Source organism: Thermobia domestica, chromosome 4, assembly GCF_964235325.1.
Source record: "Thermobia domestica chromosome 4, izTheDome1.hap1.1, whole genome shotgun sequence".
In the NCBI taxonomy this organism is placed as follows: domain Eukaryota; kingdom Metazoa; phylum Arthropoda; class Insecta; order Zygentoma; family Lepismatidae; genus Thermobia; species Thermobia domestica.
In genome coordinates this window covers 200,344,762-200,416,850 of record NC_137457.1, presented here as the reverse complement: position 1 = coordinate 200,416,850, position 72,089 = coordinate 200,344,762, and positions in this window count along the sequence as shown.

Here is a 72,089-nt window from a genome sequence, read left to right as displayed (position 1 = left end):
GAGTCTGAAAGAAACATTGGGCATCATTTTCACGATATAATGTCCATACAAGACAACAATACATTTTGTCTCGCGACAACAGTGTCTACTTCAAACCGGAAACGATTGCAAAATATCTCTCTCCCCTTTTATGCCCCTCGTTAAGATACATGCGTATACCAAATTTGAAATGAATACCACAAATGGAAAGTATAAAGTATTAATCTTAAGGAAATACACACACACAGGGACGTACGCAGGGGGTGGGTCCTGGGGTCCGGACCACCCCCGAAATTCCAACTTTTGTGTAAATTTAGCCTAATTTTTGGGACAAGTTTAGGAATTTCAATATTAAATACACTGATATTGAGTTTTGACCCCTCCCGAAATAAATTCCTTCGTACGCCACTGCACACACACGATCAACAACACGCACACACAAATGGGCACCTCTTGAAAATTGTCTCATCGGCAGCGTACAGATTTATAATATATAAGATAGGTGGAAAAGTGCCCCTTTCGATTTAATAGTTTTAGTTGCAGGTCCGGTTGGAACGAAATGCCGTATATAATAGAGTCAAGCTTATTTTCAATCACCTATGCTATAAAAATAAACTTTCAAAGAAAGAAAAAGTGAGAGAAAAACTTGTCCGGAATCGAACCCAGGTCTCCTGCACAGTAGGCTCACGTCGTTCCCCTACACTACTCAATTCCTTAGATGTCCCACTTACTGCTCACATAGTACTGGTACGTAGCGTGCCCGCGTCTGTGGAATTACACCTCTAAAATCGGAACAGTAATCGTGTTATATATGTGTTTTTTAGGATGATTAAGGAAATGATGTCTTGTTATTTCATTGTAATAAGAAATTAGAAAGACACGATTCTAGTACAATGTTCTACTACAGTGTAGAAAGTGGTATTGTTTAAGTTGCTATAAACAAATTTTTTAAAAGCCTCCAATAATATTCATATTCTAAATTACCTAGTAAATAAACGTCTTCATTGAAAATATAAGAGTAAAGTTACAGGAAGACTGTATGTAATTGTCCAGTATAAATAAACATTTCAACAAGTCCTGCTGCCCAATAATTACTTTGGTACCAAAGGACAGCATTATAATACAGTGTACTACGTTGCTGTGCAAGAACTGATGTTCAATCAGATGTTTTGAACTAATGTTTAAAAAGCCTTAACAAAATTCATATTTGTAAATTACGAACAAATTTAGTCTTCATAAAAACACAAGACGAGAGATACAGGTAGACTGCAAGAAATTGTCCAATAAATATGAAATATTTCAAAAAGTCTTGCTGCAGGTAATATGTACTACTATGCCGAAGGACTCCATTATAAGGGACTTTCTATATTACAGTGCAAAAGTAGTGTTCTCTCAAATGTTACCAACAAATGTTTAAAAAGCCTCAAATAATAATCATATTTGTAAATCACCTACAAATTGTAGTCTTCATTGAAAATACATGAATAAATATACAGGGAGACTGCAAGAATTTGTGCAGTATATATGAAACTTTTCAAGAAATCTTGCTGAGGTAATATATACAACTATGCCCAAGGTTTCCATTATAATCCACTGTACTACATTATAGTACAAAAGTAGTGTTCACTCAAATGCTATGAAAAAAAATTAAACAATCTCCAACAATATTCATATTTTTAAATTATCTAGTAAATTGTAGTCTTCATTGTAAATACAAGAATAAATGTGCAGGAAGCCTGAAATATTTTCCCACCCTTATATCACAGATATAAATTACTTTTCCTGCAGGTAATATGTACAATTAATTACAAGGACACTATTATAATACATTGTATTAAATTACACTGCAAAACATAATATTAAAAAAATGCTACGAATAAATATTTGAAAGGTTGCAAAAATCACATTTGTAAACGGTGAGTGTTTTTGCAAAATGCAAGGTTTAATAGGTAGGCTATTGGAAGACATTGTCCGCTGTTTATGTTTGAGAAAATAAATTCTGTTATTGTCTCTAACATGTATAGGTGTGCGCAAAGTGTACATAATAAGCCATGCACATGATTGCCAGAGTAGAAGTAGTAATAGAGTTCTTTCTAATAAATTGTGTGCTTGTTTTTCAAAGTTACATGGAAGGAATAATACCGGTTGAATTGAAGTATGTGTTGGTAACAGGTGTCTGCTGTAAAAGGAAGTGAATTCCTGAAGGAATAGTTTTCTAGAACATGACACCTCATGGCAAAGGCCTGACCGGGGGTCTGGGGGCGGAGCCCCCAGCGAGCTTTAGCGAGTTATATACCTCTAAAGTCGGAAACACACTTAATTGTTTGCATACTTCCTCAAAACATACAAACACCAAATTTTGCATACTTGTTCGTCATGGGATGTGAGTAATGGGAAAATTCCGATATCACGAAAAAGGCGACATTTTCCATGTAAATGAAGTGTCGAAATTTTTCGTCGTTTCGAAATGTTGGTTTTTAGAGTAGTTCCGCACATCATAGGAACGTCATATTTTGTCAGGCAGTGAAGATAGGAACATAGTTTATGATAGAAAAAAGAGCATTAAAATTCGTTTTGGTTTGGCAGCGCAAATCGAAAAAATGTGAAATTTTAAATGGCTGTGTCTAGGACGTTGAAATTCCGAGGTGAGGTTTATTCTGATGCGTAGTTTACGAATCCGCCCTTAAACTTGAAAAAATAATCATTTTTGGTGTAAGAAAGTTCTAGGAATGTAATAAGGGTGCGTCTAATTCTAGGCAACTTGTAGATATGGTGCAATCACGAAATTTCGTTTAAGTGTGTAGATTAAAACGTAAGCGAGGGAAAAAATCCGACATGTTGGAAAAGTCGCCATCTTCGATTCAAGATGGCGGTTCAAAAGTTTGTAACCATGAAAATTATAAGTTGTTCTCACGGTAGGACAGTCATGTTTTGCTATACGCTTAAGGATGAAGTGCAGTTTCAAAGAAAAAACAAATCATTGGAGAAGTCGCCATCTTGAATGCAAAGATGCCATGTTGTTGTATTTGCTTGATCTGCCTTGTTATGAGCTATGCTAATCATAATAGAACAAACTAGAACCAACATACGAGCTTAGCTCAGAGGTAACGTTTGGGCTTTCTAAGTAACAGGTCTGGGTTCTATTCCCGGCTAAACGGTTTTGTATTTTTTCTTATCTCCATTTCTTCGTTTTAGCAAACTACTTTCTGTTCGTATTGCGGGAACGAAATATTTTCATTATTATATACGTAGAGGGAAAAGGTATATTTATACAGCAACTTTTGAGATGGTCCCGAAACGAGGCAGTATGTTCCAGGGGCGGATCCAGGACGGACTTCTGGGGGAGGCGGTGGGTTGTAATACTCCTACTTAGAGCTACTTTTAAGAGCGTCAAAACATAAACTATATATTTTATTTATATATAAAATAAAGTTTCATCTTTTTTTGGGGGGCGATCCCCCCTATCGCTACCCCCTGGATTCGCCCCTGGTATGTTCGTGTGTAGTTTCGAGACGATACTGAAGTATTTAAATTCAAACATATGTAGCTTTCGAAATGGTGCATCACCAGTGTGTCTTTCGAAAGCAATGTTCCGCGGGGAAGGGGGCGGGGGGAGAATTATTAGGACTGGTGCACTGCTGGTAATATTCTATTTGTTATTGTATTATAAACGTATTATTTTGATCTCCTCCAGGGGCGCTCTGAGGAGGCAGTGTCCTTAAAAAAGTGTCTGAAAGAAACATTGGGCATCATTTTCACGATATAGTGTCCATAGAAGACAACAATACATTTTGTCTCGCGACAACAGTTTCTGCTTCAAACCAGAAATGATTGCAAAATATCTCTCTCACCTTTTATGTCCCTCGTTAAGATACATGCGTATAGCAAGTTTGAAGTCAATGCCACAACTGGAAAGTATAAAATAATAATTTAGGGAAATACACGCACACACACATACACACACACACACAAATGGGCGCTCTAAGAAGACGTGTCCCCCAAAAACTGTCTGAGAAAAACATTGGGAAATAATAAACTGATCCTTATTGACAATCAACATATGTTAACGAAACATAAGTTTGAAGAAAGAAAAAAATAAGAAAAAATCGAAGGGGATCGAACCCAGGTCTCGCCCGCAGTAGTCTCGCATGCTTCCACAGGACTACCGAACTGCTTTAAATTTTACATATTCTTTTTTCTACTTACTCCTCACATGGTACATAAGGGGTCAGCACTATGGAATTACACCTCTAAAATCGGAGTACTGATGTCATTATGTATGCGCTTTCTTACAGAATTCATGGTTTATTAGCTGATTGTAATAAGAGATATGATTTTTAGTTATTGAGAAATCATTATCTAATAAATTTTAGTTTTCGATGAAAATATAAAATAAATATGTCGGAAGATTGCAAATTTTTTTCCACTTTTATATAACAGATATGAAGTACCTTTGCTGCAGTTAATATGCTTGTGAAATTATCCCGAAGTACACAATTATAATACATTGTAATATATAACACTGCAAAATGGTAGTGTTTATGAAAATGATATATTTAAATGTTTAAAAATCCTGCAACAAAATTTATATTGTAAGGTTTATTAAGTAGTAGATAGCAAGTCATTCTCCGCTCTCATGAGGCAGAAAATAAGTAATGTTGTTCTCTTTAATACGTATAGATGTGCGCAAGGCGCGCATAGTAACCCATTTACATGATTGTCAGTGTACACGTAGGAATATAGTTCATTTTAATAAATTGTATGTTTGCTGTTCAAAGTGAAATTTAGGAAATAAAACCTGTTGGATTGACGTATGTGTTGGTGAAGAGCATATTCTTGAAAGAGAGGTAATTTCTCCAGAATAGTTTTCCACAAGTTGAGAGAGTTCATTGCAAAGCCATGACCGGGGGCCTGGGGGCGGAGCCCCCAGCGAGCATCAGCGAGTACCTTCTACAAGAAAAAAGAAGGAACCTTATTACATATAAGAGTTGCACCGCAAGGTCTCTGATCAACTTCAACTTATGGAGGAGACAAACCTACATGATCCAAAGGACTGCTAAGTAATACCAAGTGAGAGTCTAACGGAGCAATACAGCCTCATAGTAGCTGATATCTTCATCAAATAAAAAGTAGAAAGAAGACGACAAAGTGTTCCTTTTCGAATAAAGTGATAGAAACTAGATGGGACAAGTGCTGAAAAGATTCGAAAGGAAATTACCATATCTCAGCTACTGCAGAAAAAGGAACAAGAGTTACTTGTGGACGAGAAGTGGACTAGAGTATTAGCACTCAGGAGAACAGCAAGAAAAGTTATGAGAGATACAAAAAAGAAGAGGCCTTATTGATAAGGAAACATAGTTATGGAATAAAAAAGTTTAAGCAGTTGTGAAGAAGAAGTAACGATACAAAACATCGCAGAACTCTGGCAATCGATTACATTTGATGGATTACAACGAAGCAAAGAAGAACGCGAAGAAAGTAGTTAGTGTTGCAAGAAAACACTGCTTATGATGAGTTGTACACCAACCTGGAAACAAAACAGGGAGAAAAGATGATATACAAGCTTCCGAAGGTAAGAGAGAGAGAGTCAAAAGAATGATATTTCGAACGCGAGCTCCAACAAGGACGAAACTAACGAGATTCTAACAAGTAAGGAGAAGATGAAGAAGAGGTGGAAGGGGTACTTCCATAAACTTCTCACTCAAGAAAAGCAGAGAAAACTTGCAAAAATCTCCAAGAATTAGGGATTGGATCGGCCGGTGAGAGTAGAGGTAGAAACTACCTTAAAAAGACGAAAAGTGCTAAAGCTTTAGGACCGGATAATCTCCCTATTAAAGTATGGGAATGTTTAGGTGAAGGAGTGCTATGATTTACTCGACTTCTTAATAGGATATCGGAAACAGGAAACGGCCAAAGAATGGAGATGCTGTTACAATGTACCGGTTTTCAGAAATAAAGGTGGTGTGCAAGAATGTGGCAACTACAGGGGAATAAAACTTATGAACCATGCAACGAAGCTCTGAGGGAGAGAGAGTAATAGATGCAATATTGAAGGAAGAGACCGAAATAACAAAGAACCAATTTGTTTTAATGCCAGGCTGATCCGAACAGATGCAATATTTTCAATTAATATGCTGGTGGAAAAGTACAGAGAATCTTCATACCTTTTTTATCGACCTAGGGAAACGTGTGATATAGTGACATGAGATCTTATTTGGTAGGCACGAAAGAAGTGTGTTCTGTTCCGAACATATAAATTCGTATAATTCAAAATATTGTAATGGATGTAGGACAGGAGTAAACAGCACATGCGAAATAGTAGATGAACAAACACTCAAAGAAGGACTTACAAAGAATCAAAGAGGGATCTATTGTACGTTTCTACAGGTGTGATGAACTTACAAAGAATGTCTAAGAGCTAGCACCTTGGAATATGCTATTTGCAGATGACATCGTGCTGGTGTGGCCAAGACAGCACTGTCAAGAGACGTTAGATACCTGGAGAAGAGCATCGGATAGCAAAGGGCTTAGAATCAGTAAAACCAATACAGAATATTTACATTGTCCTTTCAGGAATATGTAATCGAGAACACAAGAATACCACTGGACCAAGAAGAGGTGGTAATGACGAAGAAAATGAGACGTCACTCAAAAAAAGTTGGGAACTACTGGTTTAGCGGATGGTTTTTCACGTATGTTTGTACTTGAGCAGTAAACCACTGTATCTTGCGTATTGTGACGAGTTGAAAGCAATGTTTCTTCAAGTTGGGTAGTTTAATACTATTTAAAAATTATTTTCTATATCTTTATTATATACAAGCTGAAATATCTGTTCTCACGGAGAGGATAAGATTTATGCATTACATGATATTTGAAAGTAAAGAATGAGTGAAAGGAAGAAAGAAAGACGTGCAACGCCTGTGGCGTTGCCCCTATCAATATTAGTGAAATATCAGGATAATGAATAGTAATGCTTTTCGCCTTGTTCCTGTCAATATCAGTAATAGAAATAAATAATGAAGAGTAATTCCTTCAGTGTTGCTCCTATCAGTTTCTAGGCCAGCAAATATGTTTCTTTTGCCTAAATGTAAGCTAAAATGTTATCTGGACTAATACAAAAAAGGTTAGCCGTCCCGAAAACTATCAATTAGAAAGTAATATTTGTTATGTTATTTGCTCATGTTATTTTTTACACACCCTCATGATGATATCTAAAACTGGATTTGAACGGCATCAGGTTGCTCCTTTCTATGGAAAAAGCTGATAACAGAACACATACATTGTTTTATTATTATTATTATTATTATTATTATTATTATTATTATTATTATTATTATTATTATTATTATTATTATTGTTATTAAAGATGTACAAAGGTCTAAAAACTCGCCCCCGTACTCAGCGGAGAAACGGCGGGAACTAGATGTAAAGACAAGACGAACACATAATATGACCTTTAGATCTAACTTCGGGGCCTTGTTTCAGCTGTACAGCCCAGTAAAGAGTTGAGTTGATTTTGAGTTTAACTTCCCTTTCAGCAGCGAGGCTGTATGAGACGGGTCCTACTGATTAACGTGGAATCCGACCCACACGAGCTCCCACCGGAAATCGAACCCGGGTCTCCCACACCAAAGGCGCGTACGTTAACCGCTTAGCCACGAAGGAGCTCAGCCCAGTAAAGAAATTACGATTTTGTAACGCCATATAGCACATTACAAGATAAGAGTCTAACAGAGAGAAGTTATTTTTGGTTGACATTGAATGGCAGTAACATGTTTGACTCCCAATCAATTTATCTGTGTACAAATCTCACCATTAGTTCTATTTTTTCTGAAAAACATTATAACAAGCTAAATTGAATAGAATGGAATCATAAACAAAGTGGGAATAGTATGAAGGAACAGAAACAAATGTACTGACTTACCATATAAATGTCTGAACGTGTCAACATTAAGACTAAAACCAGGCTCACGCGTACTAGATTTGTTGGTGATTTCAAGTTTAGCGTTCTGTTCACCACCGAGGATGTATAAGACGTGAATCTACAAGTTAACATGGGATCCGAATCGCATGAATTTTTACAGAAATCAAACCGAGTGTCCCTTACCTACGACGCATACCCTAACAATATTGCCATAAGGAAATTCATGTGCATTGGAAATGAGCTTCTTTCCCACTTGGCACGCGGGGAATGCACATATCATGCATATGTATGTACGTAACTTGCATCTATCATTGTCAAAGCATCTACAATCGTATGTCTATTTTGTAGCAGAAATTAAATAGCAGTTCCCACATTTGCATGGTACGTCACCCTTTTTATTTATATTTCTATTTCCACTTTATTTTATTGGTTCTTTTCACATTTAGCTTGCAATAGTGTTTTTGTATCATAGAAAATAAAGAAATTAAAACAAACATGAGTCCACGGTGAGGTTTGAACACGGATCTTGTGGCTGGCAGTCCATAAGTTGTCCATACTGCATTGATAAAGTCTCTCTGTTACACACTTATCTTGTAATGTGCCATATGGTGTAGCCACATCGTCATGTCTTTACCAAATCCTGCGGCCGAAACAACCCCCAGAAGTTAAAGACCATATTATGTTTGAGTTTTCTTTTTGCGTTTTGTATCACCCCTCGTTTAGCACGCGCGCGTTTTAGAACACCCGATATATAGAATACATCCAACATCCTGTATACAAAATGTATCCAACTTGGGTGCAATGAAAGAAATTGAACGTAACAGTTCCAGTTACCGCAAATGATGCCTCTATCTTAGATACTTTTTCAGACAACTATGAATATTCGAATCTAACGTAAGAAATTTTCTCTATAAGTACGGTACACCACATTCTCCAAGATCATTTGAAATTGACTCGTGCTTACCGTTTTAAGGTAGGGTTATAAACATATTTGTAATACTTTACTGAGCCCTTCCTTTGGGAACGTAACTTGTGTGCACCGCATATTATATTCCTTTCTTTTCGTGGTGTGCGTTAGTGCCCTAAAAGGGAGATAAAGAAAGTTAAACAGTTATAAGTGGGGAAATTCGCTTACCTATTTAAGAAGAAAAATAGAATTTCCCTTTCAACAAAACTTGCATGAGATGATTCTTATTATAATAATACATTATTGGTGGTTCATAATTGACTTCAACCACATGAGAAAAACACGAGAAGATGGCAGCAATGCAGGCAACGTACAGTACTTTACATGTTAGGAAAGAAAAGCTCCTTTCCATATGTTACTAGAGGTGTTGCAGTGTTCATGCAACTATAAAAATAAATTCCTCGCTCTCAGCTTTATTTAAATGATTTTTAGAGAGATGCATCAATATTGTCTTGCACTGAAGTCTTTTTTTTCTCTAAAACTATTTTCAGATTCGAAAATTCCATTTGAGATTAATAAAAGACTGTAGCGCATTCATGAAACCTAATGCAGAAGCCACTAATATTGAAGCACTAAACTTTGAAATAACTAAGTATGAATGTTTTCCGACACGGCCATTTTTCTAATCTGAACATCAATACGAATTCGTATACGTAACACTCAAATTTTATCTTACAGGATGTCTCGTATTGCAAACAAATTGAAATGAAATCTTTCAGTTTAACTTTCCACAATTATCCCCTGAAGTCTAAGGAAGGCAAGTGATTAAGTAAAGTGAATGATGATGATGGAAGAATTAGTGGAATGATAATGTAGAAGAAAATGAGTGCACCAAAAAACCTCGGACCACCATAAACCTACTTGACCAAGGATCGAACCAGGGACCCCACATACCAGAAGTGAGCACTTGACCAGTGAGCCACTGTTTTCTCTCTATCTCGTATTACAAGGAACATAGGCATTTCGAATGGAGGTCATCAGTCTTATTTTCAAAGCCACAGCGTTTTAATCATCATCAAAGATCACATTTGAGCTCATATTATATTATTCCATCACAATAATGATGTTTTAAAGTTTTCAACTTATATTTCTCATTATCATTTCCGAACATCCATTGTTCATAAAATGCGTCGTGTAATTACGCGTTCTTATTCTCAATTTATTAAAGCTATTTCTTATCTCCGATAATGAAGAGGTTAAAAAAATAATGGGGACATTAGCGTTGGTTGAATGTGGTGAGTACGGCTGTGGCCAATTTCTTTCTAATTAAACGATAAGAATTTCGAAGTACCATAATCTAAAAGGTAACGGTAGAAGGAAAATTGGATTGTAAAAAACATCTGCGTTCATTTCATCGTTTCTCGTAACTCCTTCTGCAGCTGAGAGTTGTTGCGTGAAAGTTGAGGTGGAAATTCCCATTAATTTATTTTCTAGCGAAACAAGATAATCAAATATAAAACGAGGCTAGATGAGATTTCCAATGTGTTGAAGACAAATTTCCGGAATTAAATTTCGTGTATCTTCCGCTACAGCAACTTCCTTAAATCAAGAACACTTCTATGTGAATTTGGTATAGAATATTTCACATTTTTAGTGTATTATGCATAACTATGGGAGGTATTATACCCCTGTCTATCTGTTCTCCATTGTCTGCCAAAAAGTGTCAGAGCAAATATGGTAGCAGATAATGTAAATGTGTGTTGCATGCACATTTTTAAAAATTAATCCATTTCTTTTCTTATCCCTCTATTCCAGTCAATGATGCCAACTTGTGGGGAAACTCCCATTTTGTGGGATTTTTATACATTAATTTCTCGAATAAGGATAAAGGGAATTTCCGTAGAAATTGACAGTATGTATAGAACTTTTCTCGTACTCTATTTACTTCATATACGGCAACAAAAAATATTATTGGTCGGGAGGTAGACCAATAAGCCTATTTAATAGCAATAAATAAGCTATGTAGTGTATTTATTTGCATCTATTTGTCATACAGATGTAACTTCTCAATATTCTCATTACAGCATGTCATTTACATTCGTGAAATACAATATATTCCTACGGATATAGAAAGTGTATAAACAGAGTATCCAAAGTCGTATCCAGCTTCAAGACACATAACTTTTTCCGATCCCCTTAACGTCACGGGAAGAAACACAAACTCTCTTTAGAACGGAATGTCGTTACTTAGAGTCTCATTCGAATATGTTGAATATGCTTTTGTATATTCATCTCTCTCTCTCTCTCTCTCTCTCTTTCGCTTTGTTTATGTGTGTGTGTTGCGGAATATCCCAAGTTGAATACAACATTTGCCAAGTATATGAGCATCATTGTCATCGAATACCAGAAATTGAAAGTCGTGTTTCTTCAGGTTGGGTTTGCGTGTTCATGTTAGCTCACTGGTAGAGTACGGACTTGCCAATAAAGAGGTCTTGAGTTCAAAGCCTACAGCTAATTATCATTCTTTTGTTAGTAGGATTGCACAGAAATCGGATACAAGGAGTGGTTTACTTCTAGAAATATTTTCAGAAGCGTTTAGGTAGCCCTGAAAAGGGCTGTTTTCGGGAGTTGAGGCGGGGACATTAATATTGTGTCCAAGACCCTTCTGAATTTATTACACGCTCCATTCTTCTGGGCATGGAATCTATTACATGGGTGACAAATCTATCTCCTTCCCTTACCTCCAGCCATGCTTCAGAAACAAGATGCCACAGGTCATACTGAGTTCTTGGTGGATCTGCCTCAGGCCAACTTTCCCTTAGAGTACGCTTCACTTCTGCCCACATATTTTCCATGAGATTGAGGTCTGCTCCACGAGCGGCCAGTCGATTAAATCAATCTCAGGGTGCCCTGCGAACCATTCCTGAATCACACGGGAAGTATGTATTGGCGACTGGTATTGCTGGAACTGAATTACACCATCAGGCTGAAATACTCGTACAGATAGCACCATGATATTACTGATAATGTCTAAGTACTGAGCATTGTCCAGATGTCCTTCAATTCTATGAAGCTGTCCTGCTCCGCGACTGGAAATCCAACCCCAACATAAAATAGATACATGGCCACTGCGATTGCAAGCAGCCACATATCCATGGTCATATCGGGTGCCTCTCGGACGATACACAAAACGGCGTCCCTCCTTTGATGTTGTGAATATGGATTCATCTGAGAAAACTATGTTTTCCCAATTGAGACCCACATTCGCCTGTGCAAACGCGAGACGGTAAATTTTGTGGTCGTCTGAGAGTTTTTCCTTCACGGCAGCAACACGGCCACGTAACCCAGCATGACGAAGCCTTCGCAGAGCTGTATGCTTTCTACCAGGAAAGAGATAAACTTTCCTTAGCTGTCTAGACGTCCTTAGTGGGTCTAACCGGGCTTCGTTTACTAATCTCGCATCTTGGGCTTCGGTTGACACATGCGGACGACCAGGAGATCGTAAATTATCAGTCTGACCTGTAGCACCATATTTCCGAATCCATCGCCTTCCTGTAGAGGCCGGGACACCTACTCGCTTGCTAGCTGCAGTTGCAGAATAACCTTCCAACTCCCATAAAGTAATTACTGCTGTACGTCTATCCATAGTTACCAATGTTCTGAGCTGTGATAAGGAAGCAATAGGTAAAAGCTAGTACCTGACGTGTGATTGGTTACTTGCACGACACGCCTATTGTGGGGAACAGCGTTGCCAGATCTAGCATAATTTGCATGTCTCTAGCATCTAGCATCTTGCTTTTAGCATCCTGCCCAAATCTAGCACAATTTCAAAAAGTTTATCAAAAAGCCGTAAAATCTGGAGATGAGAAAGAAGTTGGTCGTGGGAAGAAAAAGAATGGCAGAAATGTATCCTCTTCCATTGATTCATACAGTCGGTAAACCATACAGGCAGTCTTATTTTCCGAAGTAAGTTCGAAACGTCTTTGGGCTTTTTTGTGGCTCCACCCAGGGTTTTCTAATCCTTTAACTCCGAGGCATGGGCGGAGCTATGGGGGCCATTCTCCCCCCAACTTTTTGACAACTTCACCATCTTTATTTCTGACTTCATGATCATATTTATTCCTGAAATGACAGCTCCGAGACCGACCAAAAATCTGCCTCCCCCCCCCCCCAGCAGACGATTCCCAACTCCCCTTATGCTGCGAAGTAATTTTCTTTCAAAATATGTAAACGAAAACTTTGCATTCATTTATACGATATATACGCCATTGAGTCTGGCAACGACTGCATTAATTTAGTTAGTTAAAATTTTGGTGCGTGAAGTATTGAGTTCTATCCATGCATTCTTGCTCTCTGTGTATTTTAAGTTACGTTATCGTATCTCAACTTCGTTTTTTTAAACTCGTGAATTAGTAATTATGAGGATCTAGCATAATTTGACCGAATCTAGCATAAATTCGATCAGGTTTTGGAATAATTCCGAGCTGTGAGTCTGGCAACGCTGGTGGGGAACGACTTGGTCAACGACTCGCGAAAGAAATCTGAAAATGGTGCGCCGTAATAATAATATCAAAAACAGTTTTTATAAAGGAATATTGAAATCAGTGCTAATTGTCAAATTATGTTACTGTAAAATGCATAATAGTTTTGGGAATGATTTACCCAGTGGCTTAATAGTCTCATGAAACAAGTGCCTAGGAACGTAAATTGTAATCTGATATTTAAAAAGAAGAAGAAGAAGGTTTTAAAGTACCAAACGAGAAACAACCAACTTTCAAAACATTCAACACGTAATGACTCGAGAATGAAGCTTCTCTAGTTTCGTTACGTTTCCCAGAAGACTACTGCTGGAGGCGTTGACTGGTATAGACAGTGTCAAAACTGATTTTAACCAGTTATTAGGTACCCCATGACTTTTAAATTTCGCGGCATACGAGGTGTGTTCAAATGTAAACCCACCTTGAAATATCGTGCTTAACAACAGAGGAAGCGTGTTTCTGCTACTGAATGCGCCAGCAGCAGGTTTAGACAACAAATTGTCATTTGCTACGTCTCGTCATGACCATTAGTCGCCGAGCTAGAATCACTGAAATGAGCACGTGCACAAGCTGTTCGTCGAATACATGATACAATACGAGTAACAGTGAAATACGTAGCTTAAAGAGCAACATGTGTGTATTTGAAAGTTTGCTACAAATTTGGCACAACATTTACAGAGACATTGCAATTGCTTTTCAATTCATTTAAGGTCTCCTCGTCCAAAAACAGGACGCATGAGTCGGACAAAGATCAAGATGTTTCTGTTTCTTGATTGGAAAAGCAATGTCCGTCATGAATTTGTATCACGTGGTCAGATGGTAAACAAATAGTTGTACCAGTACATTTTAGCGTAATTCAGGGATGTTGTGCGCAGGGAGAAGTCTGAATTGTGGGGAAAACCAGACTTGATAGGTGCACAGTGCTAATGAGCACTCACGCTTCGCTCCTCATCTGAAGTTATCTGGCAAAACAGCAGACTCCGGTTGTGCCTCATCCACCATATTTCCTGGGCCTAGTCCCAAAGGATATCTTTCTGTTTCCTAAACTTAAAATAACTTTGAAAGGACGTCATTTCCAAACTATAGAGGACAATACGACAAGAAGACCACTCCTGAAAGTGCGTTGCAGGAAGATTTCTAAAAATGGATGAAACGTTGAGAACGGTGTGCTGCCAGTAGAGGGGGACAGTGCATAAAATGTCGTGAAATGAGTAATGCTGATTTTATTTCCAATTTTCGGTCTTGTTTTGAACACTCCTTGTATTCTATGAGACCGTCCAATACATCAGTTGGAAACGACTGTTCTATTGAAACTTAGAAGTAATAAACATGTAGCTGTTGTAGTTTCGATACTGAATCTCGATGAAGCGAAAATATTTATTTGTCTGTTAAATTTTAGCGTCCCTTCGCAGCGCTATGACTATATGAAACGTTGACCCATGGAATACAAACCACCATATTTCCTTCCACTACTCTGTCAACAGGGATCAAACCCAGAACCCTATGAGCTAAAGGCGTGTGCGCTAACCAGTAATTAGAGAGGAGGAGAGACACTGAAGCGGATTCGGTAACATACAGTAAGAAATAGTTTTGATATGAAACCAAAGACACAAGGCTTGGTTTTATTTCCTTGCTTATCTCTCTATTGAAAGAGAAAGTTCTCGATGGGAGTAATTTCGGTTTAAATGCTGGATCGCAATTAATGTGAGCTTCTAGACGACAGAAGAAACAGTTTTCTCGTCTCTTGTCGTAAATTTTTGTATAAGTCTCGTTTCGTCTCGACTCTAGGAGAATTCTTTCTCGTCTCATCTAGATTCTCTCAAAGCTTTTCTCGTCTCGTTTTGTGAATTTGTGTACAAAATTTATGCCATCATTTTTTTCGTTAATTAAATCTAACAAGAGTTATGAGTATCTTTTCGCGTTACAAGAAGTACATGAATGATCTAACATTTAAACCATATTTAGTATTGGAATATATATATATTAACAGCTTGTAAATCTTTAAACGTTGATAAATGTCTTTCATTTTGTTCGTGCAATCACTTTATCAATTTATAGGTTTTATACTATGAATCATGTAACACTAAAACATTGTTTGAAATGAAATGAAATCTTTAAGTTTCACGTTCCATATAGTTATGGCGTCAAGAATAAAGGAGGCGGTGACGATGAGGAAGGAATGAAATGTTGGAACGAAGATAGTATGAGGAAATGGAAGCATGCTGAGAAATCATCATGAGGATGGTGTTTGTCCATCAAAAGTCTACTTGGTGCTAGTAGGGATCTCGTGCACCAGAGGTGAACGGTCGACCACTGAGGCAGCGCAATCCCTAGAACAATGTTTGAGATCTAAGACTTGAGTGAACTAGTGTTTTCCACGAAACAGAAGAAAGAAATTTCTCGTTTTATACTCAAAACATGAGAGTTGTCATGCTTCTCATCTCGAAATTGAAAACGTACTTTCCATCTCGTGGGCAATACTTGTCGTCAAAGAGAAAAAACTATCAGATATAGCGAGTAATGTATCTTAGATATGAAACCAACGTTTCAAGGTTAGATTCCATCCGCTCCCTTAACCCTATGTTGAAACAGAACTGCTAGACTGAACCATTTCTGGATGCCTTGTTGAGTCGGCATAGAACGTAAAGCTTAAGAGCTGTTAAGTAATGGACTATTGATACGAAACCAATCTCCCAAGAGTAGATTCCAATTTTTCCCTTTCCTACCTATTGATAGAAGAAGTTGTAGATATAACCGCTTTCTCTTTCAGTAGTTCATTGGCAGAGCGCTCATCTCTGGTGCAAGGTTTGATCCTAGATCATGCCCCGGTTTGGTCTTAAATCATGTGTTTGTAGTGGACAGCATGGTGGCTGTAGATTTTCTGGGAGTTTTTCCGTTTCGTCCACAGTTCCATTTCATTCTTTCATAAGTATTTCTTTAAAGTAATAACCCCTTTCCTTTAGGCTAAAGAGAAAAATATTGGAGAATTAAATAAATGCATCGAATCCTCTAAAAACAGAAACAATAAAATATAGTGAGAAATGTTTCTATGTATATGAATTCAGCACCCACAGAATAAGTTCTAATTCCGCTCTTATTTCTTCACTCACACCGGAAATTATAGATTTATTACTTGCTATTTCAATTTTACAGGAACTCATTTATTCAGTTTTAAATGTGGATGTAGACAGAAGTTTGTTCAAAAATCATTTGATACTCTAAAGTAGTCTTGAACATAAGTGACAAAATTCTAACGATGCATAATCTGTTGACGATGCATAATCTTTAATGGCAGTCGTTCTGCATATTGTTCATCCCTCAAGGACTCTTCCCCCTTTAAAATATTCCCTAACCACTTATTTCTAGGTGGTTACACTTATTACTTGTCCACAAGGATCTTACATATGTTGCAACCAGTTTGGGTACGAAACCTCGCACCCAGTCTCCCAAACTGCAATCTCGTCTGACCAAAATCTAATCTCATCAGAACTTAGCAGGACTAAATCTGCACTGAATAAATAATTATCTTGAGATTTTGTAGTAGCAAGATTTCGGCACGCGAAATTTTGACCCGCTAGTTTTGCCGTACGTGGTTTCGGACACATGAGATTTTGTCCCGTACGGTTTGGGCGGTGATGTTTCGTCTGTATACCACTTCGAGCTGATAGTTGTCTTTATGTTTTTCTTGTACTCATAAAACAGGAATGCCTGAATGATAAATTTTATACATTAATGTTATGGGATTCAGATTTATTTTTGACTATCGCAGATACGATATTCATTAAATTAAGACAGTACACAGTGTTGCTAATATGTGTTTTCTTCACAACACACTACACGGTTTCACATGCAAGTGCTGCTAATTGACACAGTGAAAAACAAACCAATGCTTTCGTTAGGTGATTGAGATAAAACTAAACTTTTGTTGATTTCTGCATCAAAACACTCTATGCATTAAAATACACGTTTGTATATTAGTGGCCAACGCCTTTCTACAATGAGATCTCTGAAATCACAAGCTCTAGAAACATAACGTTTTGTTGCTTGTTTCAAATTTTATGTAGATTTGCCAGTTCTCATTGAAAGTTTTAAGAAATCGGGTTTTGTTTTTATTCAATGTTAGAAGAGTCATTTGAAGCCCGTAAGATTAACATTGTCGCCTGTGCGTTGCTAATGTTGATATTCTCGTGGTAGACCACCAGTACAAGAGCAGCGCACAGCGTATTGATGGACATCGCAGGCCCCTTGCTTTAATCTGAATGGCGAATCCTATTGCATGTTGGCAACTTCAAAGGCCTATGAGGCTGCAATGAGGGATACCAAATATGGATTTATTATAAAAATATTTCCACTTGACATATTCTATGACTTCTCCAAGTTTGCCACAAATTCGCCCTAACATCTCTATATTAAAATGCTGCATTTATAATGCTTGTTTATAGCAATCCATTACCTTTGTGAGTCCTTCCATCTTTTACTTGTCTCTGCAAAGGGACATATGTAGTGAGAGAATGGGAATGTTCATGCTCATATTGGAATGATGTGCTTTGCACACAGTGCAGGTTTAGCTAGCATTTATTTATTTATTTATTCTTTGCGATCACTGTGTGAACACTTTTTGTGTAGTAACTGGATTAAAATTACCATTGTAGTACCCCTTGTATTTTGTAACTAATACTGTTTCGTAATATTTTAATTTTTAATTATGTTAGAAGACGGATACATTAATAGTATGACCGTGTAATATATAATTAAGGGTTATATTATAATTAATAACAATAATAATGATAATATGAAAAAATAATTTCAATAAACTGAAATCATTTTAGATGAAAATCAGTTATTGCAGAAGCATATACTTTAACGTATTATTGAATTAAATCTATTTATACGAGTAATATACATTTTATTGGAACATATTTTTGGTTGCTAGTTACTACAGCCGAATTCATAAAATAGTTAGGAAATAACTACATAAACCAATTATAACGTGAAGTTTTCGAACGCTCTTACGAAATAATTGACTCCATTTCTTATACAAAAGTAATCAAGTTAATTTTTACGTTCAAGTGTGGCATTATGTATGAGAATATACATATAGGTCACAAACTCACTTGTTACGCAGTAATACTTTGTGAAACCAAAACAGTGGTTTAACTAGTCTATACGGGGAAGTGGTGCATGCATGAGGATGGATCAATAAGTTCTGTCCCTCCTCTCCGAAACAGTCATTATGCGTCACCAATTTCATTGAAATACAAATTTCGTGCTTTTTTCTTTTCTTTTTTTTTTTTTTTTTTTTTTTAGTTGCGCTTCCTTACTTATGAAGCCTATTATCCAATCCAATTTGTTGATAGTAAGGACTTCCCTCAAGTGGAAAAATAGGGTTAACTTTAATTCTTGTTAGTGATGTTTATAGAAGTTTGTTGATCCATTTTGTTCTGGAATTTGAGATGGAGAAAGATAAATTATTATCTCAAGTTTTAATTTTGGTTACCCTTCACTAGGTAGCACTTTAATAGGCTTGCTGTCAATCTTGGTGGATGGAAGTGGAGTAAATACTATGTTTAAATACTGTATATGGAGAGGAAGAAAGGAGCAGGAGCGCATTCATAGCTGGTCCATCGGGTTTTGACCCTCTCCAAAACTTCCTAACTCAACATCCATTTGTACGCTTTCTCAATAAAACTATACTTGTTTAACAGGAAAATCATTCATGTAGCACGAAAATTTGATCTTGCAATTCATCTGTACTCTTTCTCTTATAAGAAACATTACAGTTCTACATTTTTTTTCTGAAAATATAGGTGGAAGTATTTTAAAATTACATATTTTACAATTACAAATACAGAATAATACTTGTTCAGTACTACATAGACGTAATGACTTGTAATATTGGAACCCCCAAAGCATGAACCTCTCCCAATAAAAAAATTCTGGGTATACTTCTGGAAGTGATGATAATTTACGAAGGTTCAATTATGTCCTCATATCTTGCAACCTTTAATTTAAGTCATTCCCCAACATCATACGATAATATTTTCCACAGCTTCTTCTTAGTTGAGTAACAATATTTCATTATTGCTTTACATATAAGTATTAATGTTTGATTTTAAACATTAATATCAGCCTTTTATTTATTTATTTACTTTTATTTATTTGTTTAACAATCACCAGATACAGCTCAAAGGTCATTTTATACTGGATATTTAACGTCAACAATAGTAATGTTGGGAAGGTTTTGGGAAGGTTTCAGCCAGGAACTGTTTAGTAGGTACCGGCATTTGCCTGGTAGGACTGTGGAAAACCCTGGAAAATCCCAGTCAGGATGGTTGGCAGCAGGAATCGAACCAACAGCCTCCCGAATGCGAAGCCAACGCTCTACCACTTGCGTTTTCGTATGCAACTAGCTAGTACGCAGATTAGCATTCACCAATTTAAACAAATTTCAGATTTTGAAATTTTTTGTTCACTAATTTAAACAAATTTCAGACTGCAATTTTTTATAACATTTGATAAAAGAAAAATAATAAAATATTTTTTTTAATTATGCTTTCTTTAAGGGCAATAAACAAAATGAAACAAATCATATTGGAAACTTAGTAGAAGAAAAAAACGCTTTCTTTTTTAAAAAAAATAAACGAAATAAAACAAATTATAATAAAAAGTAAAAACATTTTGAAGAAAGTTACTTCTTTAAAAAATCCTATTTGTGGATGACTAAAAAGTAGCACTTGATATGCATATTCAAACACTTGTTTTACATAAGAAATGAATAATTTAAAACTGATTGCAAATGAGAGCGCTCCACGTGTTTTATTTTTTAATCACACACAGATAGATTTTTAAAATAAGTTATTTCCTTGGAAACAGAATTAATTTTTACTTCTTCGTACAATTTGTTTTATTTTACTTGTTATTTTTTTAACAAAATAATCTTTTGAAAAATAATTTTTATTTTATTATTATTAACGTTTTAGTACTTTCCTTTCTTTATTTTGATATTTTATTTTAAAGAGAAAGGATATATTTTTTATTTAATTCTTCTCTTTTTCTCGAAGAACTTTTGAGTGTTTGGTAGAATCGCTGGCACTCAATCAGATGAATTTCATATGATTGCAGGATTTTGATAAGGAATATTGTGTTTACTCGCGTAATAGTCGTCATTGCATAATAGTCGCACCTTAAGATTGAAGTAAAAAAAATCACCAAAAAAAAAAAAACCGGCATAAAAGTCTCAGTCTACGGGATTTTTGTATTTGTGAGTGTGACTTTCTTCGAAATTGCTTATCTTGCACGAGTGTGAGCAAAAGAACTTTTATATATTAATAATAGCCCAGTAAATAAAGGACCAAAAAGGGTGTCGAGCTGAAATAATTTAGAAAAAGCTGAAAATTTCAGGATTTGTTTTTCATGTGATCTTAAATGAAATATCAAAAGTCCCCTAAAATCCCGTGTGCGCTTCATCCTCAAAATGGCGGCCAAAGATGGCGGCCGTCCGGAATGCGCATGTCTCCCGATTTTAGCTTGTAACTCTGAGACTATTTAAGATATTCCAATTCTGTAAAAGCACTTTTGTTCTAGAAGCTCTAATCTATAACTTTTCTTAATACTTCTTTCTCGTAAAGTTTGACACAAAGCCACCATTTCCCATTAAAGTATAAAGTGATACATTTTGAAAGTCCTGCTCTTGGATTGGATGTAGAAAATCTCCAAAACCGTTAGGAATTCGCAGACAATGTTCGGAATAGTTTAGATTGAACATTTAATTAGCTTTGTTTTAAAAAAAGAATCACCTAAATCGGAGTACAATTAGTCGAGAAATTCGATGTTTTAAATTAAATGTAGTTGGATAAAAATTAATCGCTATTAGTCCAGCACCTAAAGTTTCTTAATTCATAGTTGTACTGGATTTATGGCATTCATGCCTTGGATTCCAAACTGAAATTTCAAAACTGTCATAAAACCTATGTGAATTTCATACCAAAATGGCGACCAAAGAGGACACTGGTCCGATATCCCCCCCGCCCCCAAAAATGGATTATTATATTTTAATTCTGTAAAAAGCACTTTTATTATGAAAAATAAAAGCCCTATTCTGTAAATTTTGTTAAGAGTAATGTAATTTTAAGTACATTGAAAACAGTGGCGGATAGTTGTTATGCAACCGGTGGTGCACACGGAATAACTAAGTTAGTTGTATATTCATAAGGATACCAAATTGTCAATTTGCATTGAGTCTACTTGTAGACACACAACCCAACTTACAGTTATGTAGTGTGCCTCACTGATTACATACCAACGAGCCACCATTGTTGAAAATTAAGTATCCGTTTTTACATCTTATTTGAACTCCCTTGTAAAGTAGATTCTTCATTGTAAATAGTCAAAAAGGGAGTAAAAAAGTTTTTAAAATATGTATTACACCTACCTTCTTTAATACATGAAAATTTCGTGGTCTTCAGAGTCTTCAGGAATTAACATATTTGAACAAATATTTCCCCGATAATTGAAAGAGAGTTTGGAACAAGTCAGTCCTGCCTTTCTAGATTCACATTTGCTGTCACAGTGTTTCTGTGTTCTTATCTTACATGGGCAAGATACAAGGTTCAGCAGATTGTCAGGATCAGCTTTCAATTTTATTGCACTGGAAGCAATTTACCTTCTATTAATTGCCACTAGAAACAATTTACTTTCTATTAATTGCCACCCCCATTTTGTTGGGTTCAAATAATTCCCCAATCATTGGTGTACTTGAAGGTAAACACATACACTGTGTTGAGAGGCAGCAGCACTTGTAAGAGGGAAATTTGCCAAATTGAATTTTGAGGATAGTTTTCTAGTCATTATCCTGTTGTAGGCTTATATCGAAGTTCGTCTAAAGAAATTTGATTGTGTTCTCCATACAACCGCGTAACCAATTTTTCTCCTGTTTTAATGACTGTTTGGGGATCTAAATTGGGTTGGTGGAAGACTGTGACCGCTTTAGATAGTTCTTGCTACTTCTAAAGAATTTTGATGGCAGCCTTTGTTGAAAAAAGATGATGATGTGTTACACCCTGTGATAGCATGAAGACACCCTGTGAAAGATGTTCTTCAGTGACTCTAGTTTCCTTTGGATGTTGCCAATGTGGAAGCATTTCTATTCAATTTTGTTTGTTTTCGGCCTCACAAAGTACACTGTAGTGTCTGGAATTGTTCGAGTGATTAAGATGGCCGTCAGAGTCAGTTCCTACTACTACAGCAACAAAAGTGTTTTATTTACTTAGATTAATAGCTGCGCTGACAATCAGAGCATCTGCATCTCTTTTAACTTCGTACACTGTAATGCTTGAAGAGTTAAAGTGGGTTTTGAAGAAGTCAATCAAACGTCTTTTATTTTCAGAGTTCAGTAAAAAGGGTGCTTGCTCAAGTTTTCTGATGTCTTGATCATCTGTCTCCTGACCGAAAGGTCTAGTTTCTACATGCTGTTCAGACACTGACGATCATTTTTCACAGAAACTTTCTAAGGTTTCACTCACTTCCATTGTAATTGGAAAAGATAAGACCGAGCCAGCCAATATCCCGCCCATAGCTCAATCCTCCGGAAGCTTTCATTGCCCTTATCAAACTCTGTTCAATTACCATATCTGTTGCACTTCCACTCCAAAAGCAATCCTTCCTTCGCACATCAAAGTATCTTTCAAGTTCTGCTGGTTTCAGTTTATTTCCCAATTCTTCCATCTGTTGCAGATAAAACTGTGTAGATTTCGCATAGTTCAAATGTCCTGCTGCTTAAAAGTTTGGAATCATGCATTTCACCGTATAAATATGAAAGTCCCAGTCTCCAGGACACTCCGCTCGAATATAAAGTATTATTAATCTTACTTGTTCCAAACTTCGAAGCCACAGTTCAGCTTTGACTCGGCTAGATAGGTCATAAGTATTTTAATGCCTGGATTATCCTTTAAGTCGTTTACGGTTTTTGTACCTATGGTCAACTCATAGATACTGAAACATACATTACTCTATTCAAGGTCTCTAACTAAACTGCAAATCTGTTGATGGTGCTACATAAGTCAAAAAGTGCTTAGTGATCTCAGTGCTCTTGCATATGTAGTTCCATTTAACATGTGTACCACAGTATTTTGCGCATACAACAAGCCCCAAAGTTCTAATTAAAGTACCAGATAATATGTCCAACGACACCTAAGTATGACATTAGAAGGTGAAATCCCCCCTGTCTGACAACTAATTTAGCTAAATCACTATCTTGTTGAGCAGATGTTTTATTTCCATTGCCTTCCAATGCAGAAGCTGTTCAAAAGTAACGATACAAGAATCCCATCCCGCCTTCTTTCTTTCGTCACAAGTAAATAGAAAGGAAGTGTAAATTGTACAGAAATGTTATGATTTCCAGTTGAGGAAAGGAACTGCAGTTATGCTGCTCATTTCAAACTGCCGGTGGTCATAGTGATAGTGAGCATGAAACCATTCCACCCTGGCTTAGGTGAATCTTTTATGAGATGCATGAGAAGTAAACTTCATCTGTGAAAATTAGCATATCGAAGATTTTGTACTATCATATTTTCTACCGGTATCAAACTCTGTTTCAATATTTAAAAATTCATTGTTTGTTGGTTTGTTATAAAATTTAATATCCCTTCTAGCAAGAGCGGATACCATAACTGCTGAAGGCAGTGCAGCACGTTCTATACGTAAATCTTGTCTATTTATTTTAGGTGTGCATATTTTAATCCCACCCATACTGTGGAAAGTACCGTGACCATCTAATGTTCTCGCTGCATTATCAAAAACAAACTGAATCAAATTTTGAGAATGATCGCTTTGGATTGGAATAATAGAACACATTCTAGAATGTTCATATCTTCTTACTTCAGCGTAGCTGGCTGATATTCCAAAACTACCGTATGCAAGTATATCTATCTATATATTGACGAAATCCATAGTATCGCAAACAGTAAACTCCAATTGCTAGATGGATTGGTGATATAAACGTACGAGGCCGACACATTGAAATAATTGAATGGCAGATCATGATATGCATCCGAGATAACATATTTGAATCACCTTTCTTACTTCTAGTTACATTTTCAACAAAAAATTTTAATAATTGTGGATCCTCGGGAGTAACTTTTTCCAATGAAGGAATTGCTTCTTTCTAGGTAGACGCGATACGAATGCATTGTTGATGCTTCTATTTTTAGACATGATCTGCTTTTCTTTTCTTGTTTGCTTCATTCTTTGAGATAAGAAGGCAAGGGTTTGCTGTTTACTTTCATACCACTATGAACCACATTAGCTTAAAATTTATGTATGTTTAGAATATAATAATATATAGACTACCAGCTGTTACGCTACTTAAAAAAAAAAAAAAAAAAAAAAAAAGATTTAAAGGAACACAATATGGACAATTGGCTGACAACAAAGCAGCTCTGTCCACCTATATTTTTCAAAAAAGTCGAATTTCTCGACTAATTGTATTCCGATTTGGATTATTCTTTTTTTAAAACAAAGCTAATTAAATGTTCAATCTAAACTATTCCGAGCATTGTTTGCGAATTCCTAACGGTTTTGGAGATTTTCTACATCCAATCCAAGAGCAGGACTTTCAAAATGTATCACTTTATACGTTAATGGAAAATGGTGGCTTTGTGTCAAACTTTACGAGAAAGAAGTATTAAGAAAAGTCATAGATTAGAGCTTCTAGAACAAAAGTGCTTTTACAGAATTGGAATATCTTAAATAGTCTCAGAGTTACAAGCTAAAATCGGGAGACATGCGCATTCCGGACGGCCGCCATCTTTGGCCGCCATTTTGAGGATGAAGCGCACACGGGATTTTAGGGGACTTTTGATATTTCATTTAAGATCACATGAAAAACAAATCCTGAAATTTTCAGCTTTTTCTAAATTATTTCAGCTCGCGGTCCTTTATTTACTGGGCTATAAAAGGCTTTTTATTTTGTCTGTAAAATAGGTGTTTTTTCGAGAGAAACGCGGCCTCTGGCAACACTGTTGTCGTAAAATTACTGCAACAGGTCTGTTTTTGGTTAATTAATGATAGGCAATGAAAATTTGTACATAATTGATAAAATGAATTTTTATTCAAAAATTTCCGATATCGCAAATCTTTGAATAACAGTGTTGCCAGGGGCCGCGTTTCTGTAAAAAAGAAAACACTTATTTTACGGATTTGCATTAAATAATTTTTATATGGCAACACTTCATGTAACTTTGTCACATTTTCGCACCAATGGATAAATATTGATGCATACTGTACATATACACAGGAATTCAGCCGCAGGAAATCAGTTTTCTTCAACTGAATATTGATTTTCTACATTTTGCACATTTTTTATTTTACATACACGGTAATTTATTTCGTTACTACACACACGTTACAAGTTCTAGTATTGGTCATGATCTCGAAAATATCTACATAGGCCATGCTTACACTTGTTTTAAGTCTCAGGTCTTTACCATTCTTAGATCTAAAGATATACGCAATCAAACTTTGGATTGCACAACTTTACGGACACACTGTATCTTCAGGTTAGTCAATCTTATGCGAGCCTTTAAAAGTTATTACCAACAAAGATTCAAAATATAAACGAATTATTTTGTATCTTGCTCGAAAAAAAGGATGCAAACATTTAAGAGAAATGTATTAATTTCACTTGCGTTATTAAATAAATTTTGGAAGGCGCCATAAAGGGAGGGTGCAGCAGGTACGTGCCGGCGGGCTAATCCATCCGTGAAATACTTCTATTTTTTACTCTGACAACTCCAAAATCGTTTCAAAACTCTGAATTCTAAAAGTGTACAATCAAATACACGACAATATTGATACCTTCAGTAAATTCAATCGAACAAGAATTGTATTACTAATACAGTGTTATTTTTGCAATATTTTATATTTGTATCATCCACGTAAAGCCATAACTCATTCTGCAGTAAGTTGCACTTAATTTGAATTAAGTGGCTGCGAAGGTCTGAAAAATCAGAACTAATAAACTTACCGAAATGTCTATTTTCAAAATTTCTTCACCAATTACTAGTAATAAAATATTACAGATTATAGTATCTAAAAATGATCTTCCTTCATTTGTTTATCTTTTTATGTAATTAAAGGCTAAATCAGATTGAAGCAATATTTCCCTCGGTACATCCTCAAATTGCAAATCTCAAACTACGGAACTTTGAACAAACAGAGAACAGAGCGAAAGACGGAAAAAAAAGAGAGAGAGAAATATTGTAAATGGATTCTTATTTTATCTTTGTGTTTCGTTCTCATGAAAGAAGTGAAACTTTTAGCAGCAATAAGTTCGTTTCTTTATATTCCAGTCTTGTATATCTAAAATTGGTAAGTGAAGGAAGAAGGCTGGTAGGTTGGTCGTTTCTTGAAGGAATTAAAATCAGAGAGAAGAAAAATGTGCTGAGAAACTTTGGGACTTCTTCTGTAAAACTCGAATTTGTGTCCCATTTCTTGCCTCTGTGCTGTGCTATGTTCCAAGTTTTGCTGAATAAGCAGAACTAGTTTTGGCCTCAAAAAAATACAGACACAGGGGTGAGGTTAGTCTCTTTGGAAACAGGGGATGGGGCTTTGGGAGGGGAGGTAACCAGGACAGCAAAATAGATCGCCCAATAATGAATGTGGGTCTTTAACGATGTCGCCTTGCACTCTGGAAACTTCCTGCCTTCAGTTCAAAAGGCGTTCTTCTATACATTTCCATATTGGATTTTCGTTAGTTCTCCCCCTTTTCTCGATTCTTTAGGCAGACATACTTTTAAGATAAGTAGCTTAGTCTCCACAGGAAGTGCAATAAATTACCCGATTTTGCAAAATCGAAACCAATTCTGTTGAACTTACCACGCCATCACATTTGTAATTAATTGTGAGTTTTCAGTATTGAGTATCTGATCTGAACCATATGCATTTCATCGACGTTTGGTTGAAAGGAAAATATATTACTTTGTAGATTGTATACCTTTCCTCACGTATTTAAGAATTTTGGTTTAAAAAGGCACCAAGCTTTTGTTTCCTAGAGTAGCGGAACATCATATCAATGTTAAGTTTCTCGTAGGGTTCACCTTTTTCAAATCTTACTGTGAAGCAAATAGTAACGCTAATATGCAAGCTTCAAAACATTTAAGAGTTACGTGTTATATAAACATTTAGACAAAGATATAAGGTGCGTCTGAAAAGTTCGGTGATGTCGGAAAATAAAGGGAACAAGAGTTGCAAACAAAATAGCCAGCGCGGTTTTTAACGTATGGTAACAGTAAGTAAACTTTTTACACGCACCTTGCATTTAGATATTCCTAATCTTTATTATCTTAACGCCTATCAATCACTTTGATTCACAATAGTTCCTAGTCAGGCTAACTTATATTGCTAGCAGCGCTGACTACCAGCTACTGCCAAGAGATGTCGCTAGAGTGCATGCAATTTGGAGGAAAGTCGAGGGATTGGGGTAATGACTAATGTAATATAATTGTAAAAAATAAAAGTCATTAAGAGGGAGCAATAGTGGATTAAGTGCCTCGATTTAACAGAGCCATAAGCACTTTCTTCATCTTGTATCTCGGGTCTATGAAGTATTTTTTTTTTTTTTTTTTTTTTTATTGGACAGTAGTTCAATATAAATGACAGGTGTGTTAAAGCAAATGTTTCTATGAAATCTACATTGGCATACAGAAGGTTGTTCGCTTTATGTCCGATCGTTTCTGACGGATGCCTCTAGTGTTAATTCATTCTTACAATACTGTTTTTCAATGCGTACGTACGAAAACTTAGCATGGAAAAGGGCCATTACGTAACTCTCCCAATACCGGTTGATATTTGGTGCCATTTGATAACTCACTCAACACTCAAACACTTACAAGGTCCGATACAACACTGCTCCCGCCAGCAAACTCAAACATATTTTTCCAGTGCAGAGAACGAATATTTCAGCTAGTTATAAATATTTGTAGCTAGTGGCAATGTGTTTTCACATGCTGCTATGTTGCAGCAAGGTATAACTACATGTATAGTCGACGGCAATACAGGGAGTGCTTATTCGGTTCTGTAGTAGATGATTGTAACTCCTAATCTTTAATAAATCCAGAAATTTCTTTAAATTAGGAACGAAAGGAAGAAGGAACAAAATTAAGGAAGAAGCAATGGCGTCGCCTTATGAAGTTCACAAGAGCTCGTGAACCACCAAATATTGTAAATTGTTGATTGCTTCTTAAGATTTTTAATAATATTTAGAGAATTAAATTTTCGTGTTGTATTTTAATTTCTTTCCTGTAATATTACAGTCACCATTACAGTGTAAGTTTCTTTTACATTTTATAAATAGAATCTCAGCTTACTTGCCCCTTGCGTATACGTATTCCAGCATCATATCACATTCACAGCAGCGTTGCAAATGTGATACACTATTCTATTTGTAGCACAGAAGGGAAGAAGGAGCAGCAGAGTGGAGGAATTGAGATCTCCCGAAGTTCAAAAGAGATTTGAGCGTATAGTGTTGACAAATTTCGAATAATGTGAGACTTTAAACAGAATCAAAGAACAAACTCTTGCAATTGAAATACAAGAATATAATACATATATTTCGTTTTCTCAATCAGTTATCTGCATATCGTTTTTATCTGAATTTCTCATAATAAAACTAAACTACTGAAACAAAGAAATTACGACTTTCCGAGATTGTACCGAGGAGATGAGGTTTTAAGTTACCCCAGATTAAATTTGCATTCCAGCTTGTTTTCAAGTATTTCTTTAAAATACGTATAACCTCCACTTTTCTTTCGGATACGGTTTTGGAACTGATTTTCCTATTTCAACTTTCTTTAACACATGTAAATAGAAAAATTAGAGTATTGGTATTTGCAGAAATACGTTTAGCTGTAACACTTCTAAAAAATTGCTGCAATGTTTTATTTTTTAGGCGTAACTCACTTCAGTTCGGAAATTGTACCTGATAATCTGAGACACTATTCTCTCAACATATTTCAAAGTAACAAAAGTGAAAAATGTATTGTGTGGTGATATATTGACTAATTTTTAGATATATTTACTAGTATTTATTACTCTCTTTCTATAGGTTACAGTTTCTATAGGTTTCTTTAGTGTATACCATCCATTAAATTGCTGAATTAAAGTAAATATATTGTGAATTATAAAAATATTAGATGGATAACTGTGTGTTATGTGGTAATGTACTGATTGATTTATAAATGTGTTTCCTAATTAATTATTATTTCTTTTCTATAGGTTCCAGTTTCTATAGGTTTCTATAGTATGTACCCTCCATTACACCATTGATAGGTTTGAAGTGTTAGGTTTTCCGAAAATATCCTCTCAATACTAGTGAGTATAAAGCCTATTTGACACGGAAGCATTTTCAGGAAGATTTCTTCTAGCAGAAACCTTATCATTACTCTTTGGTATAGAAAATTCTGTTGAATAAACTACTGTATATTGTTTAATGCATTCACGAATTTTGAAAGTTCAGGAAGAAGTTAGGACATAATGGACTAAAGTCAAGTATCATCTGGAGGGGAAAACTAAACTGTGTCCAAATTTCAGAGTTGAGTTACAGTAATAAATGGACGACAGATTATGAAACAAAAATATCATTGTTTCACTTTTCTTGCGTATTACTTGAAGGAAATCAACAGTGGAGCTGAAAGGTGTAATATATTTGGAACTTTTGACTGAAAAAGTAAAGAAGCGTGAGAAGTGTAAGAAATACATTAACACTAATTTAGCTAACGTAAACACCAGATTTCTACTTACGCATGGGATCTATTGGGTCCGTGCCTCGAAACTTTGTAATTCGATATAGTTTTATTATGAAAATATACAAATTTATAATTGATTTGTAGAAAAGTTATTGATGTAGCCTGAAGATCTTATTTTAGACTTCTTTTTCTTAAAAGAAAAGCAATATAATTATATATTTCTCTCTGAGAATATAGGTGACAGACCTTAGCAATTACTTATGGTTTTCTCAGGTGTAGAATTACACCGGGTCAATAGTACATAGACTTAGTGTATTATAGTATTGAAACCCCTTTCCCAAATTTCGGACTCATTCCAACCATTTTTTGGATGTGCGCCTGGTAAGCACGCCAAATATTTTATCATTATTCGTTCGCATTATCATTTCTATTAAGGCTCATAATAATCTTGTATTTAAAAAATCACATTCACTCACTTGACTGATTGCATCAAATTTTGGATGTGTTTGAACATGATATGTCTCTACTCTGAGTCAGAAGATTCAGGTAATTCTGGTATTGACTTCATGAAATGTTCTACCTTCTTCATTTGCATAGTAACTAGTCTTGTGATTTTGGTCACAAGTCCCAGGTTCAATTTCCAGTGGGAAAGCATTAAACACATTACGGTAATCTCATTTTTAAATTGTAAATCTCGTCCTATATAGTCTAACCTCTGATCGAAAACGTAAATACAAAATGAACAGTCATGAAGTGTCTTGAGACAACAATTCAAAAACACATGGACAACGAGTTCGTAATTAAAAGCACTGCATATTAAGTGTATACTGTTAACCGTATAAAAGACCTCACACATGGTATTCAAGTATATGAGACGGTAGACGTTTCCAGTAATGCAGATATCATTAGTATATCGTCGTGAAATTGATTAAGAATCCGCAGAAAGACATTGTGGTTTATGAAAATTTCAGTACACAACAAAAACTCGTGAAAATCATAGTAAATATTCTGATGTTCATTTCAGAAACAAAGTTCCTTTACCGTATACTAAGGAATACAAACGCGTTTACAGAAATGACATAATCCAGATTCGTTTATGCGTATTAACAAAATATTGCAAAAACTAGACTTGAAAAGGATTATTGACAAAGCAACAGCAGAATTGATTTCATATAAAAGTGAAATGAAGCATTTGCTATGAGTGGGTACTTTTTATTATGGATAAGTATATGTGGTTATTTTCATTGATTTTATCGTTTCGATTATTTAGAATACTGAAAGAAGTCTAGAATTAGAATTTTCTAATGGCTATGAATTATGGAAAAAAATATGTCACAAAACACCACTGGAAAGAAGTCGCTACTTTTATTCAAATGAGCCTACCATTCGTGTCCAAAGCTGTGAACTCAGGACTTCTAATTATACAACAAATAGGCTATGTTAGTTCATTTTCATAGCTAGATAAGAGGACAACAAAATATTTTACCTAAACGTGATAAAGAGAAAAATACTTTGCTGAGGAATTTCTATCAAAGATAAAATGTGCTAAATCCATGAAAAGCGTTTACCACTATCTCGTATAATTTTCTATTACAATCAAGTGGCTCTAAAGACATGTAATGAATACTCATTTTGTGTCCTTTCAATGAATAAGAGTGGAGTACACGCAAATATTCTAATTACGAAAGAGACAACCCTTGATCTTGATTTGATCTCAATTTAACTGTTTCAATGAAAAGAAGAAGAAATATACAGTGTTGCTAACGCATGTGAAATTTATTTTTTGTACGTACTCTCTTTTCTCGACGGTTCTCTTCTTTCGACTCAATTTTTTGTTTATAAACGAAACTATAACACAAAAAAATTGTGTTAATTAGAAGTATCACAGTTTTGTATTTAATGACAGTTATTTGGTATTTTGATATGATTGTTCTTCCCCAACAGAGCCGTACCTTGGAACTTTACCTGGAGGGACGGGCATTAATATTTGGTAGAAAAATATGAAATATAAAATCCTTCTCTATAATCTAAATAAATATTTGTATTATTTCTAGGAGTTCAATTGGCATTTTATTGAATTAGAGCCCAGATTATATTTATTTTTATTCTTGAAGCAGCCTTAAATTTATTTCACTTCTTTTCGAAATATTCTATGCTTCACAAGTTATTTTCTGATATACCTTGCAGTTATATTTCAGTGCAATGTTTTGACACACATATCCAATAACCAGAACAGACCAGTACACAAGGAGGAAAAGAGAAAAATAGAAGAGAGAAGATGAAATAGTGATTCTTAAAATTACATTAGTATACTTCACATACTCTCCAAGTGTATGACGATGTTTTTCTCCTTGTAGGGTCACACGTGTCTGGCTTGGTCATGAGTTTGTCCGAGTAACCAAGTCAGACAAAGTCTCTCTGAGTCATGTGTCTGTCCTGGTCACTTATTATTATTATTATTTTTTTAATTCTGCCAAGGAGATTCTTTATGAAGTATGAATTTTTTAGCGACGTTGCACAGAAAGTATACAAATTTCACATACTCAACAAGAAGTTTCTCCTGCATTTATTTAGGCTATCCTGAGGAACTTTTCCCTTCGATTTCATGACCTTGGTGATAGTTTGCTCTACACCGTGAGGGCAGGAGAATATATATACAGGGTGTCCCGTGAGGAAAGTCAAAGATTTTGGGAGGTGATTGGGGAGGTCATTCTAAGTAGAAATACTTATATGAACATAGGGTCTATTCCCCCTCGTTCCGGAGATAGGGATGGGGGTAACTTTTTCCCTCTTGCAATTGCCGATTTTCGTTTAAAACATTCTAGCACACCCTGTAGTTGAGGTTATGTTACATGTTATACCTCGTTTGAAAGCTAATGAAACAGGCTTGCAGATGGTATACAGATTGTCCCAGTATTTCATGCGAGAGGGAAGTAACGGAGGAAAATGTTTCGAATTTCCCTATAAAATTCCCTATTTTAAACAATTTTGCACTGTCCTTGAGTGAAAACATTGTCACTAGAGGAATAGTATCTGATTAGGAGAAAATGATATTGTATACCAAAGATGGAGGTGAGGTGTTAAGTTTTTAGGTTCATTAGAAGTCGTATTAAAAGCCTTCTTCCTAACTCCTTACTCTATTAACATAACCATGTGCCAACTTTCCATAGATGACAGTGGTTATGAATATAACAAACAAATGTTTTTATCAAATTGGAAATACAATACTATCCCCTAGCATACGAGAGCTCCACATTTCTATATGGGAGCACTAATTACAGTTCTGAACAATAGGTGGCAGTGAAACAAAACTCACTTGAATTAAAGCTTTCGTACACCTTACTACACCAGAATGTCCATTGTAATAGGGTTGTGGAAATCAAAAATAATTATTTGTAATACATAAACAATAATTACTTCTAATGCATACAGATAGAGGTGTAGCCCTACTAGCGTCAACCTTCAATGTAATTATTTTGCGCATGCAGCATATGCTCAAAGATATCACCATCCTCTTCAATGCACTTTGCAGTGCGCGTACAGTCAGTAGCTTGCGTTGCATGAGAGGGAGTGCTGTCGTGCTGGAAGTACATGATAATTCATCTTCCAGTAGTACAGGTAATTCATGGCGCAGAAAATGCAAATAATTTTCACTCGTCAAACGCTGGGCAGAAAAAAAGTAACAATGATCTGATCACATATAATCCCGCCCAAACATTTACAGAAAATCGTTCGTGATATTGTCTTACTGTGATTGCCCTAGGATTTTCTTCACTCCAACGATGCCAAAGGTGCCAGTTGCGGGTGTTGTTTATCCCATTCCTGGTGAAAGTGGCTTCATCGGTGAATAAGATGAGTGGCAAAACATTAGGATGCTCATATACCCATTGGGAGAAACCAACATGTAGTTCACTGTCTCCTGGATGGAGATGTTGCACTCTTTGGACATGGAACAGATAAAGCCCTTGTCCTCGCAATACATCATGTACATACGTACGCGGAAGTGCAAGTTGATTAGAGAGTCTCCTAATGTTCATGGATGGATTTCGCTGTACAGCTTGAATAACGATGTCTTCTTGTTGAGGGGTGCATTTTGAAGCTCACCACTCAGATGTCAGCTTCACGCTGGGAAGCTCACCAGTTTTCCGCAGTTTAGTATACACGTGTGTAAAGACCCGTGCAATAGGGACTCTGCGGTGAGGAAATCTTTGCTGGTGTTTTTCCACCGCACCTTTGGCATTACCATCATAAAACTCATAGACGTACATCATATCTGAATATTCAGCGGGGTGTATTGGAACGGCATTCTACTACAACACTGTCGAACTTCTTTCACACTCTACGCACAAGCACTTTACACTTCCTCACGTTACTGAAACTCCTGCTATCACTTACACACACGAAACACAAAATAACTAATAAAAAGCCTTTTCAAGTGAAAGAGTTGCGGTGCGCAGCTTACAGCAGAAAAAATCCATAAACATTTCGAGAGAATTTGGTATAACAATGACAACGTCTCTGTTGGGTTACGTGAGATAAGTAAAATGTTCGTGTGCATTAGAAGTAATTATTTATAATTTCGACAACTCTATTACAATGGATATTCTGGTGTAGTGTGTTGTACGTAAATTTTAATTCAAGTTTTTTTTTTTTTTTCACTACCATCTGTTGTTCAGAACTGTAATTAGTGTTCCCGTACAGAAATGTGGAGCTCTCATATGTTAGGGGATAGCATTGTATTTCCAATTTTGCATAAAAACATTTGTTTATTATATTCATAACCACTGTCATCTATGGAAAGTTGGAACATCGTTATGTTATTAGAGTAAGGAGTTAGGAAGAATGCTTTTATTACGGCATCTAATGAAGTTGAAAACTTGAAACCTCACTTGGATCTTTGGTATACAATATCATTTTCTCCTAATCAGATACTATTCCTCTAGTGACAGTGTTTCCACTCAAGAACAATGCAAAATTGTTTAAAATAGGGAATTTTATAGGGAAATTCGAAACATTTCCCCCCGTTACTTCCCTCTCGTATGCATTACTGGGACAATCCTTATACCATTTGCAAACTTGTTCATTAGCTTTCAAACGAGGTATAATATGTAACATAATCCCAGCTACAGGGTGTGCTAGAACGTTTCAAACGAAAATTGGCAACTGCAAGAGGCAAAAAGTTACCCCCACCCCTATATACGGAACAAGGGGGAATAGACCCTATGTTCACATAAGTATTTCTACTTAGAATGACCTCCCAAAATCTTTGACATTCCTCACCGGAGTAATATATATATATATATATATATATATATATATATATATATATATATATATATATATATATATATATATACTTTATGGTTGGGGATCCTTTTGGAGATCCTGGTTCAGCTGTACCATTCGCAGTATTGTCTCATATGGGCCATGAATCACGGTAAATTTCTATGATGCTTTCTTCTTTTGATACCATAAATACGTGCTTATATTGCTTTATGATTAATCCGGCCCTCAAAGACCCGTGGCCGTATTTTAAAAAAATCTCTCTTTGTCACATGCTTTAGCTGTCAAACGAAAGTTTATGTGAAACTAAATAACCCCCCCCCCCAAAATAAACAAGCTTATTTAAAACATTTGATTTTTTTTTATCGTCTTAAGAATATTGATTACTGTGATTCTGTGCATGCGAATAACAATTTCAAGTAAAATTGTATGATCTTGGCCATTACTTGGGAGCACAATTTATTTATTTATTCAATATACAACAAAACAGGCTTAATGCCCAATTATTGTGTTATGTAACCTTGTCTCAAAAAGGTTGAGCGCATTCTTTACTGGTGTTTTGAGGCAATAATTTTCTAAGTCCAGCTTCGGGTATCTTCGGGAAAAAGTAAGCCAGGTTCGAACCTCCAAGCCAGCCTTTGCAATCGGGAAAAAGTTTCCAGATGTGTTTTTCTTCTTTTAAATATAATAAGACTTGTTACCAAGTGTATAAAACAGCAACATTGATTGAAATACTTAATGATACAATATTTCGAAAACTTTTTTTTTAATGTCAGCACATGCTTGTTTGTCATTTAGCTCTCCATACGTAATGGAACTTTTAAATACGTTAAAGAATCTTTCCATATGTAAAAGAATGCTCAAAGTTCAGAAATAGAACATAATTATCGCCTGAGTACTAAAATAAAAGTCAAAGTAGAACAGAAACAGCGTTTGTAATGGATATGAATGTCATAATTATCTTGAGATCCGTTATACATCGCTAGAAGGATAGTTCTAGAAGTCCTTGTGCTAGCTCATTGGTAAGCTGTCGGATTTCAAATCATAAGGTTGAGAGTTCGAATCCCGTCTAGGTTAATCCTTTTTCTAAAATTATATTTTCCGCAATGCATGAAAAATTATATAAAATAATTACATTAGAATACATAAGTTTTGTATATATAACGTAATCATTGCAGAACATAGTAATTATTATGTTTAAAATATAACATCTGAAATAATTTTCACAGTAGGTCGGTATATATGAGGATGTAAATACAAGTTAGGAAAATCATTTAATAGCAATAAATAAGCTATGTAGTGTATTTATTTGCATCTATTTGTCATACAGATGTAACTTCTCAATATTCTCATTACAGCATGTCATTTACATTCGTGAAATACAATATATTCCTACGGATATAGAAAGTGTATAAACAGAGTATCCAAAGTCGTATCCTGCTTCAAGACACATAACTTTTTCCGATCCCCTTAACGTCACGGGAAGAAACACAAACTCTCTTTAGAACGGAATGTCGTTACTTAGAGTCTCATTCGAATATGTTGAATATGCTTTTGTATATTCATCTCTCTCTCTCTCTCTCTCTCTCTTTCGCTTTGTTTATGTGTGTGTGTTGCGGAATATCCCAAGTTGAATACAACATTTGCCAAGTATATGAGCATCATTGTCATCGAATACCAGAAATTGAAAGTCGTGTTTCTTCAGGTTGGGTTTGCGTGTTCATGTTAGCTCACTGGTAGAGTACGGACTTGCCAATAAAGAGGTCTTGAGTTCAAAGCCTACAGCTAATTATCATTCTTTTGTTAGTAGGATTGCACAGAAATCGGATACAAGGAGTGGTTTACTTCTAGAAATATTTTCAGAAGCGTTTAGGTAGCCCTGAAAAGGGCTGTTTTCGGGAGTTGAGGCGGGGACATTAATATTGTGTCCAAGACCCTTCTGAATTTATTACACGCTCCATTCTTCTGGGCATGGAATCTATTACATGGGTGACAAATCTATCTCCTTCCCTTACCTCCAGCCATGCTTCAGAAACAAGATGCCACAGGTCATACTGAGTTCTTGGTGGATCTGCCTCAGGCCAACTTTCCCTTAGAGTACGCTTCACTTCTGCCCACATATTTTCCATGAGATTGAGGTCTGCTCCACGAGCGGCCAGTCGATTAAATCAATCTCAGGGTGCCCTGCGAACCATTCCTGAATCACACGGGAAGTATGTATTGGCGACTGGTATTGCTGGAACTGAATTACACCATCAGGCTGAAATACTCGTACAGATAGCACCATGATATTACTGATAATGTCTAAGTACTGAGCATTGTCCAGATGTCCTTCAATTCTATGAAGCTGTCCTGCTCCGCGACTGGAAATCCAACCCCAACATAAAATAGATACATGGCCACTGCGATTGCAAGCAGCCACATATCCATGGTCATATCGGGTGCCTCTCGGACGATACACAAAACGGCGTCCCTCCTTTGATGTTGTGAATATGGATTCATCTGAGAAAACTATGTTTTCCCAATTGAGACCCACATTCGCCTGTGCAAACGCGAGACGGTAAATTTTGTGGTCGTCTGAGAGTTTTTCCTTCACGGCAGCAACACGGCCACGTAACCCAGCATGACGAAGCCTTCGCAGAGCTGTATGCTTTCTACCAGGAAAGAGATAAACTTTCCTTAGCTGTCTAGACGTCCTTAGTGGGTCTAACCGGGCTTCGTTTACTAATCTCGCATCTTGGGCTTCGGTTGACACATGCGGACGACCAGGAGATCGTAAATTATCAGTCTGACCTGTAGCACCATATTTCCGAATCCATCGCCTTCCTGTAGAGGCCGGGACACCTACTCGCTTGCTAGCTGCAGTTGCAGAATAACCTTCCAACTCCCATAAAGTAATTACTGCTGTACGTCTATCCATAGTTACCAATGTTCTGAGCTGTGATAAGGAAGCAATAGGTAAAAGCTAGTACCTGACGTGTGATTGGTTACTTGCACGACACGCCTATTGTGGGGAACAGCGTTGCCAGATCTAGCATAATTTGCATGTCTCTAGCATCTAGCATCTTGCTTTTAGCATCCTGCCCAAATCTAGCACAATTTCAAAAAGTTTATCAAAAAGCCGTAAAATCTGGAGATGAGAAAGAAGTTGGTCGTGGGAAGAAAAAGAACGGCAGAAATGTATCCTCTTCCATTGATTCATACAGTCGGTAAACCATACAGGCAGTCTTATTTTCCGAAGTAAGTTCGAAACGTCTTTGGGCTTTTTTGTGGCTCCACCCAGGGTTTTCTAATCCTTTAACTCCGAGGCATGGGCGGAGCTATGGGGGCCATTCTCCCCCCAACTTTTTGACAACTTCACCATCTTTATTTCTGACTTCATGATCATATTTATTCCTGAAATGACAGCTCCGAGACCGACCAAAAATCTGCCTCCCCCCCCCCCAGCAGACGATTCCCAACTCCCCTTATGCTGCGAAGTAATTTTCTTTCAAAATATGTAAACGAAAACTTTGCATTCATTTATACGATATATACGCCATTGAGTCTGGCAACGACTGCATTAATTTAGTTGAGTTAAAATTTTGGTGCGTGAAGTATTGAGTTCTATCCATGCATTCTTGCTCTCTGTGTATTTTAAGTTACGTTATCGTATCTCAACTTCGTTTTTTTAAACTCGTGAATTAGTAATTATGAGGATCTAGCATAATTTGACCGAATCTAGCATAAATTCGATCAGGTTTTGGAATAATTCCGAGCTGTGAGTCTGGCAACGCTGGTGGGGAACGACTTGGTCAACGACTCGCGAAAGAAATCTGAAAATGGTGCGCCGTAATAATAATATCAAAAACAGTTTTTATAAAGGAATATTAATACATACGAAAAGCTGTTTAAAGAATGAATTGTTATACTGACTTTACACGTATAAAAACATATACCATATACCAAACAGATTGAGCGATATGATGATAGCTGTTTTGAGACAAACTCTTTCGAAGTCCAACTTCGGGTATCTTCGGAAAACAGTAAACTAAAGCTGCTGGTTCGAACCTCCAAAGCCAACCTTAGTAATCGGGAAACGATGTACAGATATGTTTTTCCTTCTGTTAAATATAATAAGACATGTTGAAATGGTATTAAGTGTAGAGAAAAGTAACATTGAAATAATTAATGATACAATATTTCGAGATTAAGTATTCACACTCTCGTTTCGTCATTGTGATTTCCATACGGAAAAGAGCATTTACGTATGAGCTCAGTTATATTTCAGAAGCAGCTTCCGAAAAGCGGTCATGTTAGCTCAGTGGTACACCACCAAGCGTTTAAATCGTGAGTTCGATACCCGTTCATGTGAAATTCTTTTATGATATTCTACTTTCCTCAATGCATGAAAATTATGTAAAATAGTTACATTACAATTCATCAGTTGTATATATCAGTTGAATATATATATTCATATCATTTCACGACATAAGTAATTCTTATCTTTAAAATATAACATCTGAGGTATTGACAGAACGTCGGTGTGTTATGTGTGAATATTGAATACAAATTTAAAAAATCGTGTAATAGCAATAAATAAGTTATGTAATGTATTTATTTGCAGCTACTTTCATCGCAGATAACTTCTCAATATTCGCATTACAGCATTTAGGTAGAGCATATCGAAAATCGGATCGTGGTCCAAGACAAAAAACTAGCTAGCCCCAAACTGTCACGTAAGAAATTCGCGAATCGCAAAAGTAAAGTGAAGAGATTGAGAGCGGTAATTCCTTAATCGCTCTCTCTCAACTCTCTCTTATCTGCATTTATACACACAAAGTGTATGTATGTATGTTCCAACATAACTCATGTATGCCTAGAGCAGGGTTTCTCAACCTGGGAGTCACGGCCCCTAGGGGATCGCGAAGATAGGCGGAAGAGATAAATATAGTTAGAATCTAATACCAGAAATTATTTTTAAATATTATTTTTAATTTTGTTCTGATAGGCATACTTTTATTTTTTATACACACTGTAAAGAACAATAAAAAATAAGTCTACTGAACATTTTCAAAGGGTGTAGAATTCGTGTTACTATTCGGTTCAAAGTCTCTTGTCGTCGCGAATTCTGTCGAGAAATTTGAAGCTTAAAATATACAAAACGATAATCATGCCTGTTGTTCTGTATGGTTGCGAAACATGGTCGCTTACTTTGAGGGAAGAACATAGACTGAAAGTATTTGAGAACAAGATCCTTAGACGAATATTCGGACCCAAGAGGAACGGGAATGGGGAATGGCGGAAATTCATAACGAGGAACTACATAATTTATACGGTTTACTCAACATTCTTAGGGTCGTCAAGTCTAGAAGGCTTAGGTGGGCAGGTCATGTAGCTAGAATGGAAGAAAGTTGAAACGCTTTCAAAATCTTGACTGGAAGACCAATCGGAAAACGACCATTAGGAAGACCTAGGCGCAGATGGGAGGACAATATTAAGATGGATCTCGCTGAGATACGAATATACAAAGTAGAAACTGGATCCAATTGGCTAAGTATAGAAGTCAGTGTAGAGCTTTTGTGAACGCGGCATTGAACCTCCGGGTTCCATAGGCCATAGAGTTAGTTAGTTAGTAGAGTTGTTTAAAAATGAATTTAAATCAAAGAGGTATGATATAAAACTAATGAGAACTGTATATAGAAATACTAGAAAAATACACATGCAACAAAACCTGCACATTGAAATACAATTAAAATTAAAACCTAATGAGACACCTAAGCATGGTGTAATTTCACTAGTTCAGCAATGTCCGGTTCAATCTTCATGACGAACATTATCAAGCCATTTTCAACTGATAAGCGATTTCTTATCTTTGTTTTAATGTTTACCATAAAAAAACACACTTTCGCACAAGTACGATATAGCAAATGGAATTATTACTTTTAAAGCAGCAATCCCCAGACCAGGATATTCTTCTCATCAGGCAGAACTTGTCCAAGTCTTCGTTACAAAAAACCAGTTGCAAAGACTTGTCGCATAATCATTCTATTATTTGGTCAAGAAGTTGTGGGCTTAGATCGGATACGTTAATGGCCTCTTCAATGAAGGAGTTTAACATCCATCTTGAATCAGCACCTTCGTCGTTGGGAATATAGATATTACAGTTACTGTATCCACTGTCAGTGCCGGGAGCCGAAAAAAGGGGCCAAACATTTCGGAGGAAGTGTGTTACTCATGTTAGAAAAGTGCATGTGCACATGTGTAAAATAGAAGGAAAAACGTAATAAAATGTGCTCAAAATTAAGGAAAGGTAGGGTTTATTTTGAAAATGTTATTGAGCTTCGTGCCAACCATGGTGGCGCTTCGTAGCTAGTCTGTCGACGTCACTCATATATACGGTGACATCGTACTATACTCTCGCCCCGGGCGCTGATTTTCCATGGCACTGTTCACTATAAACAAAAAAATGGATTCTACTATTATAGAAATAGGTATGTTAAAAATCCCACACAAGCTTATTATAAAACAAATTAGAAAAGGGTCGCTGGCAAGAGCGTGTGATAAAAGGGGATCGTGATAGGAATTAGATTGAAAACCACTGGCCTAGAGTAATTTTAACCACATTTCTTATAGTTTCGAAAAGAGTGCTGTCGGGTTACCTATGGTGAATGGGAGGGGGATACATATAAAAGATTGCTAGAAAATGATCGATATTTTCGGGGTCGCTTAGATAAATAGTGAGACTTTCAATTTCGCTTAACTCCGATTAAGCTCTCATTAGTAGGGATGGGCACGAACGACTTTTCTTTGAAACTCGACTCGACTCGAAACAGACATCTTTGAGGTCTACTCTTGGACTCGGCGCGAAAAATATCTTCCAACTCGACTCGGATTAGAGTCAAGTCGAACCAAAACGAGCAAAATCCTGTGTGTAGTCCTACCTAGACAATACATAGACAATAATTATTCTATCATCAATTATACTACTATTACTACAAATAATAATAATAATAATAATAATAATAATAATAATAATAATAATAATAATAATTATTATTATTATTATTATTATTATTATTATTATTATTATTATTATTATGACAACACCGTGTACAAACATGAACAATAGATGGTTAGTAAAGGAATACTAAAAGCTAGTTGACAGCCGACGTCGGTAGTCATGAACTCTACAAGGCAAAGACATCGTTCATTACTCTAAACTGTAAGCGTCGGTGGACTACAGATGGTCAACTATTGACCTCTCGCCAGAAATTGGTGGCCCCGCAGCGACGATCCGTGGTGGCCCAAGTTCCATTTTGAAAACTTTACTACCAGCAGCAGAGACGCGATGAAACGCCAACGAACCACAAAATTACTCTCCCAAAATATGTCAAAATGCCTATATGTGTGATTTGTTTATATTTAGGTGAATCAAAAAAACACAAAACAAATACCAGGGGTGGACGCAAACTATCAATATTACGATTACTAGGCACGTGTTCTTCTGACTTCCCCACGGAAACGATCATAAAAAGCTTGGTTGTTGAAGGATAAATCATTGACGTCTTAATTTAGCCAATCACACAAACCCCTACATCTCGAGTTCTAGAAGGTGATACCGTGAACCATTCAGATTTATTGCTTCCTGGTGGAGTACTATCCATGAGCAAAATTTGAGCATAATAGCCGACATGCATCTTCGGTGCCTCTTATCTTTAGTACAATTTTAACCAGAGATGGTGTGGGTCAATGAAAATTTGATCCACGACCCACCATGACCCACTATCACCCACCACCCAAATGCCCCATTGGCCCACTCTGACCCATCAACCATCGTGATCCACTCTGACCCACCACCAACTATGAACCACTCTGAACCATTGTGACCAACTCCGACCCACCAAAACCCATCGACATCAACTCTGACCGATGGTCCACGTCCTCCTCTCCATTGGCTAAAGAGGTTACACTTGTAATAAAACAAGACTGTGAAATTATCAGTTACCGGAGTTTGAATTTCTACCGTTAATGGCTCAATCACCTCTCTGTTACAATACTGGTGGGTCTGACCTTTACGATATATAATGGCAAAGTGTTTCTCATCTTCCAAATTAAAATGAATTTAAATTTATCATATATAATTATTTCTTTGTTGCCTTACAGACACATTTCAGTAGAAAATAGGGTGAAATTTGAAAGTTTCAAATCAAGGAAAAGTAGACCGACGTAAAAAAAAAAAAAAAAAAAAAAAAAAAGAGAGAGAGGGAAACTAATTTTCTATATAATTAAGCATGCCGTACTAATTGAAAATGCACATGTAATTAAGTTTAGAATACAAATTTTATGGCCATTTTTCTCTAACTTTATGGCTTGATTGCCTTATGCTCGGAACGCTCCATATATTAAACACCAGCTTCAGCAATTATAAATAGAAAGCAGTGGGTATAAAATTCAAAAAGAACTTTAGTTTGCATTACTCAATTTGTTTCTCAACTAATATCAATCGTTTTCGATTATTTTTACAAATCAACCCACTACCAATTTCCAATATATAGAAAATGCACCCCCGTCCCCCCGCTCATAAAAGATAATTTTAAAAAATGCCAGGACATATTCTCTTTATTTTTAATAAAGAGTTATATGCTGAATTTCAGCTCTCAGTTGAACGGCTTGTGATACTACATTTTTCGCAAAAATTCGGACTTCTACTCCCCCTAAGGATATGTATTATAATGAAAGTGACACGCGTATGGTAACTTCCCAGTTGGGATTGGAGCCTGATTATATACCAAACGTCAATTCATTTGACTTTGCAATTTGACCGTGATGATTACGCAGACATAGTTACTTTCAATTTTTTATGATACATATCCTTATTTCATATGTTACAGATGATTCAAAAATATTTTTTCAAGCAGTTAGCTCCTCTAGAATCTCACAGGCTGCATCCCAAAATCCAACTCCTACTATCCTATGACAATCCAAAAGTGACTGAACTTTTTTTATTAGGAACAAATGACAAAAGAAAAGTGGAGAGCTTGAAAGTAAAATGTAGAAAAGCTCGGTGCCCCCAATAACTATATATTTCTCCACCCCTTCATCCCAAACTTAAAAATAAAACTTAATTCGAATGTGGTAAATTAGTGAATTTATTACAGTTAAATTCCACTCACTACATGCTACAGCTACAACTATGTAACAAAAAATAACAACTGTAAAACATGTTCTGAATTACTATTAGATTTCTTACGCTATTATTAAACATATTAGAATAGTAAAAGAGGATTGTTCGTGAAATAGTATATTTGCTCTTGATTTATAACTTTTTCATACGGAAAAAATTAAAATATTATTCAAGTTTTAAACTTTGCACTCTGCAAATATGTTGCCCTCTAGGCAATGGGACTAATGTGAAATGTGGACTAATGTGGACTAATGGGAAATGCTGCACTGTTAGCGGCGCTGAAAACTTACGATTCGATTCTAATATCGAATGATTTCGATATCTTTATGTCGCTACGTAACCACCCTGGGTGCTAATGGGAGCTTAATTGGACTTGAATTGAAAGTAGAACTATTCACCTAAGCGAACACGAAACTATGGATTCGATACTAATATCGACCTGTTTCTAGCATTTTTGATATGTATCCCGACAGTACTCTTTTTCCAGACTGTAAGAAATATAGTTAAAATTGCTCTAGATATATCAGAATTATGTTGAAATACACACATAAATTCACTTTTATATTCTGTATAAATAGAGAGTGAGCGAGCGAGCGAGCGAGAGAGGGCAACTCAAGGCATCACCACTTCCACATTGCAAAAGCATATATCAGGAATTGAATTGAAAATCTATGTAAAGACTTTCTGCTGTGGCATGCTTCATAAGGACAATTCCAGTCTGCTCACGTGACCTTTGGGGTTCATGAATTTTTTTGCGAGCGTTCCGACTTTGGATTCTCTGTTTATACCTTCTGTTTATGCATCAAATAACTTTTCAAGAACATAAATGACATTCTGTATTATGAATGTTGAGAATTACCCTCTATATGACAAATAGCTGCAAATAAATACACTACATGATTTATTTATTGCTATTGAACGAGTTTCTTAACTTGTATTTACATCCTCATATATAATACCGACGTACTGTGAAAATTATCTCAGATGTTATATTTTAAACATAATAATTACTATGTTCTGCAATGATTATGTTATATATACAGAACTTATGTATTCTAATGTAATTATTTTATATAATTTTTCATGCATTGCGGAAAATATAATTTAAAAAAAGGTTTAACCTAAACGGGATTCGAACTCAAAACCTTATGGTTTGAAATTCCGACAGCTTACCAATGAGCTAGCACAAGGACTTCTAGAACTATCCTTCTAGCGATGTATAACGGATCTCAAGATAATTATGACATTCATATCCATTACAAACGCTGTTTCTGTTCTACTTTGACTTTTATTTTAGTACTCAGGCGATAATTATGTTCTATTTCTTAACTTTGAGCATTCTTTTACATATGGAAAGATTCTTTAACGTATTTAAATGTTTCATTACGTATGGAGAGCTAAATGACAAACAAGCATGTGCTGACATTAAAAAAAAAGGTTTCGAAATATTGTATCATTAAGTATTTCAATCAATGTTGCTGTTTTAAACACTTGGTAACAAGTCTTATTATATTTAAATGAAGAAAAACACATCTGCAAACTTTTTCCCGATTGCAAAGGCTGGCTTGAAGGTTCGAACCTGGCTTACTTTTTCCCGAAGATACCCGAAGCTGGACTTAGAAAATTATTGCCTCAAAACACCAGTAAAGAATGCGCTCAACCTTTTTGAGACAAGGTGTACATACCGTAAATGTTACATATAAAAAATTCTTAATTATGTCTAAAGAAAATTTCTTGTTTCATATATGATCGGAACTTATTTTCTGATAAACTAAATATATCCACTTCATCAAGTTTATTTACAATGTCATTATATAACGTTCACAGTCTCCACATAAAGGATTTAAATAATATATTGCTTCGCACATAGGGGATTTAAATAGAATATTGCTATCGCACAATAAAATGTCCCTGTATTCTCTTCTCTGCTCTGGTTTTGCAAGTGGGAATCCGCAGTGATATTTTCGAGACCAACTCTATACAATCAATCTTATTATTTAATAACTTGTACAGTTCAAGCACAGAAATTGTTACACAAATTCTAAGTCCAAATTAATAACAAACTCTTGCCCCGTTTTTTTATGCATCCAGAAATACATGTCACAATCGATTAGTTGCTTCTAGTACGATCCAACTCCAACTCCTACCTTCCTTCACCTCTCCTTATCTAAAGCAGTGCGTGTAACGTAGTACACTCTTTCCATTCAGACAAAAAAAAAACAAAAAAAAAAAACAGGAATCAAGTTCACAATGTTACAGCTCTAAAACAGTCTTTTTCATTTGTTAGGTCTGAAATATCTTTTAAGAGCCTATATTTAAAAAAAAAAAAAAAAAGTCTCACAATCTTCCCATACCTTCATTAATACCTTTAGTTTCGCTCTTTCCTTTCTTTAAAGACTGCAAGCTAGTAAGATGCTCAATAAGAAATCTATGGAAATTGCCAATAACGGTAGTAAGTTTTGTGCTTCCTAAAGTCTGTAATGCACGCACAGAGCTCGAGAATATCTACTGACAGAAATGGGTGTTAATCAATGATTCATTTCATTTCTTTTCAGTAATTGCAAGCAAATGTTCCAAGAGCGTCATTTGGGCAGGACAGGAGGGTGTAATTTCCTTTCCCTTGAGCTTCATAAATGCATATTGTTTGATCAAATGCATAGCAATACACTAATAAAAAAGTGAAAATCTTATGTCGGTAAAGAATCTCCCCTCCCCCCCCCCCCGAATAAAATCTAAAATGACACTGCTTTTAGCAACAAACCTATAGAGTTACGATAGCACATTGCTAGAGAGCTTACATTTGGTTTCAAGAGTCGAAGGTTTGATCTCAAGCCATATGAGTTCCTGGGCGACATTGAGAGAGACAGAGAGAGAGATTGAAGTATGGAGACAGAGAGGAATGATTTATATACACAGATTTAGAACTGGGAAAAAATGATCGGACAGCACTCTATTATGACGAAAATTGTGATATTATGAAACAGAAGAAGGGAAGGTTTCGAACTGCGAGGATCAGATAAGGCAGTTGTCGAATTAAGGTGAAGAACACTTTTCAGAGCATCAGATGATTATGAATGGAGAGAAAGATCTTGAGAACTGAGGAATTAAGAATATAAAAATCTGTAGCTTCCGAGACGGGTTTCGAACCACGGACCTTGTAGTTATCGAACCATGACTTTATTTATTCTGCTACGGAGAACTCTATGTACTCATTCACATACGATTACTTTAGCTATGTTGAAAGCTAACTCAATGGGCTATTCCAAATGTTGACTTGGTGGATGCTCCGTTCTGATAGGATATAAACCTCTTGTAACTTAGTTACAATGTGCATAGTGAACTCTCCTTGTTCAGAACACTTTTTAGGGCTGTAAAATTTGTTACTATTGTGTTAATTAGGTTACATTTGATAGAACCATCTGATAAAGTAGTGCCAAACCCTGTGCGTTATTGTCTGTTAGGTGAATGGTTAATGTAAGTTACTCCTATGTGTATGGTCCGAGCTTCGAATTAAGACCATTCTTATTAATTATTTTCTTTGAGCTACGCTCATACTGTGCATTCCACAAGTTCAATTTTGAAGTAATGTAGTCACAGCTGGTTTAATTCGAAATTATTTTCAAATATGATATTTGTTATTACATGCGTTTCTTTTACTTGCTATGTTTCAAACTTGATATTAAATCTTACAACCTTAATGTAACTCATTTCCCTACGGCATATCATCATGAACGTTTGCACAACATCGGCAGTCGGTCGTTAATACAAAATTTAGTTCTTACTGTAATGTATGTATATATATATTTAGAAAGTTTGACTCAGAAAAAAACGTACAGTACAACATTGACTCTTGGAGGAATTTCAAACGAATTTAGTATAGGTATAAATTACCATCTCAACAATTTACTGTGAGGGCTAAGACACTGAAACCATTCCAAGGAAGAAAAGGGGTTACGAGTAAAAAAGTAATAGAATACGAAAAATGTTGGTGTCAAATTCATAGTTTTTGCGGTCACTGAGATCGATGGTGACACTTCCATTAGCGATGACTTGCAAATTCAATTACAATTGTATGCGGGTCGGGAGTCAACGGGGAGGGGAGGGGTATACCGAGACATGTAAAAATAATCCAAAATAACCGATATTAGTGTCAAATCCATAGTTTTCGCGGTCGCTGAGATCAATGGTTACACTTCCATTAGGGATGACTTGCCAATTCAGCTACCATGAATGCGGGCTGGAAGTAAGGGTGGGGAGCAATACCGAAATATTTAAAAATAATCCAAAATGACCGATATTAGTGTCAAATCCATAGTTTTCGCGGTTGCTGCGATCAATGGTGAACTTCCATAAGCGATGACTTGCAAATTCAGCTACTATTGTATGCGGGCCGAGTTTCAGCGGGACGGGGGGGGGTGGATACCGAAACATGTAAAAGTAATCATTAGTATCATTAGTAAGTATTAGTATCAAATCATTAGTTTTCGCGGTCGCTGAGATCAATGGTGACACTTCTATTAGCGATGATTTGCAAATTCAGCTACAATTGTATGCGGGCCAGAAGTCAGCCTTGGGGGGAGGGGGAATACCGAGGCATGTAAAAGTAATCCAAAATGACCGATATTAGTGTCAAATCCATGGTTTTCGCGGTTGCCGAAATGAATGGTAATACTTCCACAGACGTTAAATTCCAAATACTGCCCCATGCGAAGAATGGGTATATTCAGCTACTATCATATAAAAATAACTTGGAATTTAATTTGAACTAAGTTGCAGATCAAAAACCATAGAAGCATTTTTGTCAGAAACTGCAGAAATCAGATACTTCATTACGATGTGAGACATCACTTTCCATCATGTGAATCAATTCCAATTTTACTGTGCACTCCTGCAGAAATTGTTTACAAAAATTCAGCTAATTGATTTTCCAAGATCTAAAATATGTTTAAACCAGTATGTTTTCCCATGCTTTTTCCTTATTTGCACATATCAACAATTAAATTTCACTGCTAACGGCAAATTTTTCCTTCATTTGACGTGAGCGTTCTTCTATGTATGATATGATTAAAAAAGAAAAAAAGACACCAGAAACCCCCTCAACTTTCAAAGTGGTTCTTTCTGAATTTACTCTCTCTCATTTTCCTGGCATATTCTCTCTTTCAACCACATACACATAGACAAACGTACCCACATGAAGACCTAAATTGAAAGAAATCTCCTGCAAAAACATAAATGTCATTAAAGTCCAATCTGCTCGGAAGATTAAAGGAATAATTAAACTTTTCACAGATAATGGGATTTTTGAAAAGAAAAAAAAATGTGTAAGTAGAGAAGGAAATGAAGGGACGGAAATACGAAAAGCTTGTTATTCGTTCAATTATAAAACGCTATTGCTCGTGAAATTGTTATGCGGTGTTTCCATCACAACATACTTCTTACGGTCCACAGATCCTAGTATTTCCAATTGATATGAACGGGGGAGAGAAATGAGATATATACATAAACATTTTTCCTATACGATTCAACAAAGGGAAGCAATTTAAAAAGTGAGATAAGATGTATTATATATATATATATATATATATATATATATATATATATATATATATATATATATATATATATATATATATATATATATATATATATATATATATATAACACAACAAAATGAATAAAACAATGGTACAGCTACACTCCACTTCTTCCTTTCTAACTATAATTGGTTATTAGATCATAACCCCTAAACAGAAACTCATCCTCTCTGAGTTGATTTTCAGAAAGCATAAAAATCGAAGAGAAATGAATAATAAAATAGTGGAAAGAGATTAATGATTTATTATAGATTATGCAACTACGTATCAACGAAAGGATAGTAATGTTGAAGGTAGCATCAGAAGCGAAGGACATGACGATAATCCAAGCATATATGCCTACATCAAGCTACGCAGATGAGGAAGTGGAAGAAACCTATGAGCAGATAGAACAAGCATTGATGAAAGTTCAAGACCAGGATAACTTAATCATCATGGGTGATTGGAACACACAGTCGGCGAAGGCAAAGAAGAGAATGTAACTGGGAAATTCGGCCTAGGAGAAAGAAATGCGAAAGGTGGACGATTAGTTGAGTTCTGCAAAAGTTATAATCTCACTGTAATACGCTCTTCGAACAGCGCCTAAGAAGAAGATACACACGGACAAGACCAGGAAACAAAGAAAGATACCAAATAGACGATATACTGGTCCGACGAGCATTTACAATTCAAGTGAATAACAGTAAGAGTTACACAGGTGCAGACATTGACTCACACCACAATTTAGTTTTGATATAGAGAGAACTTCGACTAAAGAAGAGTGGTAGCTCCAAACAAAAGATGTAACACAATCAAGCAAAGAAGAGAAGAAAACATGAAAAAGGAATTTGCAAATGCGACAGACAAAAAGACATCTAAATAGCTTTAGCAGGTGATGATATCAACTCAAAATGGGAAGCCTTGAAAACAGGGATTACAGAAGCAGCAGACGAGCACATAGGAAGAGAATCGAGAACCCCATATAAACCGTGGATAACAGCAGAAATATTAGAAATGATAGAGAAAAGAAGACAGTTCAAGATACCAAAGAAGAGGAATACAGAATGTGCAGGAATCACTTCAACAGAGAAGTAAAGAAGGCCAGAGAAAACTGGATAAACAACTTGTGCAATTAAATTGAGGAAAATATAGTAAAAGGGAATATAGGAAAGTTAAAAAACAATTAGGTGAGAAAAAGAAATGCATAGACATTATCATAGACAAGAACGGGACAACTCTAATAGAAGAGGAGCAGAGAAGAAGATGGAAGGAATACATAGAAGAATTCCGCAAAGGAGACAGAGTGAACGAAGAAGAGATAGAGAAGGAAAAAGACGTCGATGAAAATTAATTAGGACCATTAATTTTACAGTGCGAATTTGACAACGCTTTGGAGAAAATGCAACGTGGTAAAACTCCAGGAATAGATCAAATACCAACGGAAGTGATTAAGATCCACGGAATAGCAACAAAGAAGAAACTATTTAATCTTATTAATGAAATGTACAACTTGGGAAAAGTACCAAGGGACTTGGAGAAAACCATATTGGTCCCTATCCCTAAAAGAAAAGGTGCACGGAAATGCGAAGAACATAGAACGATAACTTTGCTTTCCCATGCATCAAAAATACTGTACAAAATTATCGCACAACGAATAGAATGGAAAATCAAAGAAGGGCTAGCGGAGGACCAATTTGGATTCAGGTGAAAAAGGGGAACAAGAAATACAAGTCTACGGTTGATCATGGAACAGCACATCAGAATAAACAAACGAATTGTGATAGCATTTGTAGATATAGAAAAAGCTTTTGACAACGTAAATTGGAATATCATTTTCAGAGCGCTACAGACAGAAGAATAAAAATGAAATGAAATGAAATCTTTAAGTTTTACGTCCCACGATTATGCCAGTTAGGACAAAGGGTACGGTGAAGAGAAGAAATGAATGAAATGGTGAAATGAAAGAAGTGGGAGGAAACGGGAGAACCCGGGGAAAACCCACGAGCACAATGTTTGTCCATCACAAAGTCCACACGGTGCGAGCTGGGATCGAACCAGGGATCCCAAGCACCGGAGGTGAACGCTCTACCGCTGAGCCACCGCGCCCCCCAAGACAGAATAATAATATACCAACTCTACAAGAACCAGACAGCCGTTATAAGAAGAGATCAGAAGGAAGTAAGAGTAAGTAAAGGAGTAAGGCAAGGATGTGGACGTTCACCTCTCCTGTTCAACGTCTATATAGAAGAGGATATAAAAGAATTCTTTGATAAAAAAAGGGAAAGGCGTAAAAATAAATGGCCAGGTTTTCAGCACAATAAGGTTTGTTGATGACATAGTACTGATAGCGGAGAGCGAAAAGGACTTGCAAACTTGAACGACCAACTGGAAAAAACATGCAAGATGAAGATAAATAAGGAGTTAATCCATTCCAAGTGATCAAGCATGTGCCGCTCGACCATTTCCAAAAAATCTAATTTTTTCATGAGTATTTATCCTATATAAGAGTACTTCAAAACCACTATTAATTATTTTTTTCAACATCGCATGGCGACGCAACGGCTGCCGCCATTTTGCGTTTTCTCGATTTCAGGCATTTACGTAGTTTTTGATATCTCATCATGTATTTGTCCTACCAAATTGAAAATTGCTGGACGTCTCCAACTTGTACAGAGCTAAAACTTTGATCTCTTAGTTTTTTTTTTTTTTTTTTTTTTTGTCTAAAACTACTTGAAAGGGGTGAAATCAGGGCGTAGAGTAGCAACATTTTTGGTCATTGAAAACATGTTGGGGAAGAGGAAGCAACTGACGTAGAGGACTGGATTTGGGTGCGAATGTAGTCCGAGATCATAAGTTTATACTCAAAAATTTACAAACCTGTAGCTGCTCCCAAAGGCCTGAAAAAATCGTAAAGTTGGGGAACTACGCGAATTTGGCATATTTCACTGTCCAATATCTCCAATGGACCTGGATAAAGAAATCTGAAATTTTGGAAATAGTTACTCCTTTAGTGTACCATAACACACAACAAAGCGCGTTTTGTGTTTTTGAACGGAAGTGGGTCAAAGTATCAAGGAATGATGTCATACTCTAGGAGGTGATATGTTCACATATTCAACTGGAAATTCGTTGTTATGATGTAATATAAAGTGTGATGAATGGTTAGTCCAGTCAAGGTTCTCAAGCTCGTTTTCCCCCTAGTTCTGACTCACTGTTTTGTCGCACACACAGCAGCACTAGTGAATCCCGCTATCACCAGAAGGCGAGAAAAATCAAAATGTGCACTTGGCAAAAAGTCCGTACAGCAAGACTCACTCGCTGTAAACACTGACTGGGGAATGTATATCTAACGAAAGTACATCAGTCTCCTGCATGAATTGGCAACTAAAACAAGAATAAACGTGATTGAATACCATTGATATAGCAGGCAGCAAGAGGAATGAATACTTACGGACTTTTAGACAAGTGTACATTTTGACTTTTCTCGCCTTCTGCTGATAGCGGCATTCTTCACTAGTGCTGCTGTGGGTGTAATAAGACAGTGAGTCACAACTAGGGAAAACACGACCTTGAGAACCTTGACTGGAATAAAAAAAAGTAAAGCGTCTGCATTGTCTATGAATCTGTTATACGTTGGTTTTCTAGTGGTTGTCTAAAAAAGGTTGTGTTTGATTTTCAAGTCCAAGATAATTATTCACAACAGTTCTCCTGTATATACCTATGCATTTCATAAACATTTTATCCTTTACCTCAAAGTATTGAGCTCTCTAAGATTTTTTAAAAATCATTTACCAAGTAAGAGTCTCCACACCTTGAAACATTTTGAAGAGGGTTCCGCACTAATAGTCATTGTGTTTAAGCATTATTGAAGTAGCATTATTCTACTTTCACTAAAACGATACGTAATTTTAAAGTAATGTCACCTATATTCTCAGCAAAATAGTACACTAACTTCTTTTTTACAAGAAAGAAAGACTACATGGGTAGTGTAACATCAACTTTTCTACAGTATATCACGAATTTCGCTCCTAAAACAATCATAATTTTATTTTAAAAATGTTGAAATGTTTGTTGGGTTATAATGTTTTAAATGTGGTCCGAGTATAACGGATCTCTTGATTAGCTGCGCCCTTGAATCAGTGCATTTTGCATACAAGGTTATATGTTCTTTTTTGGAATTACAGTAAACGAGTAAAGAAAAGTTTTAAAGTCTTCATATCATAAACTAAACAGAATGTATGAACCTCAGTGACTCCCGTTCAATGGACAAACAGTTCATCATTAACTTACGTTGATTATTTCTGTAGAAAATCTAAAATAAAGTATTAAATATTTTCAGTTTCCTACCATATTCTTCGAAGGCAATTATTTTGTCTTCTAATGCATTGCTTCTTAAACACCAGTTCCTTCATACACCCTCCATTCCAAAAGAAACCGAACTTTTGAAAACAAATAGTACCACTAGTGCCATCTGTTGTAATATTTTACCGGTAGATGGCGTAGTCCCTCATTGACAACTGGTATAAATGTCATGACATTTGGATGCACGGCAACAAAGTTATTGCGTTTCAACTGTCAGTGTGTTGTGTACATCGGTCGGAAAATGAGTTTCAAACAACGAGCTGCAATTGAGTTTTGTGTTAAACTGGGTAAAACTTTTAGTGAAACGCACCAAATGCTACAAAATGCATATGGTGATGAGTGTCTATCCCGTACGCAAGTTTACGAGTGGTTCAGGCGATTCAAATCGGGTAGAGAGACGCTGGATGATGACGAAAGATCAGGCCGTCCCAGAACCGGATTATCGGAAGAAAACATCGAAAAAGTGCGTGAATTCATCAAACATAACAAAAAATCGTCGGTGAAAGTTATTGAAATGGACGCGCATACCGCATTTTGACCGAAGTTTTGGGCCTTAAGAAGGTTAATTCGCGGTTTGTACCACACAAACTTACCGAAGACCAAAAAGTTGATCGAATTTCGCATTGCAAAGACATCGTTAAAAGTGCTCGGCAGGATCGAAACTTCTTGAAATCGATTGTAACTGGTGACGAGACGTGGTGTTTTGAATATGAGCCCGAAACAAAGCGGCAAAGTCCTGAATGGAGAGCGCCGGATGAAGGAACACCCAAAAAAAGTCGCTTGGTGAAGTCAAAAGTTAAGGTGATGCTGATTTGTTTTTACAATTCAAAAGGAATTATCCACAAAGAATTTGTTCAGCCCGGCCAGACAGTCACTGGAGAGTTTTACTTGGGCGTCATCAAGCGTTTGCTGGCAAGAATTCGTCGTATTCGGCCCGAATATCGCGAAATCGGCAGTTGGACTCTTTTGGACGATAATGCACCATCACATCGTTCGCGACTTGTAACTGAATTTTTGGTCAAAAATCACATTATTCGGTTGCATCATCCGTCCTATTCACCAGATCTCGCTCCGTGTGATTTCTATCTGTTCTCGAAACTGCATTTGGCGATGAAAGGAAAGTGGCACGCATCGATTGATGCCATTGAGAAGGCGACGACCGCCGTCCTAAAGACCATTCCAATAAAGGACATGAAGAAGTCGTTTGACAACTTGTTGGAGCGTGCAAATATGTGTATCGATGCAGAAGGGGAATACATTGATTAATAAAAATGATTTGTTCCAAAATGTACATTGCTTTTTTGTTTTTTTAAAACATTCGGTTTCTTTTGGAATGGATGGTGTATAGCATACAAACAACTAAGATTATATTTTCTACTATCAATTTATTTCTTTTAAAAGAGAAAAATACATTACTCTCACTGACAATTCAGTTGCCAGTAATTCAGTATTTTAGCTATAAACTATTATTTACATGTGTTAGTTCAAATTTTTGTAACCTATTGAATTCTTAATGTTACAATACTACGGATTAATCCATTTATAAAATAATATTTTCAGTTGACAGTTCAATTCCCTGTAACCCTTTGTAATTTCACAACTTACATCAAAGTATTTGGCCCTAATATATTAGGACAAAATATGTTCATCTATTCATACACAATCGATTGCATATGCTACAATGTCTCACTGTTCATTTACAGCATTAAATAATTGTTTATCTTTCTCCACAAACATTTCTACTAATTCTTTAATATAAGAATCACACCTTATAATGTACTTATATATCAGATTAAAATTTTTCTCCAGAGCATAAGTGTTCTTAATATTACAACCTTTAAAATGCTTTTTAAATAAAGTTTATAGATTTTCTCTCTCATTTCACGTTTAATTACAATCGTCCACAATTTCTTAATAATTCGTAATCATACTTCAGCAGCTTGCGTTCTTTTTCATTTTCATTATGTTCAGAACATGCTTCACATAATAATACTGAATAAGGTGTGTACTCTTTAAATAAATGCATAATACAGGTATCACTAATACTTTCACTAGTACACTCGCACTCATTAGCTTCCACTTAAAAACAGTTAATATTTAAAACAGTCATCATCACTTTTCGGGAGTATTTCATCATTATATCTATTATAGCGTCTGAAATAATACACTTCTATTTCTTGTGATGGATATATGAATCTCACTTTATCACGTAAATCATCTTTCAAATCGGGGTCAGATGGGTGAATTAACACTATAGGTTTTTGTTTTCACGTTGAATTTCTTTTACTCTAGGTGAAACATAAGCAATCTCCCTGCTAGTCATTTTCCTGCTCTTCAACAAAAACAAATCAAATACATTAATTTTTCAAGTGTGATACACCTACATTAGAAGCTTCTGCGCATGTGTGAAGCACATTTTATCCTTACATTTAATAAAGTGTTCTATGCATTCTCCGTCTTATACTGCAATCAAATATTTCATTCGAATTTCCTGTTTAATAATATGTTTGAAGGTGGTACAAAATACATCTTTCCCAAGAAAAAATACGTTAATATGATATCACCACGTACGTTCTATTATTTTCCAAATATACTCCATGAACTTATATTCCATTATAATAAAATACATAAATGTATAATAGTAAAATATAAGATTATGTATTTGTCTTATTATTGTTATTGACAATATCTTCTACACATAATGTTCACACTATAATTCAAGATAAAATATTTTACTCACAATAAGATTACTTTAAACGTATTTTTGTACATTCTTCTTGTACAAATTACACCATATCAGTATATTTCCCAAAGTATTTCTCTAGTAAAATTTTAACTAATATAGGTCTATATTCAAAGTCACACACAAGATCTCGGAAACCTTCAATAAAGTTCCATGTAGTCACAAACAGATGTCCATACTTTTTTCTATAAATTGATAATAACTCTTTACGAACCTCAAGTTTTGTTACATCTATAGCTATCCGTTTAAGCGATGTATCCAACACCAAACAATCATGTTTTAACTGTCCACCTTCCATAAAACTGCAAGCAATACAGATGCATAGATCGTCTGGTTTCCAGTATATTATACACTCCAATATACAATCCAATCTTTTATACATTTCAATGATATACGTTTTACAGTACACTCACATGGTAACTTAAAAATTCTTCCAACTCACAATTCTGCACCGGGGAATTACTCACTGTTAGTGAAGTTGTAGGGGATATTCTTCTTTTCATGATCCGCGATAATACATCAAGTGACGGAGTAATTTCTGTTTCTAGTGGCGGAGGTTGCGAGCTCACCGCCGGTTGGGATGTCCCCGATAAAGACGTCAATACATCCAAGTTGGCCGGGCTAACTTCTGCTTCCAGTGGCGGAGGTTGCGGGCTCACCACCGGTTGGGATGAAAACTCTGTCCCGTGCAAAGACAACGACTCTGTAAAACCACTTTCACCTCTTGTACTAAGATCCAAAGTTTTCAGTGAATCCGTGATTTAAAACCAATCTATAACTCCTTTACCCTAAAAACACCGCTATATTTCAACAGCAAACAATTCACGAAAAATGTGTTACTCTCCAGTGGTTTATTGATTATCTCAGTTTCTATTTGCTTCAGCATCTGAAAAAGAACGAAAAAGAAAATTGCAATTAGTTACTTACCGTATTATGACTTGAAATTACAAAAACACAAAATATAATATTCAAAGTACCATTAACGTTCCCAACCATATTGGTTTTGCATATCAGACACACAAATTCGATTCCCGGTGTGGATTCTGCTGACTTCCTGTTCAATATAAGTTTGTTTTTACTTAGTGGAATTTATATATTTATAACTGAAAAGTCCACAGTGCAAGCATAAAAAGAATTAGCGTACGGTTCTCCAGGTGGAAAACCCCTGGTTCAATCCCGGTAGTGTCATGGCTCCCTATCCAGTATACGTTTGTTGTTAATATATACTTTATCAATACCTGTTATACGTCTTACACAAGTCATAGCTACCTATAAGTAACAAAACCTGCTAAGCAAAAGGTTTATCATACTTTTCTCCAAGTGGGAGAGCCCTGCTTCGATTCCCGGTAAACCTGTTAATTCCCTCTTCAATATAAGTTTGTTTATAACATTTATAAATGAAAACTCCACAATGCAAGCGAAAGGTTTAGCGTACGGTTCTCCACGTTGGAGAATCCTGGTTCGAGTCCCGCTGAATCTCCTAACTTACTGTTCAATATAAATTTGTTGTTACACAGTAAATTTTATACCATTTATAATTACGTAACTGAAAGGTCCACAGTGCGAGCATAAAAAGAATTGACGTACAGTTTTCCACGTAAAACATCCCTGCTTCAATTCTCGGTAGTGTCATGGCTCCCTGTCCAATATAACTTCCTTCTTAACATATACTTTAAAAAATACCTGTTATACATCTTACACAATTTATAGCTACATATAAGTAACAAAGTCTGCTAAGCAAAAACGTTTAGCGCACAAAATTTCCCCGTAAGTCTCCCGTTCGATTCCTGGCGAGTCTGCTGACTTCCTGTTCAATAGATAATTGTTCTTACACGGTATTGACCATTTATTGACCATTGACCATTTATAATTATATATAAGTAACAAGTTTGCACTACAAGCAAAACGTCTAGCGTACGGTTTTCCAAGTGGTAGAATCCTCGTTCGAATCCCGGTGCAATGAATAATCTAGATTCCCTGTAGCCTACATATTACATTACACTATACCATAGTTAATTTATAATTTTATATGAGAACAAGGAATAATATGGTTTTCAATATCGGAAAATCTGCAATCAATTCCCGGTAAAAACAAACACTTCCATTCCCTTATACTCCCGACAATTACGAGTGTTTTACAAGTATTTTTTTTACAATGTCACTTCCCATACAAAAAAGAAAAATGAACAAGTATAAAACAAAAATGGAAATACTACAAAGTTAGTATCTACCAATAATTTTCTCTTCAAGTGCCTTCCGCATGTCGAGTTTCTTCTTCCAACACTATACTTGCGCTTCTTATCTCGTATACGTTATACAGATCATGCAAACGAGTTGGTATTTATATAACTTCAATAGCCTTTAGAGCAATCTGGAAACTTGCATAATCTTCTTTCCATCATTCTAACGACCAAAATTCCAGAATATTCTTTCCCCTTCCTATGGCCAACATCCACTGCCGTGTTAAATGTCATGAATATAAATGAAACAAAGTGTATATATATTACATTCTTTTACGTGATTCTCTTTTCCTATACAACTTCCGTACGCTTAGTAATTCATAGCTGCATATATTATCATATTTCTTCTGTGTAATTTACAAGATTATTAATATGCGGAGGAAGGTGTGTCAATTATTCAAACATCTCGATAGCCTGTGAATATTACTACAACATATTAAAATATAGCATTAACAACTGTCAAAAATCAAGAATCTCCACGGAATATGTCATTAGGAACTGCTACAATGTCAAAATATCGCCTCTCATGAATATTTGTGCCGGCGATAATTATATTACATACTACTACGCCAATCCCACCCGGGACGTGTCCCCCCTAATACTGTAGGACGTCGATAATCCGGACGTCCAAAATCCGAAACGTCAAAAATCCGAACCTGGTCCCTAGAAACTAGTGACAGTACACTAATTGAGATTTCTTTGTGTAAAGTCAATGTTTTCATAAAAGCTCATTCATATGTAATTATTTGTCATACATATTTTTATTTTCCGTTAAGCCTATAAAAGTTAAGTTTTAAGTGTGAGTTACAAATACAGTTTAATTTAGTGTACGAGCGTAGTGTAATTTAGTGTCGTGTAGGTTCTTCAGAAACATTAAAAGTAAATAGTCTTATATACACTATTGTAATTACTGTATGTATTGTATGACCACTGTATCGATAAAAGAGCATGCCATACACTATATTTAAGCCTAAATGGAATTTTTCTGGTCATTTTCGAAAATCTTCGGTCGAAAATCAAAATTCAATTTCAAAATCCGAACTACCTGTGGTCCCAATTAGTTTGGATTTTCGACGCCCTACTGTATTTATAAAACAGTTTTCTTCCCCCCTCCCCAGTGCTTGAAGTATCTTAGTCAACTATGACCCAAAAGTGGTTCAACCATATAGCAGTTTGCTACGTTCACAAAACAATCTTAGAGAAAGTGGTAAATTATTCATTTTAGCTTTGGAAAATTCAAGATTACTAATAAAACTCCAACTGACCAAAGGAGTATATATATTTTAAGATTATATACTTGTGTTACGGTTTCGGCTATGTTACTAGTCGAAGCTGTGACACAAATATATGATTTTAAAATATGTATACTGCTTTGGTCAGTTGGAGTTCTATTAGTAAAATAAACAAAGTGGATATAAAATAATAATCTCTCTCTCTCTCTCTCTCTCTCGATAACTTAAGAAGTTACTTTTTATGAACTTTTGACATACAACGTGATTCGTTTCTTGCCTTCGACAGTCAGTTTTTGGCTCTATGAAGGTGAAGGTTGAGTAAACTGTAAAGTAATAACCTGTTTTTGTTTATATAGGAACAGCAAAGCGAGTATATTTCAGCTAAAAGAAATAAAGATACATAATTTGTAACTATACAGTGTTGAGCTTCATTTACATTAGTTGTAGTAGGTTTATAGGCCTAAAACCTGTTTTCAAAACTTTATTGTTTCTGACTGTTAACTGCACACTATCTTTTATATTTTTTTCTTCTTGACATACACTTAGTATCATATAAATTTAACTAAAGTTGTAAAGTAGGGTTGAATTTTACTGTTTGAATAAACAAACAAATTGTAAAGTGTGTGTTTTAATTCCACACACCCCCCCCAAAAAAAAAAGAAATGAGAAAAAGGAAAACAACTATCAAAAGTAAAAATAAAACAAAAAATTTTAAGTTTTTGTTTACTTTTTAGGTCGAAAATGCTTTAAAATGGAATGTATAAGACTTTTTTAAAAAATTTTCCGGTGGCGGGCTGTCCCGCTTTCCCAGGATATTCCATACATCCCAGTCCTCCCGGTAGCCTGTCCTCCCCAAAGTTCATGTACTGATGACGCCAATGTAAACCCATCCACCACCAAAGAATGTAAAAGCATTTGCAGAAAACTGGCTACAAAGATGTTTTTAACCCTTTGGTTATTTCCAACCCACGTTACTTTGTTGATTTTAGGATAAGTTTTGTTTTCATTAGAAGTTGCAGGAATTATTTGATTCTTACAAGGAAACCGATTCAAGTGTGACACGAAATTGTGGACGTATTTACGCGCAACCGAAGTGTTTTTGATTACAATTAAACTAATTAGAGGAGAAAATCCTCAATCTCAACCGTTTCGGAAATATAGAGGAGTAAGGGGAATGCTGGTGCCCTTGTATTTTGTGGATTGTCGGCTGTGTTGCGAGTGAATATGTTTGAAAATTACCTTTAAACTTTAAGAAAGATACACCAGAGCGAATAAAAGTTTTGTTGAATGTTGAGGTGAGTGGCATGCCTTTTACCCTGGGCCGGAGAAAGAAGGGGTAATGAGGATTAACAAAACACCATTGACACGAAGAATAATATTGTATGATATTACTTGCTTATGTATAATGTCTTTAATTCGTAGAAAATGATAAAAGTGACATGAAAATCTATTAATTATAATGCCAAAGGATCAGAGACTTGAACATGAGTAAGTGAACAACAATACAAGGACATATTCTGTGCAAATGCGCTTTAGAAAAAAAATCAAATAATATGAAACATAAACACATATTGTTGCAAACATAAGTAGTCACAGTGTGTAGTTGTGTGACATATATTAAAACGCAAAGTATGAATCTATAAACAAAAATAGTAAAAAATTAAAACCTGTAGACCTAATATACTGTATATCACATAAAATTGTTGCATGTAAACAACATTGACGTCACACAGTAAAGTAGTTCCTCATACTGTCGTATGTAACAACTTATCTTGTGAAACGATAGGAAGTTTTAAACGCTACACCAATGGAAAGTTCGGACGGCAACAATTTTTTTTACATTCTTTATCCTATTCGACCTGATCATGCTCTTATTCGATTCAGTGTACATAGACACCTTACATGCCTATTCAAGCAACAATAGAACTCCGTTAATTTCGCCTTCCCCCTCCAAAACTTTCTCCCCCTATAATTTTTTATGGACTCTTCGGTTTTGTAACCCTCGTGTTTAAGACGACGTACTACTAAAGTTTCTTGGATTAAGGAATTCTTCATTCTTCAAAGTACGAAAAATGTTTCTTTTGCTTATACTATCGCTACATATTCAAAAATTCGCAAAATACCGGAGCACCAGCCTTCCCCTTATTCCTCTATATATCCGGAATGGCTGAGATCGAGGGTTTCTCCCTCTGATGGCTTGAATTGTACACAAAAACAATTCGTTTGCGCATAAACTCGTCCACAATTTCGTGCCACACTTGAATCGGTGTCCTCGTTAGATATTTTTTTTTTTTTTAAATATTTTATACCTAAGATCAATTCTTGTGAATGGCTTATTCCGGTAGCGAAAACGACATCGAAATATGACCAACGCTCTTAAATATAATACATACATACAAGTCAAACTAAGAATCTTCTTTTTTTTTAGGTCGGTTAATAAAAATCTTATTTTTTAACCGAAGTTCCATTTTTATTGTTCAGAATTAATCAATAGATAAACATTTTAGTAGTTCACAAAACCATTATATTCTCTTGTTGAAAATAAGATATAACTACTATTTTAAAAGGATTAAGCTTAAAAAAGAAATAATCTATATATACATGGTGGCTCAAAAGTAGGTACACAGACCTGCATCGATCAAGTATGACATTTTAATATATTAAGATAATGAATTTATTTGCCTTGGTCTGTTTGAAGCTTCAGGTATAAATAAAAAGAAATTAAGAAACAAATAATGAAGAAACTAAGTTAACCTGTGTAGATAAAAATAAGTAAATGATATAAAATACCATGAGCCAAGTAGTACAGGACTGTAAACCTAGTTTTGGGCAACCCTGTATAAAAATAAAGGTGACTATATTTGTAACTTCATAATTCTTAAACCACGCGACCGATCTCGATCAAATTTTCAACATAGATGAGGTTCTGGCCTGGGATGTTTTTTTTTATTTTTTCACTTTGACGGTGCAACTTAAAGGCGGGGGATGGGGATACTTAAAACTGATCGAAAATGATTGATACTAGTGTCGAATCAATAATTTTCAGGATCATTGAGATAAACAGTGACACTTCGATACCGGTTCAATTCAAATTCAGCCTCTGTGTTCAAAATTAAACGTATTCTCCCGGTGCGAAGGATGGATATACTGTTAGTGCGTATATAATTTTGGAATATATATTCTAGAAAAAAAGAAATAAATTGATGTAAAATAACTCACCAAACACTGCAATATGCATGATAATTTCGGCTTTTACCCACCTGAAACGAGAAAATACAATGGAAATCAAACAATGATTCATAAATATATATATATAGTATGCTGAAAGTAATAATATAACTTATTTTTATTGGTTATTTCTTAAACAAGAATTTCATTCTGTCAGGAAGAAAAAGAAAAAAAGTATAAATAGACGGGGTATAAATAGACGGGGTATTATAAGTTAGAACATCAATTCAAAGTACAGAAAGAGGTTTTTTTTTGTTTAACGTTCCATAATTATGCACCGAGGGTAAGAGAGATGGTGATGAAGAAATGAATAATAATGGTAGAATAAAGAAAGTGGGAGGAAACAGAAGAACCTAGAGAAAATCCACGCGTATGATATTTGTGATTGTGTAAACGAATCACTTTTATATTTATTTATTTATTTAATGACGAGTGAGTTCTTCTCTCAATTAATACTTTGAAGAATCAGAATATCAGAAGAATATATCTCGTCAGAACCAATTTGGTTTCAATTAGATAAAGAGAATTATGACTAGTAGAAGACTCCCAGTTTTCAATGTAATTTCCATTTAACCAACAGCATTTTTGCCCACGTATTGATACCATGAGCATCAATAACTGAAAAGAAAGCAGAAGGAAAATAGGAAAAATAAAATTACATGACTACATAAGTAAAATAACTAGCTATCTACTTCATTTCTTTATATGTAAAACATGGACTTAGTTTAGACTCTTTCTAACCGAGGTATTAAAAAAAAAAAAAAAAAAAAAAAAACAGAAAAGTCAAACTTGTCATTTGTAAGCTGTCTAAACTTTTTTTTATTACGTTGGTTAGTTTAGATTGTGCCTATTCGATAGGAGTTTAACGTCCCTTTCTGTACTACATGAGACGTGAAGCTACAGCTTAAGCTACAATCGGTAGCACGTACCGTGAGCCAAAAACGTAAAAGAAAACTGAATAATTTTTCAAACAAATGAGCTGGAAATTTTAAAATTGGCATACTCGTTGGTCTCACCAAGAGGCTTAATAACTTAATCAGTCAAGGTAATTTGATCATATTAAACAGCTGAAAATAAAAATAAAACAACGGCTTGGAAAGAAATGAAAATAAACGTTTATTTCAAATTTAATTTTGGATGTTATTATAACGTCTCCAATATATATAAAAATTGAAAACTTGTCTTCTAGTGACAAATTATTTCGGAAAAATCTGCTCATGTGAAAAGTATAATAAATATTAAGTAATATAATATGTTAAAAGGAAACAAATCCACTTCTCTTTTAATAAACCATATATACCTTATCACCAGGGCCCGGATTTTGTTGACAAGTCAACTTTTTTCTGTTACGCATAAGACAAGGCAAATTCTAATAAAAACGTTATCCATCAACTCTAGGTTCTAAAAATATATATTTTTAGGATCAACTTTTGGTCACTTTTTGCCGTTTTGAAGTTTCAGGTCATTTTTTAATATTTTAAGGTAACTTTTAGGTCACTTAGGGTCTTTTTATTCTTTTTCTTCTACATAAGGAAATCTTAAAATAGGGTGACCAAATCTTCAACTAGAAAAAACGGGACATTTTTTACGTTTGTATAGATCACTCCCCTAAATATATATTTTTGCCTCTCCGTTCTCTCTCTCTCTCTCTCTCTCTCTCTCTCTCTCTCTCTCTCTGTATCTCTCACAAAAAGGGCAAATTTACACTTTTTCATTTTAAAACCTATTGATAAGGTTATGGATTTAATTAAATAACAAGTAACTATCAGCAACTAACAAAAAATGAAATTCTGAAAACAGTACTAAAATATATATATAAAACATTCATCAATATCTGTCAATCAACAAAATCTGTCAGTGGCAGAATTTATAACAAACTACTCTGAGCATCGGATTCCAACTCCCTTTATTTTCTTTTTCTTACTTTTAAACATTATTTCACTTACAGCTAGTTTTCTTTTTACTTTCACTTTTATACTTCTATACCTTTGTTCCCCTTTCGTAAATGACAGTATGTTACATCTTAGTCAAATCATGGAAACACTGTACTGTACTGGTGACAGCGCCTCAGTCTTCCACTGCCCGAAACAGAGAGTAAAAACAGTGTTTTTCATAAGACTATCAGCCCCTTGCACTGTCGACTGCGGAGTGGGAGTCTTGGAGGAGGAGGCCTAGGAGGGAAAACAGTGCAGCCACCACATACAATATCGCAAACGTCGTAATGACGTTGTTCAGGAATTAAACATATTCCAATATAATCACATAGCTTAGAAAATAATAATAGACCCTATTTTCTAAGCTATATGATAAGAAAATAATAATATAAATTAAGAAATTTTAGATTGGAAAGCTTTCTTGTATTTAATGTACGTAATATAAATACGGGACATTTTGGCGTCCCGGGAATTTTTTTCGGGACACCGGGAATGGTAGTGAAAAAACGGGACAATCCCGTTTTTACGGGACGGTTGGTCACCCTATCTTAAAATGAACACTGTTTACGGATGTGAAAAAGACGAAGATAAATAAATCTCTTTTCATGCTTCCTGACCATTGGGGTGGAAAAACTGCATTCTTAACAAGCTAATGAAAACAAAGCTGTAGCTGGTTGACGAAAGGTGGAGGTTGGTAGGTGGCCGAACGGATTGTTGACCACAAAACATGTGATCATATGAATAACTAAAAATGGATTAGAAGGCGTACAAGGATTTTAAACAGGGTTTTAATCTATTATTCTCATGTAGTCTATACTTGCGAACTTTTATTGTTTAAGAGTGCTTCCTAGTTTCAACTCGGGAGTGAATTGACGCTTTCAGTACGTACAATGCCGTACAATGGACTGATCAACGGACATAAATGATCAATGGACTGCAACTAACTGAAACAAAACTTTTTGAATATGAGTGACAAACGTTAATTAAAATACAATGGATATTTAAAAAATGTCAGTGTTTTACGAAATAAACATTTAAGAAAACGCAATTTTTAAGGTCAATTTTTTGTGAATTTTAGGGGCATTTTACAGGAATTTTAGTGTCATTTTATAGGTCACTTTCTAGAAAATTTTAGGTCAACAAGATCCGGGCCCTGCTTATCACAATGTTGAACCAATAATTTTACAACAATTAAATTACATATGCATATTGGTAATGAGGCACCAGTACTTCTTGGTACTGTGAGTAGAAACGGCAATTTCTACTTCGATAAGAGAAACGAAAGCGATGTTACCAAAACTAATTATTAAGAAATATGAAGATATCTACTAGAATACTTAATACTAATCAATCTCCATGGGATCCATTACTCACTTTTCGACTTCATCTGTCAAATCGGCATCATCACCGTTATATTCAACTGATCCATTGTTATCCCCATCCTCAGGTAGAATGATACATAGGAATGCATTGCTCTCACCACTCGATTATTTACAGAGCCAGAACGCGAACAGGCTAACTCGTGTTTATAGGATATTTCGGGCTGTAAGTAAAGTGTTCAAGTTTCTGCACCTAATCACAGTAGGGGCTCTTTATGCAAGGTAATATTTCCCCTTGAAATGAAAGAGACACAACGAGAGGGGGAAAGTAGAATAAATGGAAATCTTGTAACTCATTATCTCGGTAATTTTTCATTTCTGTCATTCCTCATTTCTCATTTTAAATGTTAAAAAAAAAAAAAAAAAAAAAAACGTTTTCTCACTTCCAATAACACACGTTCACAAGCCCAAAATATTTTGACTTATAGTCAAGAAAGTACTACAAAATAGCATTTTTACATACAAATTTACTGAATATTTTAAAAATTTCCCCCTACATTTTCATCATACAAGAACTCCTCGCGATCTTGCAATTAACATAGGTTGTGATAGCCCTGGGTGGCACCCAACTCATATTGACAGCTAACTAGCTCTAGGGAAACAAGTTAACAAGTTATTTAATCATTCGTTTGAGTTCTTACCCGACTATGCACCATTGCAAGTATTTAAAATTTTTCAAGTCGTATGCTTTAAATTACTACAACGATTCCATTGACTGTGATAATAGTCAATTTTCCTAGCTGTTTTACTGAACCAGGGAGGTGCTAGAGGGGGCACTACCCCTTAAATTATTTATCGTCTCATTTAAAATATTACGCATAAGAGAATTTTCAAACTGACTCAAAACCAGTGAAATTTTTGCAATTATATAAACCAAATTAAATTCAACTTTGCGAATTCTACTCATTTCTGCGTAAAATTGTTTCTTGCTAGATGCACCAAATATCTTCCATTGCCTTTACCCATTTCAAGAATTTAAAACCGTACCCTCTTATTGCAACCATGACAATCATACAGGAATATCAGGTGCACTTCCAAACAACAGTAACATAGTCCACAACGTTAGTTGTGAATATAAATAAACTGCAGTGTCTCGCTTATCTTGGTAATTCAGTGCAAACGTTGAATAAAATATATATTTCTATTTTTTGTTGATATAATCTAAAGTTGCTGTAATATAAATTTGTTCCAATGTTTAAAAAATTCATACATCAATTTTAATTAATATGAAACAAAGTACCTCGCAAAGAGTTTGTGTTAAGCACACAAAAATGAAATAAATGATTATGTTCGACTATACATATAGGTATAATAATATTCTTTAAGATTTTTTAATTAATAAATGCAAGTGCTTTGAACTCAGTATTTTTATGTTATCATTTTTAGGTATTGATAGAGAAACAGCTGCAGTAAAAGCTTACATTAATAATTTGTATTAACAGTACTACAAAATAGCCCTTACTGCTGATCTAGTGAATAGAGCGTGTGTGTTTGAACATGATCTCGGGTTTGATACCTGTGGAATTCTTGAAATTCGAGAACAATGTGGTGGTTCGTATTCCACTTTAAACTGTAAACTTCGCGCTTTCTATAGCCTCGGTGCTAAAAATGTATGCTAAATTTTAACAAACAAACAAACAAACAACTTCGCCTACTACAAAATGAAATGTGAAACAAAATAGTGCTTTTTATGTAGACAGAAACCTAATAAATCAGTTTTAATGAACATATAATTATGTCATTATACAATAAAAGTTAATTCGGGTGTTTTGTTGTGACAAAAAAATCTATGTCAAAATATTCTGTTTATAATATTTTGTTTTCTGCAAATGGAACAATCCTGATTAATGGGGCGTGTGCTCACTCCAGCGTTCAGTTAATCAGCTTTTGTTTAATGTAAATTTGACGTACAATAACGTTCCTCCTACGTTTAGCATAGCATAGCATAGCATTCAGCATAGCCCCAAGCACCTCAATTGTACAACATCGTGTTTTTGTTTTAATTTGTGTACTGTAACATTGTCGAAATAGGATATGTATAAAAGAAGCTGTAGTTGTTACAGATTCTGTAAATAACAAATAAGTATATACTTTATGGCGCTCTTTGATGTTTTTGTCACTGCCCCCTCTGTATTCATTTCTGACCCTTAAGATATCAGGCCTGATGAGCATTTATAAACACTCTTCCAGCTGCTTCAATGCTGCTTGGAATTGCAAAACAAAATTGACAAAATTAAGAGGTTCACTGAGTACGAGAGCCATGCCGAAAGTTTTTACCAGCGCAATAATGTAACACGACAGCAACATTTTCTTTATTGCATTCGACACTCTGACTTTCAGCCATCAATGGCAACAATGAGTCTGTGATAGAATGGTCAGAGATAAGAGAGATAAGGAAGCGCGCGTGACCCATTGTCTAGTTAGCCATGGAGCTGTCAAGATGTGACTTTCACGCTATGATTTTCTACGATTACAAGAAGGGCTTAATCGAGGAGCAGAAGGGTTTAATCGAGGAGCAGTGCATTGAAACTTTGGTGGATACTTTTGAGGAATCTCTCCTTCGCGAGCCGGTGTTGGGAATTTAAAAGGGGACGTACGTCACTTGAAGATGAACCTCGTTCCGGACGGCCAAACACTGCAGTGACCAAGGATGCTATGAAATAGAGAATCTGCCCATACAACAAAATCGTGAAGCCATACATCACAGCTCTGCCCACTCCGCGCCACTAAGCTCGCAATGTTTCGAGCCAACAATCATGGCGGAAACGAGAGTAGCCAATCAGACGTTCCGGCTCAGACGATGCTCAGTTGTTTTTGACTTCATTGAGTTCATATGATGAACATATGTATGGGCACATCCTCTATTTTATAACATTCCTGGCAGTGACTCCCGAAAACATCGAAGCTGTGAGGCAAATGGTGAAAGATGATCCCCATGTATCTTTCCTGGAGATCGAAGCGACTCTCAACATTGGGTCAACAGCAGCGCAGACAATTATGCATGAACACTTGGGTCTCAGGTAAAGGTGTTCTCGTTGGGTCTCCCATTTACTTTCGGAAAGGGAAAAAGAGGGTAGGGTGGAATCCTGTGAATTTACGTTAAATAAATTAAACCAAGGGGCAAGTTCTGTTTACAACATCGTCACGGGTGACGAAACGTGGATTTATCATTACGACCCGCTTACCAAACAGCAGTCGAAAGTGTGGTGCTTCGAGAATGAAGATCCCACAACCAAAATGAAGAGACCTCGGAGTGTTGGAAAGAAAATGGTTGAGTCTTTTTTCTTACGGAAGGGACATGTTGCGACTGTTGTACCTGACAATCGGCGTATGGTGAATGCTGAGTGGTACTAAACAGTTTGTCTTCCCATTGTGTTCAAGAAATGGAAGGCCCAACATCCAAGATCAAAACTCGGCTATCTTCTGTTGCATCATGACAAAGCAAGTGCCCACAGTGCTGCAAGAACTGCAGACTTTCTGAACCAGAAAGAAGTCAGAGTGCTGCCACATCCACCCTATTCGCCGGACTTGGCCTTGTGCGATTTTTTTGTGTTTACCAAAGTGAAGGAAGACTTGTGTGGACGTCTCTTTTCATTGGATGATGATGCGATACGTGCTCATTTGGAGTCTGTGGACAATATAGACGAAAGCGTGTGGAATGAAAAGTTTTATAAGTGGTTTGAAAGGATGCAAAAGTGTATTCGTGTCCGTGGAGAGTACTTTGAAAAACTGTAAACGTTTTGTTCCAGTTCGATGCTTCTTGGGTCAGAGCTAAAAACTTTCGACATGGCCCTCGTATTTCAATGGTATTGTCACTTCTGAAAAATTCACATCTCGTCAAGAGTTACACTACAAATGGATACCACACCAGAGTCACATTAATCCAGTCATAAATGTATACTACACTCCTTCCAGAATATGCTCAATTTTGGCGGCATCAGACAACGCTCGACTACACTGTTCTACTAGGTGACGTACTGTCGTTTGCTCGTGGCAATCTTCAATACTTAGAATATCACCTGTGTACTCTCTCTGTCACGGACATCACACAATACCTGTCAAGAACCATCGGAAATAATCTTTCTATTCTTTAGCTGTCAAGTCTACCTACTGAAACGTAACTTTAAAGTCGTAAATTAACTTCTAAGAACACCGCTCTTCCTCTAAAGGTCTACCCCTCCAAATGGGACATGTGTTACCCGATGCTTTCAATCCTTTAACAAAAGAAAAGGAGTTAATCCATCTTTTTAATATTTTCACATTGTAAAAATTAAAAATTTAAAAGAGAGAGAGAGAGAGAGTTGTAAAGGGGTGGTTGTTCGGAGCGCCAAATGTGTGAAAGTAGAAAATTATTTGAGTGGGGTATTGGGTTCGTGTTCCGGGTGCCACAATTGCTATCAGGTGCACCACCACTGAAGTCTCCGTTAGTCTCCGTTCTTTGAATTAACTGGTTTATGACTCGATAAAGACTGATTTCGCGGTTTGAAAATCCTATCTCCTCGCGGTATCCCATGGCTTTAGGGAAATAAGATCCCCTAAACCGAGAGAGTTCAAACGAAAATTTATTTTATTTGCATCTGGATTCATGTGTTCACATGCTGCAATGCTGGAAAAGAATTTTGCTCTAATTTCTGGTTTGTAGGGACGAACTAGACTGATTTTCACTTTCTATGAAAATTGAATAATAATAATAATAATAATAATAATAATAATAATAATAATAATAATAATAATAATAATAATAATGTAAGAAATGAAAAAAAATATCTTGAATTTAAAATTTTTATTGAAAGTCATGAAAATCAGTTCAATTCAGTCCATGGTGAATAGAATTAGAAAATTGCCTAAATTGCCTTATTAGT